General features: G+C 37.8%; 2 pseudogenes; one reads left to right on the top strand and one right to left on the bottom strand.

Annotated features, from left to right (window-relative positions):
• Window positions 1–40403: 40403 nt before the first annotated feature.
• LOC116278653 (actin-related protein 3B-like) lies at window positions 40404–61104 on the bottom strand (annotated as a pseudogene).
• A 689-nt stretch (window positions 61105–61793) lies between these two features.
• LOC140694089 (diphosphoinositol polyphosphate phosphohydrolase 2 pseudogene) lies at window positions 61794–62926 on the top strand (annotated as a pseudogene).
• The last annotated feature ends 9163 nt before the right edge of the window (window positions 62927–72089 follow it).

Genomic DNA, 72089 nt, shown 5'->3' with positions numbered 1-72089 from the left:
CAATGCCATGAAACTCGAAATCAACTACAGAGGAACAAAGGAGAAAAAAAGGAAAGCATGGAGATTAAACAACATGCTATTAAAAAAATCAATGAGTCAATGATGAAATCAAATCAGCAGTTAAAAAATATCTTGAGACAAATGAAAATGAAAATACAACCACATGAAATTTATGGGACACAGCAAAGGCAGTGCTAAGAGGGAATTTTATAGTGATACAGGCCTTCCTCAAAAAAGAACAATCTCAAATGAACAATCTAACCCACCAGCTAAAAGAACTAGAAAAAGAAGAGCAAAAAACCACAAAAGGCAGCAGAAGGAAGGAAATTATAAAGATCAGGGAGGAAATAAATAAAATAGAGATTAAAATAAACCATAGAAAAAACATCAGTCAAATCAAAAACTGATGTTTCTGAAAAGTAAATAAAATTGACAAACCTCTGGCCAAACTCACAAAGAAGAAAAGAGAGAGAAGCACTAATAAGCAAAATAAGAAATGAAAATGGAGAAATTACAACAAATAAAATAGAAATACAGAATATCATACAAGAATATTATGAAAAACTATATGGAACCAAAATGTATAATCTAGAGGAGATGGACAAATTTCTGGAAACATACAGTCCACCAAGACTGAACCAAGAAGAAACTGACCACTTGAACAAACCAATCACTGGAAATGAATTCAAATTAGCAATAAAAAATCTCCCTACAAATAAAAGTCCAAGACCAGACGGCTTCACCAGGGAATTCTACCAAACATACAAAGAAGAACACATACCAGTCCTTCTCAAACTCTTCCAGAAGACTGAAAAGGAGGGAATACTCCCAAACTCATTCTATGAAGCCACCGTCACCCTGATACCAAAACCAGGCAAAGACACCACCAGAAAAGAGAATTGTAGGCCAATATCACTGGTGAATATAGACAAAAAAATCCTTACCAAAATATTAGCAAATAGAATCCAACAGCACATAAAAAAGATTATACATCATGACCAAGTGGAGTTCATCCCAGGGACACAAGGTAGTTCAACATATGCAAATCAATCAATGTCATATGTCACGTCAACAAGAGAAAAGACAAAAACCACATGATCATCTCAATAGATGCAGTAAAAGCATTTGATAAAATTCAACACCCATTTGTGATAAAAACTCCCGTCAAAGTGGGTATAGAGGGAACATATCTCAACATCATAAAAGCTATATATGACAAACCTACAGCCAGCATAGTACTCAACGGTGAAAAACTCAAAAGCTTCCCACTAAAGTCTGGGACAAGACAAGGATGCCCACTATCACCACTCCTATTCAACATAGTCCTGGAAGTCCAAGCCACAGCAGTCAGGCAAGAGAGAGAAATAAAAGGGATACAAACTGGAAAAGAAGAGGTAAAAGTGTCACTATATGCCAATGACATGTTATTATATATAGAAAATCCTAAAAGACCCACACAAAAACTACTAGAGCTGATCAAAGTATTCAGCAAGGTAGCAGGTTACAATATTAATGTAAAAAAATCAGTTGCATTTCTTTACACTAATGATGAATCAACAGAGAAAGAAAGTAAAGAAACAATCCCTTTTAAAATAGCACCCAAAGTAATAAAATACCTAGGAACAAATCTTACCAAGGAGGTGAAAGACTTATACACAAAAAAGTATAAACTGTTGATGAAGGAAATTAAAGAAGAGTTAAAAAAATGGAAAGATATCCCATGCTCCTGGATTGGAAGAATCAATATTGTTAAAATGGTCACACTGCCCAAGGCAATCTACAGATTTAATGCAACCCCTATCAAATTACCCAGCACATATTTCACAGAACTAGAACAAATCATAATAAAATTTATATGGAACCACAAAAGACCTAGAATTGCCAAAGCATGACTGAAGAGAAAGTAAGAGGCTGGAGGAATAACTCTCCCAGACTTCAGACAATACTACAGAGCTATAGTCATCAAAACAGCATGGTATTGGTACAAAAAAAGACATATGGACCAATGGAACTGAATAGAGAGCCCAGAAATGAACCCACAAACTTCTGGTCAACTCAACTTTGACAAAGGAGGCAAGAATATACAATGGAATAAAGACAGTCTCTTTAGCAAATGGTGTTGGGAAAACTGGACAGCAGCATGTAAAGCAATGACGCTAGAACACTCCCTTACACCATACACAAAAATCAACTCAAGATGGATCAAAGACTTAAATATAAGACAAGATACAATAAACCTCCTAGAAGAAAATATAAGCAAAACATTATCTGACATACATCTCAATAATGTTCTCCTAGAAGAAATAAAAGCAAGAATAAACAAATGGGACCTAACAAAACTTACAAGCTCCTGCACAGCAAACGAAACTGTAAGTAAAACAAAACGACAACCTACAGAATGGGAGAAAATTTTTGCAAATGAAACTGACAAGGGCTTGATCTCCAGAATACATAAGCAGCTCACACAATTTAATAAGAATAAAACAAACACCCCAGTCCAAAACTGGGCAGAAGACCTAAACAAGCAATTCTCCAAGGAAGACATACAAATGATCAATAGGCACATGGGAAAATGCTCAATATCACTAATTATCAGAGAAATGCAAATCAAAACTACAATGAGTTATCACCTCACACCAGTCAGAATGGCCATCATTCAAAAATCCACAAATGACAAATGCTGGAGAGGCTGTGGAGAAAAGGGAACCCTCCTATACTGCTGGTGGGAATGCAGTTTGGTGCAGCCACTGTGGAAAACAGTATGGAGATTCCTCAAAAGACTAGTAATAGACTTACCATATGACCCAGGAGTCCCACTCCTGGGCATATATCCAGAAGGAACCCTACATCAGGATGACACCTGTACCCCATTGTTCATAGCAGCACTATTTACAATAGCCAAGACATGGAGACAGCCTAAATGTCCATCAACGGATGACTGGATAAAGAAGCAGTGGTATATTTATACAATGGAATATTATTCAGCCATAAAAAATGGACAAAGTAACGCCATTTGCAGCAACATGGATGTTCCTGGAAAATGTCATTCTAAGTGAAGTAAGCCAGAAAGAGAAAGAAAAATACCATATGAGCTCACTTATATGTGGAATCTAAGAAGCAAAACAAAACAAATGAAATATAAATACAATACAGAAACAGATTCTTAGACATAGAATACAAACTTGTCGTTTCCAAGGTGGGGGTGGGTGGGAAGGGACAGACTGGGATTTCAAAGTGTAGAATAGATAAACAAGATTATACTGTATAGCACAGGCAAATATCTACAAGATCTTATGGTAGCTCACAGAGAAAAAATGTGACAATGAATATATATATGTTCATGTATAACTGAACTGCTCTACACTGGAATTTGACACAACACTGTAAAATGATTATAAATCAAAAGAAATTGTTAAAAAATAAAAATGAAAATATTGAAACTGCCAAGTAATCATTGACTCCATGTCATATAATCTTAGCTTTTTATTATTTTTAGAAACTGTTCATTTACTTTTATTTTTTAAATCACTTTTTCTCTCAGTTAAAAATAACTGTATTCTGTTAGCATTCACTTTGTGGTGGGTAATATAAAATGTATGATCATAAATAATTAGATTTTAAGATTGAACAACTTAAACACAGTTAAATGTATTCTGTCAATGTGGTAGCATAATATTTGTAAGTTTATGCTAAAACTATAAAAAACAAACTGTCAAAACAGGAATAAAAAGATAATAAACTCTGTAGCTGAGAAGACATGATGGGAGAAAGTAAGAGAATGCATTTCAGTTATAATCGTTGACAAATGTCAAAATCTCAAACATTTGTGTCCCTGAGACAAACACGTGTACCAACTAAGGGGTATGAGTATTGTGAAATCTTTTATTTTTCAAATCAGTTGTTTCAGCATCCATCTTTTGAAGTATATCAAGACATCCATCTCTCTCTCATGAAACCCAGTTTGGGCTTGAATCATCCCAAGAACTCAGAACTCTTCCACTGAAAATGGTCTGTCAGCTGGAGATCATCATCCTTCTAAGTGAAGTCAGCCAGAAAGAGAAAGACAAGTACCATACAACGTCACTCATACTTGCAGTCTAAAAGAAGAACAAAGAAACTAATGAACTTATGTATAAAACAGAAACAGACTCACAGACATAGGAAACAAACTCCCAGTTACCAGGGAGGAAAGGGGGTGGGAAGGGATAAATTGGGAGTTCAATGTTTTCAAATATTAACTAGTATATATAAAATAAATAAATAACAAGTTTCTTCTGTACAGCACACGGAACGTTATTCAGTGTCTTGTAGTCACCTCTAGAGGAAAAGAATATGAAAAGGAATATACGTATGTATATGTATGACTGAACTATTATGCTGTACATCAGACATTGATGCAACATTGTAAACTGATTATACTTTAATAAAAAAAATCATAGACCATTAAAAAAAGAATCAATCATGTTTCTAAGTATCAGGTGAAGAGGAAATCGGAGGATTCATTTCACTGTTTTTGCCTCTGCCAATGCTTCATTGTGGTGTTCCTGAAAATTCTTCCTGCAAAGTCATTTCTTCACAGATTTCTGTGTGCATCACACATTCTAGTTCTTGAAGTTGCAGCTTTTTAATCAAAAGGGACCTGCACAGCCATTGTTCCTAAGTCACACACACTATTATCATGGTGCTTCAAAAAAAAAATAAAGGGGGGGCACAGTTTCCTACCCTTCCCTAATCCACCGCTATTTGACGTGTGGCATCACACCAAAGCAGCTCCTTCCAGCATGAAATGAGTTTATTCTTCTACCCCTTGAATCTGGGATGGTCTTATCTCTTGCTTTGACCAACAGAAAATGGAGGACGTCACGTATGGCAGCTCTAAATCTAGGATCCATGGGTCTTGCACCCTCCTTCTCATCCTCATTGAATCCTGCTGCTGCCAGTTGGACACACCCAGGCCAGCCAGCTGAGTGAAGAGAGGCATGTCACCCCTGTCACCAGACCCCATAGTGAGTGAGGTCTCCAGGATGAAGGTTGTCCCCAGCCAACCCATCAGAGAAACACGCAAAGCCAAGCTATGATCCATCATGCATGGCCAGGTCAGCAGAGCCACACGGCTAACCCTGGATTGACAGCAGTAACAGGCGATTGCTGTCTTGAGCCCTGAGCTTTGATGTGCTGTGTTACACAGAAATCTCATCCCCACAAACCTGGAGACGGCCACTCTGGGGCTCAGGACAGCAGTCCACATTAACACACTGTTCTTCATGTTGAGTTTCACTGATTCCCTTAACTACAAGTGGACATCATTCATCAAAGAAGTTCTGCTAACACTGAACCACAAAGGGAAGTGATGGTCTGGGGCTCACTGTCCCAGCAGGCTTTCTCCCTCCACAAATTTCCTGACCTTCTCAGTAGCCACTGTTGCCAACAAGCATCCTCCAGAAGAACCAGGGACGTTTCTGGAGGTGATGGACTTTTAGCCCCTTGACTGTGGCGAGGGTACCATAGGAGTATGTATGTCTGTCCAAACTCATGAAAATGTGCACATTAAACATGTGAACGTTTTTGGTACATCAATTATACCTCAATAAAAATTAAAACAGTGTCAAGTGTTGTCATAACCTTCCCTGAGGGAAACAAAAACCACAAAAGTTATGTTCAACTGGATCTGTTTCAAAGTAACTTTCTATATGTATCTGGACATAGAAGTGACAGATGGCTTCTTTTGTCAACTGGTAAACCTCAACTGTTCTACCCCAAGTGTGACAGAATGGGGGTATCCTGGCTGATTACAGGGATGATAGTGAGTTCAGTTCCCGGGTTTATCGTGCCATAGCCCGACTTGGCCAAATCACTCACCCTCACTGAGCCCTAGACATCTTTTCAAGAATTGGTGAAGGAAACATGCTGGCTTCCAGATGAAATCATGTGAGCACACCGTGGGCACGGAGCACCCCAAGTAGCAAGATTAAATAAACGCCTGCGACGATTATGACGAGGAAGACAGCACAGGCAGACATCTGTAGGAATTTGGGGAACACAGACAGTAAAATCCCAGATAGCAAAAGACCAAAGTCCATGAGCTTACACGAAACTTATGGTGCAAAACACCTTAGAACACAGAGGCAGCATCAATGTTCTCAGCAAATGAGGCTCTCCCCTGTGATGTGGTTTCCTAGAGAGCAGAGGCTCATCTCTGCTGGGGATGTGGTGCCCGGTGGGCATTTACAGTAAATGCACGGGGCGTGGTGAAGAGCTCCGGGACAGAGCAGCCAGCCAGCGTTCCCCGGATATCACCACTCTCCCCAGTGAGACAGACGAGGACCTGTTTGCCCCAGGGTTTGCACGAGGACTCTGGGCCTGATGCGCTGTCACTTACCAGGTGTGTGATTTCAAGCAAGCTGTATAATCTTCTGGGCCATATCTATAAAATGGAAATGCTAATAACACAATCTCACAGTGTTGTGGTTAGGACTGAATTTTTATATGTATTATATATACATAAATACGTGCTCAAAATTGTCCCTAGCGTATAAATTCTAAGGGTTGACTGTTAATAAACATGTAATATAATATAATAAAATATAAAATAATATAATATAAAATAATATAATGTAATATATCATCCCTATACAAACTACCTAATCTTTCTTCATCTATAAAACAAAAATTTAAATCATTTACATTTACACATAGGGTTGTTCTAGGATTTAACGAAATAAATGTACGTAAAAGAATCAGAACAGTGACTGGAAAAGTAAGAATGCAATAAACATTGGTCAGCACTAAAATTCATAATTAACATGTCAGTGATTCTTAGAGGTGTTTCAAGGGAGTTTCATGACTTATTTTATACATTTTATCCTTAACTCTCTTAAGAACCCATCCTCCTAAAAGTTCCTTTTGTTTCATACTGGCTGTCTTACTAAATTTTTTTTAAATTTCAAAGTTACCAACTATCTTACTGGCTTCAAGTTGCTTCTATATGGACACATGAACCTAAATCATATTGGATATAAAAGGATTAAAGAAAGTCATTTCTGGGTTTATTTTGATAGCATCCAAGCTAAACATCGGCTCCATTATTTTTAGGGAATAAATAATCACAGTGGTATTTTTTTTCATTTCAGGATAACTTGATAGCTTCTAAAATATTTTCACCTGCACCATCTCATTTTATTTTTTTAACATTTTTTATTGATTTATAATCATTTTACAATGTTGTGTCAAATTCCAGTTTTTAGCATATTTTTCAGTCATTCATGGACATATACACACTCATTGTCACATTTTTTTCTCTGTGAATTATCATAACATTTTGTGTGTATTTCCCTGTGCTATACAGTGTAATCTTGTTTATCGATTCTACAATTTTGAAATCCCAGTCTATCCCTTCCCACTCTCCACCCCCCTGGTAACCACAAGTCTGTATTCTCTGTCTGTGAGTCTATTTCTGTCCTGTATTTATGCGTTGCTTTTGTTTGTTTGTTTGTTTTTTTGTTTTTGTTTTTTAGATTCCACATATGAGTGAGCTCATATGGTATTTTTCTTTCTCTTTCTTGCTTACTTCACTTAGAATGACATTCTCCAGGAGAATACATGTTGCTGCAAATGGCATTATGTTGTCAGTTTTTATGGCTGAGTAGTATTCCATTGTATAAATATACCACCTCTTCTTTATCCAGTCACCTGTTGATGGACATTTAGGCTGTTTCCACGTTTTGGCTATTGTAAATAGTGCTGCTATGAACATTGGGGTGCAGGTGTCATCCTGAAGTAGATTTCCTTCTGGATACAAGCCCAGGAGTGGGATTCCTGGGTCATATAATAAGTCTATTCCTAGTCTTTTGAGGAATCTCCACACTGTTTCCCATAGTGGCTGCAGCAAACTGCATTCCCACCAGCAGTGTAGGAGGGTTCCCCTTTCTCCACAGCCTCTCCAGCATTTGTCATTTGTGGATTTTTGAATGACGGCCATTCTGACTGGTGTGAGGTGATACCTCATTGTAGTTTTGATTTGCATTTCTCTGATAATTAGTGATATTGAGCATTTTTCTTTTGCTTTTTGATCATTTGTATGTTTTCCTTGGAGAATTGCTTGTTTAGGTCTTCTGCATCATCTTATTTTAGAAATGCCATTTCCCACCATTTCAGTAAAGAGAAAGCTAAATCATGGAAATGAAATCACTTGCCTAATCCACTGAATAAATGTCAACTTCAGAATTTAATTCATGGTCTTTAGATGCCAGGCCCCCATGTTCTTTCCAAAGTATAATATTTCCCTTCATAATCAGCAAAGTTAACATTTTGAAAGAATGTTGATATTTCAAGTTTTACATTCGCTGACACTTTAATAACCTAAAAATGTCTTTAAAAGTAGTATGAGAAATTATACTTGTAACAAATAGAGTAAATGAATTAATCCAACTTAAATCTAGTGCAGTATGCTGGTCATTAATGAATAAGTTTTGACCAGTATCACATCAATTTAAGTCATATTTGTGCATGAAAGAGATGACACTTTTCTCCTTACTATTTTTTCTTTCCTATTTTCTCCTCCAATGGGTTGAAAATAGTTTGTATCAGAATATGTTTGTAGAGCCAGGATGGTAAGAAACACTTCTATAATTTTATTCATCCATCCATCATGTGTGTGATTTAATATGAAATTTCCAATGATCCATTGTATGAACGTAGTACAGACTTGAATCTAGAGATTATTACATCATACTATGGATTTGCCTAGTTTGAAATCACATCTTGAGTTCAAAATATTTGGGCTCCAAGAATAATTTGCATGATACAGTGGACAGTTTAGCATCAAATTTAAATGTGAATCCTAGATCTGTAACCAACAGGATGGTTTTGGACAAGTCACTTAAAATTCTGAGCCCCATTTTGTCCATGTTTAAAATGAGAGAATTAGTTCATGCACTCCAGATCTGCAGATAAGTGTAGCCAGGATGTGTATGTAGAATCTTTTATATAAATTAAATACTTTATACATGCTGCCATTGTGATTGGTCAACAGTCATGGTCATCATCTGTTAAGACTGATTCTCTCTCTTCCATTGTCATGGAAAGAAGAATTGAACTGCATTTTCATTGAAATTAAATTATCTTCTTTATTGAATTAAAAGAATGCTGCAAGTTTAGGCTTAGGAAATACTTTCTTGTAAGTAAATATATAAACCAGTATTTACTAACTATGTGTCAGAGCTCCATGCTTCCAATGCTGATTAGGGGTAATGTTGCTGCAAAATTATACAGCATCTAATGCAATCTTTATTATTTTTTCTAATGTAATAAAACCAGGTTGAAGGTTTTAAACCTAGTAAAAGATAGGTCCATCGCTCAGGTTCAAGGCTGATAAACTTTTTCACTATTTTCTGATCATACCTTTTATTTAAGCATCTATAAGATGGTATTGATATGAAATTAAAAAGCAGACAAAAGTTAAAATGTGGAATAAAGGCTTGAAATGATTTGTTGATAATGATAGAGAATATAAGAATCAAAAATGAAAAATATTCAAAATTCACTTTTACTAAGAATGAAATATGGATTTATGGGAATAATGGTTACCCACAGGAAAAGGAAGAATGCCATCCTAATAACTGCAAATTCAAAGGAAAGGGATATTGGGATGTAGTCCCACCAGGTCAAAGACTTTAGGAGAGCGTTTGAGTATCTCAAGGGAATGAAGCCATAACCTAACGGCAAACGTGAGGACTATGACCGAAGTGTCATACAAATTTCATCCAAAAAAAAAAACAAACTCCCCAAATCTGCCCATATAATTCTGAATAACCTCAATGAGAAAGAAAAATGTCCAAAGAAATGACATTTGGGGAAGAGGGTATAGCTCAGTAGTAGTGTGCGTGCTTAGTATGCACAAGGTCCTGTGTTCAATCCCCCACACCTCCACTAAAAAATTAAATTAAATTAAAAAAATTAATTTAAAAAACACAGAAAGAAACCTAATTACCCCTTCCCCATCCCCCCAAAAAATGAAGAAATGGCATTTTTGAAAAAATATCTCCACGGAGAACTTGGATTGTGAAAACGACTATAAGATGCATGTTTGAAGTGAGCATCAAATAGCAAGGACAGTGATAACAGACAAATGGTGTGACGATACATTGGAAATTTCAGTGATGTGAAAACCTTCAGTTATCTCAGGGTTATATGCTTAGGGACTAAAGGTAATTACTAAGGAGTCTTTAGTTTGTTCCTTGTTCCTTTGAGAGTGTTTCAGCTAGAAATTGAAGGAAACAGAATCCTTTCATATGCATACTTTCTGCAGTTCGGTGACTGCGAAAATATCTGCCCAACACTTTTAAAATGTAAGATAACATTATTAGCTCAAGGCTTGTAAAATGTTCTCCTGTGATATGAAGAGATGACAAACATAGAGCTTTTTTGCACTGTCGATTTGCAGCTTACCAATCGTGCTACCTCAGAGACGTTAAATGTTTTGTACGTTAGTTTTCTCACCTTTTAAATGAGGACAAAAATAACCCAAACTCAGAGTGTTATTGTGAGATGTAAACAAGTTAACACGTTTAAAGCGTGAGGACCAAATGATACGTAGTAGCACTGGATGCTTCCTACTTTTGTTCCCCTGCTCCTTGGTGTGCTGATAAACTATTTATAACCAGGTGGATGGGAGGGAGACTTGACCTGTGGTGTTGGGCAACGTGTATGGTGTGAATCTCGGCTGATTCCATCTGTCCTAAGTCACCACATGACAGTTGGGAAGAGACACATGGTAGCATCCCACTGGAGGGGGTTCCATGGTGCAGGCACCTACAGCCTCAAGGGCACAGGTGACGCTAGCTTTCAGTAAAGTAATGATAAATAAGGAGTTCTGAGTATTTGTTATTTTGTTTTTAGAAGAAAGAATGAAAGAATGAAGGAAGGAAGGAAGAAAGAAATTGAAAGAAATAAAGACATTGAAAGAAAGAAAGAGACAAAAAGAAAGACAGAAAGAAGAAAGAAAGAAAGAAAGAAAGAAAGAAAGAAAGAAAGAAAGAAAGAAAGAAAGAAAGAAAGAAAGAAAGAAAGAAAGAAAGAAAGAAAGAAAGAAAGAATTACTTGAGTAAAGAATGACAATAATATACAGATCTTACTTGACTTACAGTTAGGGTTATATCCTGATAAACCCATCAAATGTTGAAAATATTGTAAGCTGAAAATAAATTGAATACACCTAACCTAAGACAAGAGGTAACCCACATTGCAACACGGCCCAGCCCACGTGACGTGGATGCACAACAGTTAGCCCACATTGGGCAAAATCGCCTAACACAAAGCCTGTTTTATACTAGTGTTGACTATCTCATGCAGTTTATCTAACACTGTACTGGAAGTGGGGACCAGCACTGTTATAAGAGCATCCATTGCTCACCTTTGTGACCATGGGCTGACCAGGAGTATCATTCTATCATATCATGTATCTTACACTAATAGCATATATAACATTTATCAGGTAATACACTGGTATCATACATATCATATCACCAGTCTAGGGAAAGATCAGAATTTAAAATCCAAAGTATAGTTTCTAATACCAGCAAACGGCTCTCAAATCATCATAAAGTTGAAAAATCCTAAGTGAGTCTTTGCCATGTGCAAAGCTTGCTTGAAATTTCATTGGTTCTAGATGGGCAGAACTCTATCACTGACAGTGTCTGCCTCGTGGGATGCCCATCTGCCTTGCCACAGGGTAGAGTCGAAGAATAAGGTGCACTTGTTCACATGGGGCTTGTTGGGATTAGAAGCAATTGTTTTAAGAAATCCCTGTATCTATAAAATTGTATTTTATATATATATACCAATTTTGCTTTTCCATGCTTGGTGATTTTCCCACAATAAAAATACCTTACTTTCATTATTAATTATGAACCACAAAAAGTAAAGATATATAACATCCAACTCAAAGTAGTTCTTAGGAAAACAGAAATAATTAGCTATCACCACAGGGGTATTGAGGCATGATTGTGACTTAGTTATAACTGGAGCCAAAGGTTAACAAATGTTGCCCCAGCTCATTTTCTCTCTGCAACTGCCTGTGACCACGAGTTGGTTTTCTGCTAACTGGGTGCCCAGAGGTTTCCAGCTTTATGCTAAGTGGGCTGATCATGGTCTCCCAGTTACCATGGCCACCACACAAAGGAAGCGTGTTTTACATTTGATTCAGTGTAAAATTCTGGTGCTGGATTTTGACAGGTGGTCCTGTGCGGGTACCTTTCACCAAACAATCAATGGATCCTTGGAAAGAGAGTATTCAAGTGACCCACGTAGGTCTGTGGAGCAGAAGTGCTTTGCTTAAATGTCCAGTTCTACAGAAGAGAAGAAATGATTCTGTAAAGAAAAGTGCCCCAGACAGTAAATAACATCTGTCTGCCGTAATGGTGACGCCGAGGTGAGAGGTGGATTGGTAGCCACAGGGACGTACAGGGTGAAGGTGAGCACGTGAAACAAAACATGGTGATGGGATTTGTGAATTATCTACACCCAAGAAGAACTATAAATAGAGCAGAAGGAAAGATGGGATTCCGGCGGATCTCAACAGGCAGCAATGAGAAGCATAAGACAAGATGTAATTTCACAGGAGCAAATATAATTTCCTCAGTTTAGATTCCAACAGTTGGTTTTATGAAAATAAAAAGTGGAAAAACACAGGATTTATAGCAGTCTTACTTGAAAAAGCAAAATGTGAAGTTTTATTTAGCTTCAAGTTCAATAGGAACTGACAGCATGACACTTGGCTAAAAATAGTAATCCAATCTCAGGCTGCTGTCTGGTTCAGAACAAAGATTACAGCCTCCCTGTGCTCGATGCCAGTCATATTAAATCCGGATTAATGCTTCCAGTCTGGGGTTCCATACTTTGAGGGCAACACTAACAAACTCAAGAGAACCCTGAGCGAGATGAAGAGTGTAGAATAATGTCACCTCAAAAATGACAGTATAAACTGGGTATATTTTTATTTCAGAAGGGATGGCTTCAGGGATATGCAATGTCTCCTTCAACTATTTTCAGATATATCCATGGAAAAAGAAGATTATCAATCCTGGGGTCTGGAAGGACAGAAATGCAACAATTGACAGAAGTCAACATAAAATGAATTCTGGCTCATGGAGGATGACATTTCTACCTGTGAAAAGACCACATCTCAAAGGCATGTGTGGCTTTCATTGGAGATATTGAACTGTAAATTAGCACCAAGGAGTGAGAAAAAGAAAAAATTAGTAATAAGGGTAGAATTGCATGAATAAAGTAGGAAGCTCTAGACACTTGTCCCTCTAAAATATGACAAAATATCATTTAAAATATTCATATCAACTCTAGTCTAAAGTTTGCCTTCTGCAATTTTACTTCATGCTGCCTTTATATTTGTTTTTGCAATTTGATTTTTAAATGGCATTATAGAGGTGTAATTCACAGGGAATAAACTGCACATAAAGTGTCTAATTTGGTGTTTTGACACTACCTGTATCTGTGAAACCATCACAAAGTGAACATATTAATCACCTCTAAAAGTTTGCTTGTGTCCCTTGGGAATCCCTCCCTTCTAAAACATCCCTCTCTCTAGCCACCTGCATCCCTTGGCAAATACTGATCTAATTTCTGCCTCTATGAATTGATTTGCATTTTTTTTAGAATTTTATATGAATTTAATCACACAGTCTGTGTTCTCATTTTTCCAGGTTTCTTTCAATTGGCATAATTATCTCATGGTCTATCCATGTCAGTCATCGTGTATATCAGTAGTTCAATCATCATTCTAAGTGAAGTCAGCCAGAAAGAGAAAGAAAAATACCATATATATCACTCATATGTGGAATCTAAAAAAGAAAAAGAAAGCAAGAGAAAAAAAGGGCACTACTGAACTCATCTACGAAAGAAAAAGTTTCTTAGACATAGTAAACAATCTTATGGTTACCAGGGATAAATCTGGCAGTTTAAGATTTGCAGATGTTAACCACTATGTATAAAAATAGATTTAAAAAAACCTGGATTTCTTCTGTATAACACAGGGAACTATATTCAAAATCTTGTATCAACATTTAATGAAAAAGAAAAAGAAAACCAATATATGTATGCATATGCATGACTGGGACACTGTGCTGGATGCAAGAAATTGACACAATGTCACTGACTGTACTTCAATTAAAAAAAAAAACACTTTGTTTCACAAAGGCAAAAAAATAACTCAATTATTCCGCTGCATAGTCATTCCATAATTTGCAATCTGTTCACCTATTGTGGACATTTGGGGTTGCTTTCAGTTTGGGGACATTACAAATTTTTGTATAGACATATATTTTCATATCTTTCCTGTAAATACCTAGGAGTAAAATGACTGAATTCTATACAGATGTATGTTTAACATTTTCAGAAATCTCCAAACATTTTTTTTTCCCCAAAGGGTTTTACCATTTTACATTTCCACCAGAAGTGCATGAAGTTCCCAATAACTCCACATCCTGGTCAACCTATTCAACTTGAAATATTCACACTGTGGTTTTAGCTTACAGTATCTCAGTTACTAATGTTGGTAAGCATTTTTTTTCCATGGGTTTATTTGCCATGCATTTATCTTCTTTGAAGTGTCTTCTAAGTCTTTGCCCATTAAAAAAATTAGTTTGTTTGATTTCCTGTTATTTCACATTCTGGACACAAGTTCTGTATCTGGTATATGGTGTGCAAATACTTTCTTCCTATCAGTGGCTTATCTTTTCATTCTTTTAATGTTTTCCCAAAGATCAGAGTGTTTAGTTTTAATGAAGTCAATTTACCCATTTATTTTAGAGAATAAATATTTTATGTACTAGGAAGTCTTGAACTAAATATTCATAAAGATTTTCTCAGAAGTTTTCTTTTAGAAACTTTACAGTTTTAGATTTTACCTTTAGGTCTGTGAACCATTTGGAGTGATTTTTTTTTTTTTTGTATATGGTGCAAAGTATGGCTCCAAATCCACTTTTTTTTTTCACATATGGATAAACAACGGTTCCATCATTTAGTGAAAAGACTATCCATTCTCTACTGCAATGCCTTTTATTTTTATTTATTTTTTCTGCTTTATAGGAAATCGGTTTCCTTGCTCTTTGTTAGATTGATCTGTTTGTCTTTAGGTCAATGTCACACTGTCATTAAAACTATCAATAGAGTAAGTACTCAAACCATGCAGTATTAGAATTCCAAAGCACTGCTCTTTTTGTGTTCAAAGTAGTTTTGACTATTCTATGCCTTCCATATGAACTTTAGACTCAGTTTGTCAATTTTTACTAGAACTCCTACCGAATTTTGAGTGGAATTGTGACAACTCTGAAGACCAGTTTGGGGGAAATTAGCCTCTTAACAATTTTGTGCCTTTTGATTCATGAAGACATTATATCTCTCCGTGTTTTTGCATCTTTAATTTCCCTTACCAATATTTTGGAGTTTTCAATGTGCTCGTATGTTTTCCAGAATTTATCCATAAAGGTTTTCTATTTTTTTGTGATATTGTATGTTGCACTGTTGTTTATTTTTCTTTTATTTCAATCTCCAATTCTGTCACCACTATAAAGAAAGGCAATGCATGTTTATAGGTTAATTTTATATCCTGTACACTTTCTTGTAGCTTTCCCCAGATTTCCCATGTATATGAAAATGTTGTCTGAGAACAAAGACAAGAGACTAACCCACAAAAAGATTGTGGCTTTAGTAGATAACGACTCCCATCTCTACTCAGCAACTCGAGAAAATACACAGAAGCCAAATTTTGAGAAAGGTAACTGAAATAAAATTTTGTATGATAATTTCCCAGTAAGGTAGAATGTGTAAATATATAGCTAAGATATTATTTTATGAGTAAATTATGATCCTTTCTGTGTCCATAAATTCCAAGACCTAAGAAAAGTTCCCTTTGAATAAACAAGTAAGATTGGTTTCCGAGAAATGAGCAAAAGAAGATGAATGTTATTTTTCTCACCCTTTCTGAAACATTGTAGCCCAAATAATTATTTTCTAACAGGCTAAATAATATTGCCTCTACATTTTATATATTCCTACCTTTTCCCATTTTTTTTGACTTTTTGATCTTTATAAAACTGTCCCTTTTAGGCATTTATAACTCCTGACCATTTATTTTTATTTATCAGATCGCCCTTTCTTCTTTCATTCTACCCCTTAGCTTTCCCCAGTTGGGTGAACTGGGAGCACCAATGTGAACTGAATACGAAACAGTTAAAAGTGGAACAGATATGAACTCACGTCCATGTTGGTTTGATAGTTTAGAATCACCTCTTATATTGCTTACATGATGAACAGGAAATCATATTGGCCTTTTATCCCTAAGAAGGAAATGAATTTTATTTTTAGATGCTGTCGTTACAGAAATTCAAGCCACAATTCCAGTCCTTTCTCCTTAAGGAAGCGCAACACACTCTCACCAAGTCCTGGAAGAGCTGAAGTGGTAACGTTCTCTGGCACTGATTCTGAGGTTCCTGGGGCCAGAGGCCACACTGCACAGTTGATTGGATCCCATTCTGGGCCCCTCTCCACAAACTCTATACTCTTGTGGGACATTCTGTGTGTGTTTATTGAGAATCTTGTACTTAATCACGAGAACTGAGCAGAGTGTGGTTGAGTATGATATAACAGGGTCAGCAAGGTTCACTAAGTGTTGGTATGCAAAGTGATAGAAAAGTGGAGCAATCAAATGGTTTGATCTTTGGAGAATGAATGAAAATCAGCAACAGTCTACCTTCATAGGAGATGACCATATAGTGTATTGACCATTTTCTTGCCGGGTTTACCTGGAAAGTTAGCTTTTTCCCCACTCCATTGTGTCTATTAGCTGTGACAATTGTACTGACTATGCTTCTGTAACTTTTAAAATGTCTCCACTTACAATATCCACTGAGTTGTGAGCACAAATCTTAAACATGCCACACCGCCATGGAACAAAACCCAAATGGTTACGTTTGATATCACCAAGGTTAACGGTTACATAGTAACACACCAATAAGTCAACTCATTTATTAACCTGATTCTCAGAAAATTTTCTTGACTCTCTGGGCCATGCAACTCATGAGGGATAGAATTGGAAAGATAATAACAAACGTTGCATTTTACTGTTTAAAGCCAATATTCAACTTTTTTTTTCTTGGTGAAATGAATTCTGAAATTAAAAAGGTCTTAAAATGAGAGTTAAATACAATTAAAAAAATTGAAAATATATGTATTTAGCTTAATTATGTCCATAAATTTGTAGTCATTGTTTTGGTGCCAGTTTAATTATTTCAGGTTAAATTCTTCTTCAGACCAAAATAGTTTAATTACATTTTCTATAGGTAGAGAGGTAAGAGAAAAAGGTACAGGGAAAAAAAATAACCTGCCAACAAAGTAACAAATGAAGAGCTAATACCTAAAGGGCAGAGAGGCCTTGTTATAATGTAGGAAGACCCTGGGAAGGAAGCTAAGTGACCTGGGTTAAATCCTGTGCTCTGCTCAAGAAAACATACCATTTAGTAAGTAGATACTAAGTCAGTGCCCTTCACTTTTAATATACATATTACTCATTTGTTTACAAAGTCATCTGTAAGGTAGGTATCATTCTCCCCTCAGCAGCTGAAGAAACCGGATGAGGGAGGTTGAGTAATTTGTGAAAAGTCACACCGCTGGTAAGAGCCTGGCTGGGTTTGGGCTCGCTCGTTCTGATTCCAAAGCCAAGTTCTCTCTACTTGTCATTTAACTTAATTTGGACTCAATATCCTCAGATTTTAAAAGGAAGGAGGCTGGATTGATTAATCCTTTAACCTGTGTCAATTTGCAGCTGCTAAAAGGGAAAATAAAAATATCGGTTTAAAAGAATGCAACAATGAGTACACGTATGTTCATGTGTAACTGAAAAATGATGTTCTTCCCTGGAAATTGACACAACATTGTAAACTGACTAGAACTCAATAAAATAAAATTTGAAAAAAAAATAAAAGTATGTGTACATGACACTTGCCCAAAGAGTAAGACAATAAAACATTGTCCCCCTGTCTCCGTGTTCTAGGTTCCCCAACCCCCGAATACTTCATCTTCCCAGGATTTACTCATTGCAGTAACACAAAAATTTTGAAAACAGTTATTATAGCCTGAATAAAACTACAGCCTTTATTTCTAATTCTGAAAAATGATGTTGGAACTCTCTTTCAATAAAGGAAAATATAGTTTCCTCTCTCACTAGCTTGACTCATAATTCTTTTATTAATTCAATATGGGGTTCATAGAAGAATGCTTTTTATGACTATTAATTCACAACCTGTCTTCTCAGTTTTCAGTGGAACTCCCCTAACTGTGAAAAGAGTTTCATATTAAAATCTATAGGAGGACACAACCCATGGTTTTCACCTCGGAACTTCATCAGTGGAATTGTTCCTCTGCTATTCATGTTAACTGTTTGTGGCTTCCATACTTGAATAGCGTATAAAGTATGTTTACAAAGCATGGAGAAGCAAACATTTCTAAATTAATCATGATGTTGGTACTATAGGCTGATATGCTTAACGTGTTTTTTTTAACTCCAATTTAATGAATTAAAAGTGAAGCAAACTAGAAAATGAAAATGATGAGAAATGAAGGTGAAGTTTCCTTGGATACCTTCATAGGGAGGCTTAGAAGGAACAACGTAGGCATAATAATTCTGTTGCTCACATGACCTACGACATTCTCCTAAAATCCTACAACTATCTGATGAAGGGGTCTCACATTTCTCTTACCAGTAATTATTTTAACAAGTTTTATTTCTTAAGTTTAAGAACTTCATAATAGGTTAGAAAGATTTCTTTAATCAGTTGCTTAATTTCCAGTCTGAATGCATCCTGATATTTCCTAAGATTGCTTTGTTTAAAACACTTTTTGAATCAATAGACCAATATTTATTGAGGAATGACTAGAGACCAGATCAGATCCAAAGGAGCAATCTACACAGATAAGACCCTTCCTCCCTGGACTGGGTGAGCAAGGCTGGCTCACGCAGCTGGTTTAGCCAGAGCATCTCTGGCTGGTAAAATTGAATTGAGTGCTGCATTGAAGAGTATGAATAAGAGAATTGCAGGTGGAAGAAACAGGATGTGCAAAGGCACTGAGATAAGAAGGAACTAGCATGCTCAAGGAACAGAAAGGAAGTGACTGGGACTGGATGATGGAAAGAAAGCGGGAGAAGCTCGGAACACAACATTAAATATACATGCAAGAACTAGGGATGTAGATTGTGAGCCTTGGTGGGGGAGTCTGGATTTGATTCTAAGAGGAGGACTTTAATCATGAGAATGACTGATTCAACTGGTTTTAAAAGATTATTCTCTCGACGGACATTTAGGTGGTTTCCACGTCTTGACTATTGTAAATAGTGCTGCTATGAACATTGGGGTGCATGTATCTTTTTGAATTAAGGTCCCTTCTGGATGTATGCCCAGGAGTGGGACTGCTGGATCATAGAGTAAGTCTATTTTTAATCCTGGGAGGAAAAGCTAAAAAAAAAAGAGAAATGAACACATTTACAAAACAGAAACAGACTCACAGACATAGAAAACAAATTTATGGTTATGGGGTTGAGGAGAAGAGGGTGGGAAGGGATAAATAAGGAGTTTGAGATTTGCAGATACTAACCACTATGTACAAAATAGGTAAACAACAAATTTCTTCTGCATAGCACAGGGAACTATATTCAGTATCTTGTAGTAAACTATAATGAAAAAGAATATGAAAACAAATATATGTATGTACATGTATGACTGGAAAATGGTGTACACCAGAAATTGACACAACATTGTAAACTGACTACACTTCAATTTAAAAAAACTGATAAAAAAGATTATTCTATTTGCTCTTTGAAGAATGGATTGTAGGTTGCAAGTGTAGAGATGTGTATGGTGGTGACCACTGATATAATAAATGGAATTTTTGTAATAAATAAAATTATGTTAATGATGAAAATAAATCTGAAATAAAATCATTAGTAAAAAGTACACCATCAAAAATTATTGTCTAGAACTTAAAATGTGTGTGTCTAATTTAACTCAGTTCATAAATGTATTTTAAAAATACATCTCAAATAATTGCTGACAGGGTAATTCTTTTTAACAAAATTATAAGCTTTTAAATATACATATTATCCAAAAGGCTTTAGCCTGTTTTTATCAAAGGAATCATCAGATGATTTTGACTTCAATTAAATGCATTGATTAAATATGTATCTTCCATCTTGAATTAAAAGGATGAAGAACTCAATGTGATCTGTAAGTTACATTAATATAATATTCATGATTTATCCTGAGAAAATTACCTAGTACATTCTTCGCTTCTTGTCTGCTTTTATATATTCTGGGTAGATTTCCCAAGGCCACTTTCCCAGACTACTTTCAAGGACACTGATCATCATTTGTAGAAGTTTTACTTTGGGGTTGAAAATAAATTTTTTTGGATCTTTAGGCATCTATATTTGGAGAGCAATAGACTGCTGTTTTCCATGTTGAATGTCCAAAGCATTACCAACTGAGGAGACTTTCATGAATTCCCCAAATTGGAGCCCACCATCGTAATGACTCATTCTTCTCAGAAATCTTTTTCTGGGAAGCTAGATAGGGTTGTCCTAACTGAAGTGAGAAATACCAAACGTGTTCAGGAAGAATCTTGCTAGAAAATCATGGTCTTCTTTTATAGAAAACATTTTGCTCATTCTCTTTGAAGAACATCATAGCATATCAATGCACCTTACTTCATCAGACGAATTATTAACAGAATTCTTACTTTTAAATGTGACTTTCCTCTGGAAGACATTGCTATTTTCAAGTTTTAGGTGGCCAGCGAGTGACTCAGATTCAGTCGGAACCAAGGTTCACAGATGACTTACCCAGAGACCATCATGTTGCACCATATGGCCAGGAAAATAAATCCTACGAAATATATTTGCCTTTGAATGAGGAATATATGCAATTATAAAAGCTCCTTGCTTTCCAACCACCGTGGCCATGAGATTTATGAGCCTCATTGGGAAGAGGGTTGCACTTTAGAATATGGCAGTACTGTGTCGGCGCTAAAAAATTAATGGTACAAAAAACCATCTGCAAGACAAAAAGGAATGGAAACACTCCATCATTCAATAATCACTCTGGTATTTAGCGTTTCAAGATGGGTGAGGTTGTTTCCAATGTATCATTCTGCTGAAATGAAAAAAAAATGCTATAAAAAAACGAAGAAGAATGTGGGTTTTTTTCTTAACAAGAAATTGAAAAAAAGGGGCTTATTATTTTAAACTGATGTGCTGTGAGATGTATTAAAAACTAAAGCTTTCCATAATTATGGTATTCAAAAAGGCTAATGATTTAATATATGTGTAGCTTGTTTAAGAGGCTTGGAAAAAATAGAATTCAAGTTAATACCTAATTTCCTGAAATCATAAGCTTTCCCAGTAATGTCAAAAATAGTATGGCATAGACTTTGAAAAATGCTACCATGCTATTAAATGTCTCATTTATGTTCCATGCAGAGTTTTTTGGAAATAGAGGCTGATTTACTACTGAGTGTTTCTGAATTAAGGAACTAAGGATGGAGAAAACAAATGGACTCTCGAAATCTTAGGGAAATTACAAAATATTTTTTCCTCAGTGTCAGAGAGAAAGATACATTTCCAGTGGACAAGGGATTTAAAATAAAATAGAGAAATAAATATCTTGCCTGGATTCTCAGACAACTAATTACAAGTTATTCATTCACCATGAAAGATAAGATGTGGGTGATGTATTTTCCATAATGATCAATAAACAAGGCCATAAATGGCTCTCATAAAATAACTAAAAAATGGTTCATGTGTAATCAAGTTTTATATTTGTATAATTAATGAAAAAAATACTCATGACTTTCAAAGTTTTGGGAAAGATATGAGTTCATTAGAATTCTTAGCAGAAACATCATTTCATTCATTCTGTATATATTTTTTTCATTACTTACTATATTCCAGCTACTATTCTAGGCACTGAGGGATCAGATAAACAAGACGGATAGGATCCTTTTTGGAGTGCACATTTAGTGGGAGTGTGGCGAGACAGTGCCCACATACACAAAGATAATTTTAGGCAACTGTAAGTGTAATTCTATAAAGTCCAGTCAACTGGGAGCTGACTAGGGTGGGCAGTGACATAGCGTGGGAGTGGGGCTTTTCTGTTCAGGTGTGTCATTGAAGACCTCTCTAAAGGATCATATTGGAGCTGAGTTCTGGACACTAAGTAGGAATGAAATATGTAAGGCTACAGATAAACTGTGTTCCTGGCTGACGAGCAAATGCAAAGGTCCTGGGGTGGATAACAGTTAGGTTTCACAAATGCTATGTGATATTTTGGTAGCAAACTTTGGCTCTTATTGGTGCTCATACTGAAGAAATTGCACAAAGTTAATACTACAGGATTGTACATTCCCAGATTCCTTCATCTATTATACAGTTCAGTCATTATTCATCTATTCTTATTTCAGTGCCATTCATTTTAAAGAAACAACAAAAAGTATGATGCAAACATATTTAAGACTGCAAGTATTTTCACTTCAATGAGAAAATTAAGTGACGATGGCGACTTCAGACGACTATTCGTAACAAAACACAGGCTTTACTTGGATCATTTTTGTTTCAACTCGTCTCATATAACATAACCTTCCAACCCCTCAGAGAAACAACAAGGGTAAAGCTAACTTTAAACCTGACTTGTAAATTATTTTTTCCACTTTAGTGGAAGTTTCATAAACATGTGTTTTTAAAGAAACTTTTGTGCACTAAAGGATGTTGTTGGCAGACTGAAAAGGCAACCCATAGAATGTAAGACAATATTTGCAAATCAGACAAAGAAGGGTTAATATCCAGGATAACAGAACTCCTTCAATTAAACAACAAGTCTGATTTAAAAATGGGCAAAGGGCTTGACTAGACATTTCTCAAATTATATCTATCTATCTATCTATCTATCTATATGTACCACTGGCCAGTAAGCACATGAATAGATGCTAAACAACAGTGATCATTAGGGAAATGCAAATCAAAACCAGGACGAGGTAACACTTCATACCCAATAGAATAGCTGCTATTAAGGACACACACAAACACATACAGACACAGAAAATGACGAATGTTGCTGGGGATGGGGAGAAATGGGAATTCTATGCATTGTTGTTGAAAACATGAACTGGTGAAGCTGCTATAAAAATAGTATGGTGGTGCCTCAAAAAAATTAAATATAGAGTGGCAATATGACCCAGAAACTCCCCTTCTGGTGTACAGCCAAAGAAATTTAGTGCAGGGATTTGAACGGATATCTCTGCACCCACATTCATAGTGGCGTTGTCCACAATAGGCAAAAGGTGGAGGCAATTCAAGTGTCCATCAACAGAGGATGAGGCAAACAGCATGCGATTTATACAGGAATGGAAGATTATTCAGCCTTAAAAAGGAAGGAAATGCTCACAGGGGCAGGGACATGGGTGAAACTTGAGGACATCATGCTAAGTGAAAAAAGCCAGCCACAAAAGAATAAATACTGTATAATTCCACTTGTACAAGGGACCTGGAAGAGTCAGATTCATGGAGACAGAAAGCAGGAGGGTGACTGCCAGGAGCTTGGAGAGGAGGGAAAATGAAAGGTTACTGTGTAAGTGGTACCAAACTCCAGTTTTGGAAGACAAAAGAATTCCGGCAATGGGTGGTGGTGATGATCGCCTAACAATGCCACTGAACCACACACTTAACAAGTGATGAACATGGTGAATTTGTTATATCTATGTTTACCACAATTTTAAAAAGAAAAATAAAGAAATAGAAATGTTGCAGTGACAATTGGTGCGTGTTTTCTTTATGTGTTAGAAAGAGACTCCTTGGTTACATAGACTTCAAACAGGTCTATTTTGTTGGATGTCACATGTAACATATTTCATCACAATTTAAGAAGGATGCAAAATTCTGTCAGTTGCACTAGGTCCTTATCCCACTGGTTACTAAGAAAGTGATTTTTCTCTGGGGTCAAGTGATTTATAAGTAAGAATTCACATTGTGCACAACACCATTTAATACAAACGGACATTTGTTTCTACTAATGCCATGGTGAATTCCCCGAGCATTGCTTTAATGTAATGTTTTATTAATTAATATAAACCATATGGTGAGGACAAAATAAACTACTTTCTTTCATTTCACTGAGCTATGAAAGCTTCAAGACAAAAGACACTTTTAAAACATAAGTGCATAATGAGATGGAAAGCCACAGAGGAGTCCTTACACTATGAAGTTGTCTTCCAGGTAGGACCTGGCCTTGAAATTCACTTATCTCTGACCCAAACCTTCAAAAGATCATGAGACCCCCCTCAACACACACACTAAACATTCCTGGGCAAAGGAGACTCACAGACACTTGGAAGCCGTTACACCAGGGACCGGGAGCTCTCATCATCTCATACAGCACTATATGTAAATTATTACAGCAATAGTGAGACAGTGGAAATGCAGTTGCTGAACTCTGTAACTGAGTGCAAAAGCCTATATTTTAGTTCATTCTCCACTGTATTCGCATTAATCCTGCCTCTCTGCCTAGACCCATGCAGTTGACTATGACAGGAAAAGCAAACTCATGTTGATTCTAAAGAGTCCTGTTACATCATGATCAAAAGTCTTTATGTTGAGCACTTGCCATGCAATCTTGCCTTATGTCCCCAGTCAACTTACTCTCTCTTCCGAATTCCATGTTTCCTTGCTGCTCCTCAGAATTCCGGCTCCCTTCCCACTCCTCCTTGTGACTGATGACCTTACAGTCTATTTCACTGAGAAATTAGCAACCACCTGCTAAACCTACCCCCCAACATTTGGGCTTCCTCTTGCTCCCTGCCCTCCTGACCAGGCTCCCATCCAAGGGCAGCGCCTCCTCTCCTGCACTAGGTCCCATGCCTGTGGGTTGCTGAAGGAATTCACTCTGCAACATCCTCCTCCCTCTCATTATCACTGGTGTTCCACCTCTCCAAGATTCTTCTTCCAAGAATACAAATCAATTCTTATTTTAATAATCTAATAATTGCCTTCCTTTAATCCGTCTCCCTCCCCCACCCCTGTTTCTAACTGCGTTATGTTTCAACCATCCTTTACAGTGAAAGTACTAGAGAATGTAGGCTTCGCTCACTGTCTGCAATTTCTCACCCTCGTTTTGTCTTCAGATCATTCTAGCCGTGCCTTTGCCCCCATCTGAACCACTCCTGGAAGTGACAGCCTTGCAAAATTCCGTGACAGAAGCTTAGTTCTTACCTTCTTAGCAGCATGCCGCAATTATTTTGTTTCATTTTTTAAAATTCAAAATTACTACCTTATTTATTTATTTGTTTTGTCACCAAAGAAATGAATTCAAAGATGAATAAAGAAACAGTTAATGATGCTAGGTTTTAGCTCCTGAGATAACCAATATTAAAAACCTATGGAGAACGTCATTCTAAGTTAAGTCAGCCAGAATGAGAAAGGAAAATACTATAGGTTATAACTTATATGTGGAATCTAAAAAAAAAAAAGACAAATGAACTTATTTACAAAACAGAAACAGACTCACAGACATAGAAAACAAACTTATGGTTACCAGGGAGGGAAGGGGGTGGGAAGAGATAAATTGTGGGTCTGAGATTTGCAGATACTAAAATACATAAGATAGATATATAACAAGTTTACACTGTATAGCACAGGGAACTGTATTCAATCTCTTGTAGTAACCAATGGTGAAAAGGAATATGAAAATGAATATATCTATGCCTCTGTATGACTGCAGTATTGTGCTGTACACCAGAAACTGACACAACATTGTAAACTGACTATACTTGAATTAAAAAAGCCTATTGTCAAACTTCTTCATGTGTCTCCATTATCATACAATTTCACAGTCATATGTACACATGCATACAGTTGGGTTTGGTCTAAAAAGTGCAATTATGCTATGTAAGTTTCTCATGATTTGTGTATGTCTTGTGATTTACATAGCTCTAACTCAGACTTATTAGTGGTTGAGTAACCTTCCCTAATAAGGGCCAAATTATGTTTGATCATTCCTTTTCTACTAGTTGTTTTAATTTCCAGTACCAGTAAGAATGTTGATGCAATTAATAGCATTGTTCATATAAGTCTTTACCTGGGTTCCCCAGAAATCAGAGCTTAAAAGAAATGGTCAAGTGTGAGGTTTTCACAGGGGCTTATCATTTAAGGAGCAGGGGTGAGACGGCAGAACAAAGCAGGAAGGACTGAGAGCCAATGTAAAGATGAGCTATTGAGTTCGCCACCACTAATTGCCTACTTGGTCAATCCCTTGAGACCATTTGAAGAATTGTGTTATTCTCCATCCAAGGAGGAAGGAAGAAAGCATTTATTCACCAGTTCTGCCAGCTTATTGATCAAAGATTTTCTACACAGAGCACTGAGCTCCCAAAGCGGCAGGTTGCACATGCGTGAGTTTTGAATTTGTTCCCAAGGTTTACACCATCACTTTGTCAACTGTAAATCTCTGGAGTTGGGAGTCAGGCAAGGGCAAAAACAAGACCAGAGGTGAGACATGGTCGGATCAGACTTTAACTTTATGATCCTATTTAGAGTCCACATGAAACCCATCTTCTCGGAAGTGGAAAAAAATGGTAAGTTAAACCAACAGAATCTAAAATGTTCTTAAGGGATGTTCAATAATGTTCATCTTTTGCACCACTTGTGTAATTCCAGACTCTCTTTTTGGGAGGTAGCTAGCCGCAGTCTTTGCAAAGACTTAAGGTATTATCGTTATTAAAATAAGCTACAAGACTCAGTGCTTCAACATGTCCCAGGGGCACAAGTGATGCTCAAATTCTCACTTTTCCACTCTGACTCTGTTTCTGTCACTCTCAGCCAGGACTTCAACCTGTTGGACCATTAGTTGCTTTTGCTGGGCTGTGGGTTCCTCCTGCCTTGTCACCACTATTACTGGGCACAGATACACCCAATAAATCTTATAGGCTCCCTGCCTGCTCCTTCCTGACCCCAGAGTGTCAAGTCAGTGCCCCTTCTTTGTGGTGATCTAAGTGGATAACCCCTCCCCCTCATGTAGTAATTCCTTTCCTTTGGTCCACAGGAATGAGCAAACCCAAAATGATCAAGTGGTAATCCCAGCTTCAAGTTCAGTGGAAGATTTTCCTCACAGGAACTAGGCACTGGGCATTAGGACTTCAAATTTGGAAGGCCCTAATTTGAGGAAGATGGGAGCACTACTGCAGGTGAATCTGTGGGGTGAGCAGCCTTCTGTTTGCAGACCTGTGTATTCTAACTATTAGGAACACAGCACCCAGTGGGTGTTAATTTAGTGCATCTGCTGCATCATAACTGTCCATTCTGTCAGTCTGTTAGGGTTCAACCAGCCTGTTCTGGGTAACAGGATACACGTTAAAACAACGAACATTGTAGTCTGTGTCCCTCATTCACTTTTGTCCCCCCAAAATGGGCCAGTTGTTCTGAGGGTATCTTACAAGGGGTGTCTCGGCTGACATTCACAGGACAGTCACACTGCCCACTTCACTGGAGAGCTTCCTCAGTGGTGGGTGCCCTCTGGAGGGATGCAGTTATCAGCTGGCCTTGTGGACAGCCCCACAGATCCATCCGCATATCTCTTCTCCAGACTTGCTTATCCCAGATACTTGAAGTCTACCAGGAGCTCTTTTTCAAACAGACAGTGTAGAATATTTACATAACCCTAAAGTTTTGCACTGCGATTGTCCTACTGAGGCCTTCCAGAAACCGACAGGATTTACCATCAGTCCCAGACAGCTCTGACGCCACTGGCCTGTCTACATGACAGAGCCAGAGGGTCAGACAGCTTGCCCTACACACTTGATGTGCCTTCTTGTTCAGGGCTCACTGAAAATTGTACATCTTCCCAGTCCCCTGATGAATGAGAATGGGACCAGTGTTCCCAGCTGTGATATATGCTGCCTCTAAATCCAAAGACTCCCATCAACTTCTGTGCTTCTTTCTGAATGGCACGGGATGAGAGGGTAAACTGCATCAAACGAAGACAAACAGGAAGCATCAGCATTGCTGAAGAACTCTGAATATATGCTTAAAAGGTGAAGTACTTTGGGTGTATTCAACATGGGGAATATTATTTACTTTTGGAAATAAAAATAAACAAAGGAAGGGATAAAGATGAAATGCTGCTATGTATCTAGCATGTACTTTAAAAAAGAAATGATGCTCTTTCATTTTAGCAGGAAGAAAATAGAGAAAATGATAGAAAATAAAATAATCCAAGCTATTGCCTCCTAGGTAATATGTGGAAGGTAAAATATATCATATAAACCGATAAGTCAAATAGAATAGTAAACATATAAAAGAGAAACATTAAGTAACTTTGCTGAACAAAATCGGTGGCACAAGAGAAAGAGGCAACAAACTTGTCTTGCTTTGCCCACAGAGGAGAGTCAGTAGTATCTAAAAGGAGAAATACTATGAACTCATCTACAAAACCGAAACAGACTCACAGACATAGTCAACAACCTTATGGTTACCAGGGGAAAGTGGATGGGAAGGCATAAATTTGGGAGTTTAAGATTTATAAATGTTAACCACTATATATAAAAATAGATTTTTAAAAAGTATAGCACAGGGAATTATGTTCAATATCTTGTAATAACCTTTAATGAAAAAATATGACAATGAATACATGTATGTCTATTCATGACTGGGACACTCTGCTGTACACTAGAAATTGACACATTGTAATTGACCGTACTTCAACAAAAAATAAAAAAGAAAAGAAAAGAGACAAAATAAATTACATGCTAGCATAAATATAAGCTCTAGAAAAGAAGCCTAAATTTTCTTAAATATCAGAACAACATCATCATGAAAAGCAAACAACATATGTTGTTTTAAAATGTAGGTAAAGTGAAAGTAATATTTACATATACACTGATTATAGTAATAATGTAAATAAGAATGGCTCACCTCTTAAAATTATTTCCAGATTGCCTTTCAAAGCAAAAACCAATTCTCTGCCATAGACATACACATAAGCAAGTTGACTAAGAAAGGTTAAAAATAAATAGGTAAGCAAAAAATCACACAGACAACTGCAAACAAATGGGGAGTCTGCACCCACCACTTTTTCACCAGACAAGCTAGATTTCAGTGTAAAAACACTGAATAAAAAATAAGCTATTATCCATTACCATTCACAAAGTTTATAGCAGCCTTTGTATTATATATATATGTATATGTATGTGCACCAAATAACATGAACCCTTTAAAAAGTAAATGAATCTCAATGTTGATTAAAATGTTCAAAAACATTAAAAGAAAACTTAAAGTGATTTCTATGAAATGAGTATAATAATTGATATTGGAACTTTTAAAATATTGTAAACAATTATTATTTTGGTGATTACATTGCAGAGATGGCAAATAGATTTCTCTTATAGCAGCACCTTCAATATATTGGTATTGGTGACTGAAATTTTATGTTGAGAAGGATTCTGAGGGTGCATCTGAGCACAGTGAAAGTCTTTGTCAAATAATAGGGAAAAAGTGAACTGTTGTTAGTCAGATAATTTGTGACTCCTAATTTATAATTATTAAAAAAAACTGTGGGAGTATTGTGCAATTAACTTTTGTTTTATGTGTGCATATGTATGTATATGTATCTAACTCTAAATTTATTATTGTGATCTATTTTCCACAAACTGTATCTCAATGATAAATTGAGAGTTACTCAAGGTAAGTTTCCCTAGAGTAATTTTGCTGAATTCTAGTCCTCAGTTAGGAAGGGATACAATTTATGAATAAACAAATCATCATGTAGGATGTTCAGCAAAACTACCAAATTTGGAATTCAGCCTGGGTTCATAGACTAATTGGGTTAACTCCTTTGAAAAGCTATCTTGTTACATGTACTCAAATGTATTGTCAGAGTTTAATAGAGAGGAAACTTTTTATGTGGTTATGAATACAATATCTATAGTACAAACTTTGCCATTTAAATGTTCATGAACTGGCTGTGGAAACTTAAGCATATTACCTCTTGGTCTCCGTTTCTGCACCTTCTATATAGACAAATGCCTTTTAGCACGATTGAATAAATTTGGTTTAAAAATAATACAATTTTTCCAGATATTTGAGAGTCATATATATTGTCTATGTAGTAACATTTTCCAAAGTATTTTACAAGGCTATTTGGAATTTAATGTCACTATTTTTTATTCCTGTTCAATGCCAAAGTCTGCGAAGCATTAGTATATTCTCTATTGTAGTGATTAAAACATAATGGGGAGGAGGGTACAGCTCAGGGGTAGAGCGCATGCCTAGCAGGCACAAGGTCTCGTTCAATTCCCAGCACGTCCTCTAAAAATAAGAAAAATAAGTAAACCTATTTACCCCCAAAATTAGAATATAATGAAATGATTTAGAAAAATTTTCCCTATTGCTTTTTGAGCTAAAGGAAACTGATTAGGAAAAAAACACACACATACAGGAACAGACTAAAGATGTAGAACCTAAGTAGTCATTTAAAAAGAGGGTCTCATAATTTTTTATGTTTTATTTTAGGCCATGAAAAATATTTGTATTGAACAATATGAACACCTCACATACCTTGTCCCCTTCAGATGACTATAACTAAGAAGGTTTATTCAGAATTCTTGCCATGTGACCATCCCTCACTCCCCAGTTAACTTACTAAACTTAGGTCCCTTGGTTCTCTTTTACCTCTACTGCTGTTGCTTAATTTTCTTTTATTATTATTATCCAGTTGACAACCAGACTGTCACCTTCCCTATCGCGTTTCTCCTATTTAATTAAGAGATTTAATCGTCCACACTGAAAAGCTTTTGCTTCTCTGTGTTTTCATTAAAGAAATATTTCCTGACTGTCAGTTGTACTAAGGAATATGGAGAAGGCATTTTACAAATCCCCACAGTGATATTGGGAAAAGAAATATACATCCTCAAAACGCTAGAGACCAATTAAAAGGCAACAGATCAGCGAGCCCGTGATTATGCGCTATATCAATATGCATGAGTACAGGCAGAATGAAAAATCAGGGAGAATAAGTCTTGGAGGTAATTAGGTCTAATTACACTCCCTGATAATAACCTGATCATCTGGTGGTGATTTTACGTTTATTGTCTGAGGTGGTTGAGGATATGATTTGCCCATTATTCATTCCATGCAGCATGGGCAGCTCTGCAAATGTTTGCCTAATTTGACTTAAAAGTGTTCTTGGTATTATTTCTCTCCTTATGGCTAATCACTCGTACAATTTTGAGTTCGGAGTAAATGCTTTTGTATGTCCATGTTATACATTTGTTTAAAGCGTCAAAATAGACATCATGTAAAATAAGATCATATGGGCATTACAGATGAAAAGTCAGCCCATTCTTGTCTTTCCAGTCTAACCTTGGACTTGAGCCACACAAATTAAAATGCATTTTCCTCATTAAGAACAAATAATATTAAAGCCAATAAAGGTCATCATGGAAGAAGATGACAATTAAAAAAAATCTTGTTACTTTAGTACCTTTTTATTTTTGTCAAATGAAGAATAGATTTAGATTGTAATAAAGAAACAAAAAGTTTAAAGTAAAGCTAAAATTTCCAGCCTTGGTTTCCTCTTCAAAAAATAGAAATTCATTTGAATCCAACTCTAGAGAGTGAGCCACTGTTACCATGTAGTGACATTGCACACAGGGAAACATATGCAAATCATAAATGTGCTTTCAAATTACATGCATGACGTGTGCATATTTGTCACTTTTAAAAATTGCATTTAAGCATATTCACAAAATAATTTGATTTTAAAAGCTCCATCCTATTTTATTTGATGAAACAAACTATGGTAGTTTACTGAACAAATTTGCTAGTGATGAACAATGATTATTCCTAGGTCTTCTTGGTTAGCAAACAGTGACTAGGTAACATTATTATTCTATAATTTTGCACATTTGTTTAGGCATATTTATTCACAGAATACATGTAAATATATCTGCATCTCTATCTGCTCCAAAGTAAACTTGCTTTGTTAATAAGAGCAAATTTAGGTGTTCTTTCATTTATATTTTCCCAAATATTTCTTAAAAAGAAGCCTCAGATTTTATACTTCTACCAACAATATCTGGACATCTGTTTGTTTTCATTCTCACCAAATATATATTTCAAGATTTTGCATAGGTGAATAATAATAGTATCTCATTGTCATTTTATTTTGTGTTATTTAATTATAATAAGATTCAACATCTCCTCAAGTTCATGTCCATTTACATTTTGCTCTTTCTTTGCCCATTTATGTATTAAGTTTTCAGTCGTTATCTTATTAATTTATATTCTTTGCATGTCAACAGATTTAGCCAGTTTTCATATTTCTCTCAGATTTTTGTTTGACTTTCTTGCTAATTATTTTATTCAGAAAAATTTAATTTTATACCAGCAAATATAAAGACAATATGCAGTTTTAGAAATAGCTTGATTTCCCTTACAAGCTATCCTATGGCAAAAAAAAAAAAATTGACAAACAGATCATTGTTCATATTTACATATTAAATATAAAAAACAGCCACAAAATTACAGGCTTGTTAACATATTAAAATTACAGAAGTCCAGGCCAAATTTATACACATGACAGAAACCTGAGTTTTCATGCCAGTTACTGAGTTTTAGGGAGCAGTGAACAAGCCAGCAAACACGACTTAAAGTGATGAAGACCACATCACAAAAGGGACTTTGTTCATTTATCTTGACAAAGGTGGTTCAGTTTCAATTCTTTGACAATGCTTCAGGGTAGACTAGTTAATTTATGCCAGCACATTTTGCAAAACTAGTTTAGTGTGAGTGATAATGAGGTCTCACTCTGGTTCTCAGCTAATGATTTGCTGCTGAGAAATGAAAGAGGACTTCCAGGTATGTAATGAGATTTGTGGAGTTTGCAAGCTCTGAAAATGACACTTAACAAGTTCACTTAATGGGGGAATCATTTTATCTTTTTGGAGTAAGATGCAATTTCATGCCTGTGTGTAATTTGAAGAGCCTGTGGGGAAACTTGAGTGTCACTGCAACCAAAAATGAAAAATTAATGAATGAAACACATTGACTTGTGATAACGAAATATGTCTATGACTGCAGAGAAAAAGTAACTTAATAGACAAAGATTCAAAGGCAATCTCACAAGGCTTTATAGTCAACATCTATTGTTCATTTTCCTACAAACCTTTGTCTTTTTATTTCCATCCATGTGATGTAAGAGTACTTGCATGAATCTTGATACAATATGCCATCAGTTCATAAAGAAAATAATTAAATTTCATTCTGATTTATATTAGACTTTGAGGCAAAGCAGATTACAAGATACTGCAGGATGGGCTTTACCACAGGATTATGCATGTAATTTTGCAAAATCATAGTTTGGTCATAAATAATTTTTGATGAGGGCAGACTCCGATGGAGGCTACAGACAAATTGACCGATGGTGCACTGTTCCAGCAAATCACATGTTCTGGGATTTGTGCTTTTTATCTGTTCCCTGTCTTCCTTCACACCCATATTTAAAATACATTAGTCTGTTTCTTAATGGAAACAGGGTTATTTAGGAATAAAAATTTCTTTACATTTCCTCTCCTCTTCCTTCAAACACAGATACCTCAGATCTCATCTTTTGAGTCAGTGGAAAATGAATTCTCCTTTTATCTCTCTTTCCCTTTCCCTTCCACACACCTCTCCTCTCTTTTCCTTTGTTTCTTTTTACTCTGCCCTGTTTTACTCGTATTTTCTTTATATTTCACTTTTTAAAAAATGCAGCAACTACTGGGAAGGGTCTAGGAGTCAAGAATTCAAAGCAGGATAAATCAGAGCTGGATGAACTTGACCTCTGCCCATAACCCACAAGAGCTCAGCATGGAGTGGGGAGGGGCGGAGGGCAGTCCTCACACCCAGGTTTGCCAGGACATGCTAGTAATTCTTGTTGCCCCAATGTAATGATTATGCATTTGCTTTGACTCTCAAAAGTCTCCTAATGAGAAAGATCAATTCTATGCTCACCCTGGGGATTGGAAATACAGTGGCCAGGGACTTGCTTTAACTTCTTTCCTCTCCATCATTTCAACCTCAAGTTTATTCCCAATTTAGTCCAAGCAAGGGAATTCATAGATATTAAAATTTGAGCAATAAATGGGAAATTCCCAACTCAATTAGGATTCATGTAAGAAACTGTCGTTGAAATGATCCCTGCATATGAAAACATTTTCTCCATTAGGAATGTTGAGACTCAGTCAGACTTAATTCAGAAAAAAAAATCAGTAAGTGATATAATTGAAAACATTTATTTCATTATTAGAGTTTAGTGTTTGCTTCCTATTCCCTTTAGTGTATTAATTGCTTGTGGAAGCAAAACAGTTTTTGTTTTATGTTTTGCTTTAATTTCTTTTCACAATTTGATGGAAACCAGATGGCAGAAAACCAGAAGGGTCCATTGACCACATTTTCACTACTTTTGTTGTCTAACAAGTTCATATTGATAAATATAAAGTCAAGAGAGAGGAGGAGGGTGTAGCTCAAGCGGTAGAGCACATGCTTAGCATGCATGAGGTCCTGGGTTCAATCCCCAGTATCTCCTCCAAGAATCAGTTAATAAGTGAACCTAATTACCTCCTCCCACCAAAGGAAAAAAAAGGAAAACCAGAAATTGATACAACATTGTAAACTGACTATACCTCAATTTAAAAAAAAGAGAAAAAGTCAACAGAGATTAACACAGATTTTAAAGAAGTTTCTATCTGCTAGACTAAACAAGGATAAGTTCATTTTATTTGAACAATATTGAATATTTGATTTGAAAAATATTTTGACATGTTTCTGATTAGTTATTTAGACATCTGTTTCAAAAGTATATACACTTCAAAGAAATTACAAAGAATAAGTTAACAACTGATGTTAACGTAGCACCAAAGGAGTGATTCTCACTTTCAAAAGTATGACTGCTTGCTAATTATCCATAAATATTGAAGATGGAGTTGATCTCACTGATGCAGAATTAATCAGACTGCTTCTAATTGAACATGAAATGTTATCTCCACACACCTGTCAATTATACACAAAATCAAGCATAATTCACATTCTCCTTAGGAGAAAAATTCCATCCACTGTAGTGTTGTGGTTTCCTGGATTTATGTTTCATTACTGTTCATTTGTCTGATTTTTTGGTTAGATATCATCATTTATAATATTCGGAGAGCGATGCATAAAGACAACAAAATCTCATTATAGTTTTTTTTTTTTAGAGGAGCAAGAAATGCATATTAGTCACCAAACCAAAAATGTGGCAGTGTTAGAACTGACACCTCCAGACCGCTATTGATTTATATGATTCATTAGCCAGGAGAATCATAAAAGCTTAACAGAGCTTACAGGAAGCACAAATGATAAAAATGGATTTTCTCAGACCCAGGGGGCATTTATTTCTTAGAAAAACCTCTCACAAGGGAAGAATATAGAAGACTTGTTCTGCTCACGTTCAAGGAATACAAAAGATACATGAACATGTGTTTTTTTTTCTTGGAAACATTCAAAGGATAAAGAATTTCATTTCACTATGTCTAGGCTGAGTCTACCAAATCTTGTAAGTTTCATAACATATATGTAATTCTAGATTGTATGAGTCCATAGTTTGATATGAAGATGGAAGATATTTCCTAATTTTACTAAATCCAACAGATTTTTACTGCGTACATGACACATGTTGGAAGAAAGTGTTCCCTCTCCATTGAGCTATTCATTTGTCTGTTCATTCATAATGAAAATCTCCTGCACATTCAGTGATGTTCTGATGAGAACTGCTGAACAACTTATGGCTCCTGACCTCCAGGGACTCCTTGTTTGTTCTCTGCTTAGAAAACTTTGTCATTCCAGGTCCTTCAGGTTGGAGGAGAAAGTCAAACCATGCTTATTTCAACAATCCTGTCAGGAAAATTAGTTTCAACACTTAGTGAAGTTATTTGATTTTAAAGATATCAATTTCATTTTGAAACAATATGATGGGTCCTCACTTTGGAAGGTTCAATATTCACATTGATATATGCACCCCAACAACAAATTCCAGTGACCACAGTATATTAACTATGAGTACTTACATGAAGTATAGACCTTCTTCTAGCCCTGCAGTCTACACGTCATTACATCAATGACAAATGTGCATTATGATCAGTGCCCAATCACATGACTTCTTCCTAAAGGCTATCAGTGATAGGTCACTGCCCATCTGCTATTTAACTCAGACGCAGACAGCAAGGCATACAAATTTGTTGCCTCATCTCCAAGGGGTGGAAAGATATGGTAAGCAAAATAATTTAAATTTTTAAGCATTGCTTCTGCTGGATAATGCTCCCAGTCACCCTGAGTCTCTTTGGGACCTGAATAAAAATGTGAACATTTTAATTTTACCATAAAATGAACTTTATCAATCCAGCTCATGGACCAACGCATTATTTCAACTTTAAAGCCTATTATTGGAGACAGGAGGGATCTACAACAGAAGATCGTGTGATTTCTTTAGATGAATTTTGGAAGAAGTATGACTTAAAACATGCAGTAGAAAACATTCATGCATGGTGGCTGGAAAACCAATAGGCACGCACTATGGCAAAAGCTTTGACTGCACTGTGCAAATAACTTTGCAGAATTCAAATCAAACCCACACGGAGTCATAGAAGGAACAGCTGATTGCAGGAACTTGACTCTGCAGCTGTTTGAGAGACACTAGACATGCACCCAGAGGAAAGTGGTGAAACTGCACTTACTGATGTAAATGATGACAGGAAATGGTTCTGATGAAGAAGAGGAAGATATCTCAGATGTGACGTGGGCAAAAGCGTAACATCAGAGCAATTTGCAGAGTTATTGCATGACATTGAAAGAACAGAGGATGATAGCTTGGAAGTGGATCCAGACTTAACTTCACAAGGCTCAGAACAGATGCTCCCCAGTATTGTAAGTCATGGGCACCTAGCTGTCTAGGGCCAGTGTCCTGTCCTTTCTTATTCTGAGTCCCCTCAGGGCGCACCTTGTGAGTGGCTGCAGGCTTGTCTTGGCAGCAGGCACTGATGACTTGATGGCTTCAGCATTCTTTGTTTACTGTATGGCCTGAAGTATTTTTCGTTCACACTATCAAGAATATACAATGGAATAAAGACAGTCTCTTCAGCAAGTGGTGCTGGGAAAACTGGACAGCAGCATGTAAAACAATGTAGCTAGAACACTTCCTAACACCATATACAAAAATTAACTCAAAATGGATTAAAGACTTAAACATAAGACAACTTACAATAAACCTCCTAGAGGAAAACATAGGCAAAACATTATCTGACATACATTTCAAAAATGTTCTCCTAGAAGAAATAAAAGCAAGAATAAACAAATGGGACCTAATGAAACTTACAAGCTTCTGCACAGCAATGGAAACCAGAAGTAAAACAAGAAGAAAATCTACGGAATGGGAGAAAATTTTTGCAAGTGAAACCGACAAAGGCTTGATCTCCAAAATATATAAGCAGCTCATATGACTCAAGAAGAAAAAAATAAACAACCCAATCCAAAAATGGGTGGAAGACCTAAACAAGCAATTCTCCAAGGAAGACATACAAATGATCAAAAAGCACAAGAAAAAATGCTCAATATCACTAATTATCAGAGAAATGCAAATCAAAACTACAATGAGGTATCACCTCACACCAGTCAGAATGGCCGTCATTCAAAAATCCAAAAATGATAAATGCTGGGGAGGCTGTGGAGAAAGGGGAACCCTCCTACACTGCTGGTGGGAATGCAGTTTAGTGCAGCCACTATGGAAAACAGTGTGGAGATTCCTCAAAAGACTAGGAATAGACTTATTATATGACCCAGGAATCCCACTCCTGGGCTTGTATCCAGAAGGAAATCTACTTCAGGATGACACCTGCACCCCAATGTTCATAGCAGCACTATTTACAATAGCCAAAACGTGGAAACAGCCTAAATGTCCATCAACAGGTGACTGGATAAAGAAGAGGTGCTATATTTATACAATGGAATACTACTCAGCCATAAAAACCGACAACATAATGCCATTTGCAGCAACTTGTATTCTCCTGGAGAATGTCTTTCTAAGTGAAGTAAGCCAGAAAGAGAAAGAAAAATACCATATGAGATCACTCATATGTGGAATCTAAAAAACAAAAACAAAAACAAACAAACAAAAGCAACGTGTAAATACAGGACAGAAATAGACTCACAGACAGAGAATACAGACTTGTGGTTACCAGGGGGGTGGAGGGTGGGAAGGGATAGACTGGGATTACAAAATTGTAGAATAGATAAACAAGATTACACTGTATAGCACAGGGAAATATACACAAAATGTTATGATAAATCACAGAGAAAAAAATGTGACAATGAGAATGTATATGTCCGTGAATGACTGAAAAATTGTGCTGAACACGAATTTGACACAACATTGTAAAATGATTATAAATCAATAAAAAATGTTAAAAAAAGAAAAAGAAAAAACAAATACTGCAGAATATCACTTATATATGAACTCTGAAGAAGAAAACTAGTGAACATAACAACAACAACAACAACAAAAAGCACACTCACAGATATAGAGAACAAACAAATGGGTGTCCATGAGACAGGGAAGAGGGGAGGGCAAGACTGGGGTAGGGGATTAAGAGGTACAAAGTACTATGTATAAAACAAATAAGCTACAAGCATATGTTGTACAGCAGAGGGAATATAGCTGAAATTTATAATAACTATAAATGGAGTATAACCTTTATAAACTGCAACCTGAAACCTATATAATTTTGTACATCAACCCTAGCTCAATTAGAAAAACATTGAAGACCAGTTTGCCCCATGTGACCCAGGTCCCTCCAGTTTTACCTCCTTTTCCTATCTTTAGGGTTCAGTGTCATCATCTGTTAAATAAGGTACTCAGGCTAGAAGGCCAGCTGTACTTCAAGAATCCCATAAATCTACCGAAAGCAAACTAAATGATCAAATGAGAAACCTCAACCCCAGCATGAACAATCCTTAGTGCTGGCAGAAGTTTCATCTTTACCATGATGAAATGAGGACTAAATGGTGCACTCTTGTTCCTTGCTTTCATGGACAGGAAGACACAGCTAAAGTTATGTGAGATTTAAGAAGTAGGGAGAACAAGACACATACTGCACTAAACTTAATACTCTCATATGCCTTTGCTTTCCCTTCCTTGCATATTTACTGGAGGTTAGATGTGTTTAATTAAGGTTATATACCAATAAAAACCAAATTATAATTTGCTTTTACCCATTAAATTTGTCTATATAGAAAATGTTTTCCAATAATAAAAATAACATTTATTAACCATAAAATTTCAAATAACCTTAAAACACAAAGAGTAGAAAGTAAGAGTTATCCATCTCTTGCCCAGATATATTTTATTTCCTTTAAGGAGTTTAACACATATCATTCAAAACCTATTCTTATATATATGCATAAAGTATATTTTAAATGAAATAATACTATGTGTAAATTTTACAACTTGCTTTTTCATTTGACAATATACACTGTAGACATCTTTTCATTTGAATTTACATTGCTTTACCTCATTCTTTTTAAAAGCTGAGTAGTATTCTACTGTCCAGATGAAATAAACTGTATTAAGCCCTTCCTACTGAGCCTGGCCCTCTCCTCCCTAATGTTCAGTTTCCTGCATCTATGAAGGGAAGACATGGTCTGGGGGAAGAGCAGGTTGTGCAGACAGAGGTGAGCAGGCAGGGAAGCAGGGCCAGCTGACTGCCACTTTCTGCCCCTCCCCTCTGGCTTTCAGCAACACTTCCTTCATCCTACAGTTACATGAACTGCCTTTTTCTCCTTCCCTGCAATCAAAGAATTTTGGAGAGACATTACATGAGTATTTTATGATTGTTCATTTCAGATTCCTCCTTCTCTCTGACAACAACACATCTGGCACTAATCTAAATACTCATGAAGCAAGACCAGTGAACTCACAGAAAGCAAGAGGGGAAGGATCCCCTTGATCTTTCAGTCAACATAGAGGGTTAAAATTGTCCAATTTAAAAATACAGCTGGGCAGATAAGAATAAGAGATACTAAAATATTTAAATCAAATACTTCTGGTTAACTGAGTCATATTGCCAAGCATTTAAGTCATCCTCACTCCAAGAAAAATACTTTATCAGAAATCTGGCCCTTAACAAGTCCTATAAAACAGAAGTCAAATAGGACTGGCTGAAGACTGATGGTAAGAGTCTATTATTCTCAGAATGCTGGGTTTTAATTCCAGAATGAAATCCAAGCATGTTACCCAAGCAGCTTATACCTTACACAGGAGAAGGTGGACATCGATGGGACAGTTCTTTATTACTTTGTCAACAACATCTGAGATGGATTCCATAAAATCTGGGTTGGCAAACTGAATTTTATACAGATATAAAAGAAACATTACACATTTCTCTCAACAACTTTTTAAAAAAGTAACTTCAACAAATACAGAATTCACTATGCCTTTAAAACTGTCACATTGGAATGATTGTGTCAAATTAATCCAAGTGACTCTGTGCATGGAGTGATGATGACATGTCCCCTCAAGAGATGAAATGTGTGGGTTTAGAGAGGGAGAAAATCAAACAGTAACAAAGACAGACCAGCCCTGTGTTAGAATACACAGTGACTCACAATTTTTATGAGATTTTAAAAAGCAACTGCTCAGTGTATGTGACATATATTGAAAAATATTGTGAGTAGGTAATGAGCATGTGATGTATAGACAGTAATGTCACGAAATAGTGAGCCAGGATATAAGAAAAAATCTAGTCAGTGACTCACACTGTAAATCTGAGCTAGAAGACTGTGAAGGGGGAAGGGTGGTGGCTTCTAAGTGAAACAATCAATACGGTAACAATCATGTTATTGAGTAAAAAATCTTACATTCAATTCCACAAGTGAAATAAGCTAAAGTATAAGTAATTCAGTTACAAAATTCAGAAATATGCTTTAAAAATCATGGAAAGTGTTGCTCGAGGGAAAAAGAAGTCACCATGAAGCTGTTCACTGGACGTTGTGGGTTTATGTCTATTTTAACTGAAGACTACCACAAGCGAATGAGTGCCGTGCTATCAGGTACAGTCAGACATACACTGTGTGCCATTTCCCTGAACAAAATTCATACACATCGAAGAACAGGCAGTGGTTTGTATTTACCTATTAAATGTAAACTGAATGAAGCAGAAAATTATACCAAAATACAAATAAAATCCAATTTATTTAAACCTTAGGATATTGCCTCTTAGTTACTGCTTTTGCAAAAGCAGTAATCATTTTTTGTGACTACTCATTAAACTGATAATATCTCTAATTCTTCTTTCCGAGGCTGTCCTCAGACAGAAGCTTTAACTTGCAGCAGGGAACACAGCAGGATCAGCTGTCCTGGATTAAAAGTTGGAATGAGGACAGATCATCTTGAGTGATGGGAAGGTTATATGAACGCTATCGTACTCTTATACAGACGCAAAGTACATTCAGTCCTCGAGATTAACTAGTTTTCATATTAGTATGAGATGAATTTCAAATCCATTCTCTTCTATTGTTCTTAAAGCTTCTTCCAAACTGCTCTTGGTTTAACCAACCATTAACTGTTTAACAGATAGCCAGAGCCAAAGAGGAGCACGCTGAAACACCCAGTCAAATGGGTGGACCACGCAGGAGCCAGAGCAGCCACTGAGGCTGCAGCCTACACTCCCAAGATCCTCCCTGGAAGGTGGCCACCTCATTTGGGAGCCCCATGGGGAGCCACTCTTGCACACACGAGATGTGCAAGAGGTGGCAGCATTGCTCCACACACGTCATTCTCTGCACACTCAGAAAGCTAATGTCTTACCTCTGGGTGAGAGAAAAATTCAGGGCCTGGGAAACTTTCCTAGCCAACATCGATAATGAACTTCTTCTGGCTAATGGCATTGTTCCCTGTGTGCTGTTTGATCCACTTCCACAGATCCACGTCATACTTGGCAAACTCCTTGACTATATTGGGGCAAATGTGTCAGTAATTCTCCTGCAGACACACACACAGAAATGTCACCAGCCATTAGCCACCACCCAGTCTGCCCTCTGGCAAACACCCAGTATCTCCAGCACCACAAGCCCCCAACATCAGTCCTGCCCACGGCCACAGCTCCAAGGGACACTTACTGGGCTCAGTGATGTCTAACAGCTATGCTTTGGCCACGTACTCTGCTTTCGTTCCAGCTCTGCTGTTAGTCCCAGCCTCACATGTTGCTGCCCACTATCTGAGATGATGTCTGATGGTGCCTACCAAGTCCCTCATCTCCATCTCCTCTCTTCTTACTCCTTGTATGCCCCCACGTGGCACCTGCCCAGGCACTCGCTGCCACCCACTGGGACCAGCAGACCCGCATCACAGCCCAACCCAGATCTGAAGGCAGCAGATCTGGCCCTGTGCTCACCAAGGCCGATTGGCAGGTGGTTAACCTGCTGTGTGCTCTGACACAGCACACTCAGTGGCTGCACAACAGAGAGTTAGTGGGTGCCTAGGCACGTGGGATGCACAAGTGAATAAAACACACACAGACCCCTTCCCATTGGCCCATAAACTGGCTGAGAGTCAGAGTAACCAGTGATGGTGATAAATAAGTAAGTGGAACAGCACTTTTTAAGGTGCTGGGACCATGAACCAAAGAAAAGCCCGACTTTGGCAGGATGGAGCTGCCACACATTGGGGTATGAGAACCCGCTCAGTGCCAGCCCCAGCCTGTGCTGTGCAAAGTGTTTCCTCAGCTGGTGTTGCCTGACTTGGGGTCTCTGGGTTGATCATCTGTCCTTAGAGCTAACCTCACAAGCACAGCAGTTGGCCCCTGGGTACTGGATTCTGAAAGTCAGCTTCCTGTGGGCCAGATGGGCTTTGTTCAATGCCTACACTGTGCCAGGCCCAAGCTGGTGCTCAGGAGGACCTCTGAAGGCATTTTCATGATACTAAGTTCAAAATTTCTTAGAATCCCTGAAACGAAACCTAATAACGTCCTCGGTATACTCTGCACAACTGTAAGACTGATGGGCCAGACATGCTACACACCCCTGTGCTCACTGATAACTGAGTGAGTGGGTCAGTCCATACAACTTCAAATCTACCAGGCTGAGGGCAGAAACTGTAAGTTGTCCTAAGACACCAGGTCAATGTCTCGTAGTATCTCAGAGGCATAACTGAAGGCAGGCAGTGCCTCCACAGAGTTGATGGTGTGTAGTGTGTCGGCCCCAAGACCTGGACCACCACTGCTCTCACCAACAGGACCCACGCATCCACAGGCCCCCTCCTGCCCACAGGGGCAACAAGACACGGGGCAACTCTGACTCACTCCCACAGACAGAAGTGGGGCAAGAAATAACTGACAACAGGGTTGGTACAGGTGACCTGCAGGGAACACAAGGAGTTCTTCCACTTCCAAACTTCATGGCTGAGTGATACATTGTCACTGTCCAAATGGGCCAGCCCTGGTTCAGGGACAGATATGGACCCCAGAGAGCCAGTGAGGAAGGTAAAGCCCACCACGAGGACTAAGAGAGCAGCCTCTGTCACAGTCAGCACACTTAGGGCCCCACTCACCTGCATGACCACCCTGATGATCAGGGGCCAGAGGCTCTGAGACACATTGGTAACAGGAGTGGGGTGGTGAGGGAACTTGGGTCAAATATCCAAATTTACTTCCTTGAAGAAAGGCAAGGAAAGGACTAGGGGAAGTTCTAGGAAACATTTTAATCTAAAAAAAGAAAGTCTTATGCTACTTCTCTAAACCTTCCCCCAGAGGGAAAGGATTGACTCCCATGGGCTGCCCAGGAACACACACCCAAGCTCTGAGGTGCCCCAGCCCTGGAAACTCTAGTCCTCAGCACACCCAGCCACCCAGCCACCCTACTCACAGGAGCCCTGACCCACACCAGTGCACCCTGTCCTAAAAATACCTCTACATCCACCAAGAGTGTCGTGAAAAATGTAGGACTCCCCCCAGACACTAGCTTTCCTTCAATGAGCCTGTTACTGGGTGCAAAGGTGGGAGGAAAGAGGGGAGGCTAACCTCCCTTACACCCTCCTGTATCTCACAAACTCTGTGTTCAAGGCCACATGTCACCTCCATGCTTAAATTCTTCTCCAAAAACAAAATCTTTGCTATTTATATAACAATTATCCTTGTATTACTAAAATCTCTTCATTTTGACTAAAATTAAAACAAAAACAAAACAGTAATTTGTCCTGATTTTGCAACTTGAAAAGAAAGATGCTTTGAAAGGGGTCTGTCAACTGCTACCTACAGAGTGACACAAAGATCAAACTGATGGATCAGTCAAATGGACATTTTAAATAAGGACCAATGAGCTATTTTCCTCCGAATCTTACTGATTTAATTTTAGAGCTTCCTGTAACTCCTCCAGCATGGTAACGGAGTCTAGAAAACACAGGAGGACTCTGTTCAATGATTCACCCTAGAACAGCATCACTCTGAATGGTAATTCTCAGGGTACAGAACCACACACAGCAAGAGATGGAAATGAGTTTAAATTCTGTCTGAGTGCACAGGACTCCTTACAGTCACTGCTGCTGCTGTCTGCTCCTTACTCGGGAAATGAAGCCTGGAGGGAGAGGTTCAAGACACATTGGCTAATTGAAGGTTCTGTCTAATCAGGCTCCAATTAAATGACATCATACTACACAGGATGCTCAAGCTGCTCTCATTTACAGCTGGAACCTCCACAAGCATCCATGTTCAGAGAAGAGGCTAAGCTTTCAGCCCTTTAATTCAAGTGGTAAACAGATGGAGACCCACCTTCATGGGGAGGGGAGGGAAGGCACGGTGGAGCAGGGGTGGCAGCCACGAGGGGTAGTGTGCAAACAACCGTTTCTCTCTCACACCCAAACTGGCCAATTTCCCAACTGTTTTTACCTTAATGGCCTTTGCAGACTCCAGTGGTTGCTCAGGAGGGATTCCCACCTCCCTCTCCCTTGGCAGCTGTTGAATGAAATACATAATATCTCTACCTGCAACAGGGATGTGTCTGATGCAGCTTCCTAGTACCTAACCTTCCACCTGGGGAGACAGAGAGGCAAAACACCATGTGAGTAACTCCAGGAGGGAAGCCCTCCCTGGACTCTAAGTTAGACTTCTGCCCCCACCTGCCCTGGCAATGCAAGCATTTATTGAATCCCCACTCTATGCAAAGCTCAGGACTAGGGGAGGGAGGATAAAATGACCACGCATGCAATTCCGTTAGGAGAACCTGTGATGCTCTTTAAGCAACCAAAGTGGCCTTTCCATTAGGAATGTGAAGAGAAAACCACAGAAGGTAGTTAATTTCTAAAATGCTGCTGTCTGTCCAAACATTGGGTCATATTATTTTGTTCCTCTAACTAAAAGGAAAAAGTTTTAACTATTAATTTTTAAACACTTTTATTGTGTTATAGGCATTTTACAATGTTGTGTCAAATTCCAGTGTAGAGCACAACTTTTCTATTATACATGAACATATATATATTCATTGTCACTTTTTTTTGCTGTTTAACTATTAATTTTTAAACCAACTACAAATTGGCTTGCATTTAAAAGTCAACAACCTGGTTAGCATGTGGGATTTAGAGTGTGACAACCTGGACTCAGATCCTGGTTCCACATCTGTGGGAAGAGTAACCATGGCCATACCTGTTAACACATATATTTCAGCCTTGGCACCTTCACCCATCATATGGGGTGAGTGGCTGCACAGAAGAGACCCAGTAACAGGCAGCAGGTCAAGCACACAGCTTGGTGTAGGCATGCATTAAATACTAAGTAATTGACCTGCTCACTCTAGTAAGGGCTGCACTTGGTAGGAATGAACAGTCTGGCAAGTTCCCCTCAACCCTATGCTATGTGAGATCCATGCTGAGGGGAGTTTGGATCTGCTCACCCAGCTGCCCTCCCGGGCCAGTGACCAGGCTGCCAGCCATCACCAGCAGGGCAGGGCCAGGAGCTGCTGTGTGGCCCCAGGGCCTCACCAGCCCCCTGGGGTGCCACTCAATATGCAGGCCACAGGCTGGGAAGGTCCAGCTCATGCTGGTGGTAGCAGCCGTGCAGAGTGGACAATCCCCACCTGCACCAGGTACAGGAGGCACTCTGAGCTCCCTGATGGCACTGGCTGCTTGTCACACACTCATGGAGACAGGAGGCTGGAGCAAATCCTCATCCATCTGAAAGATGTATCAGTTCCACCAAGTACAAGCACAGACAGTTACCAGTGAAGTTGCAAGAAAAGGTGACTGAATTCCTCTTGTGTCTTCTGAGGTGCCCAACTTCTAGAAGTGAGAGAGTGTGTAGCATTTCTCAGGAGCCCAAGACAATTGTAGAATATTTAAGATCAATATAAAAGATATGTACACATAATTAAAATCAAAAACTTAAATTCATAAGAACAGTAGCTCTCACAAACAGAAACTATTCACAATTTCTATACTCAATATATTATTTATAACATTTTCTAAAATTAATTCAACCCATGTTGAGTAAGTATCAGCTTCATCACAGATTAAATAAAACAACCCCCCACAGCCAATGGTAGGAAAATAAGTAAATGAATTGTGCTATACCCACATGTTGGGCTGTTAGGTAGTTACTAAATATTTTTCCACAGAGCATTTAACCATAAAGATACATCAGGGATAAATCAGTATGCAAAATACAACTTCAGGAGCACATTGTACAATTAGAACACGAAATCAGATGGAGGGTATCCCAACAATGTTTAAAACGTGTATCGTGTGTCTAAGAAAAAGAGCTCAGTAGACTATACCAAAAAAGTGTGGCACAGTCCTATGGGCAGCTTTGTGGGTCACTCTATCTTCTTTTCTACATTTCTCCATTTTATCTAAATTTTGTACAGTAAATGCAATTTTTATAATTAGGGGGAAAAAAACTGCACTAAGAAACAGAGAAAAATTTGAACAACAACTTTCTCTGTGGGCCTGCACATAGTGTGAAACTTGTTTCAGACACACAGGGGAGGCCAGGAAGCAGGCCCACAGGCACAGGCCCTGACCTCGGTCTGCACTGACCTCTGAGGATGTGACCTCAGAGAAGAGCCAGGCAGGGCCACACAGAAAGTGGCACCAAAACAGCTCACACCCTGAGACTGGCTGAAGGGGCTGCGAGCACAGAGCATGCTCTAGAGGACTCCTGCCTCTCCTCATCCCAGGACAAAGAGGACACTGGCAGGGTGCGAGGACACAGGGGAAGGATTTGGTTTTTTCCTCCAGACTATAGATACGTCAGCCTCCCCCTGCAGTGATTTCTGAACTTTGAAGTATTAAAGCACCAGCATATTAGTACATCATCTCTGCAACGTCCTGAAATAAAACAGTGACAAATTTTTAACTGAAATAAGTGAATTGATTTTAAAAAATCCCAAGTTTGCATTTTTTAAATTTAAGTCTTAGTTGATTCGCAAAGTTATCTTAGTTTCCAGTGTATACCATAGTGATTCATTTATTGCATTTTTAAAAGGAGCTTAGCACATATACACACAAACCTATATTTGCACAAAAGATACTTGTAATACACAAAATAACAAACATCAGTATCAGAGGTTGCCTCCAAGAAGGGACCTGGAGAAGGAAAGGCACGTCTGACTTCCCGATGTAACCCCCTCCAGATAGCTTCAATTAATTTAAAAAAAAGGTTTAAATTATTCATTTAACTAGTCCATTGTACCAAATATATATATACACATATATATGTGTGTATATATATATAGTCTCTTGAAGCCTGAATTAGAAATCACTTCTGTAATATTTTGAAAATTAAAATGATAAAGTGACATTGCAGAGCATCCTGCAAGTCAAGGTTAATAATCTCTCCTTCTTGGCTCTTAAATAATTTTTAAAAACCAAGAATCAAATCCTCTCCAGCCTGATCTTGTCACAGAACACAGAATCACCCTCCAAATGGTCATGCACCTCACCCACTGATATCCAGATGACAGTTCAGAATGAAAGCCAGGAAGACCCTCCTGAGAAAGTGACACCAGGGTCAAGCAGAGCCCAGGGACATCAGACGACTGCTGACACCCGACTGCACAAATCTGCTACTGCAAATTTCCAACTGCCAGTGCCACAGACACTAGGCATCTCCCATTTTCTCACACACCTGGGTTAGAAAGCTCTTGTTACCTTTGCTAAGTACAGGTATGTCTTCAAAAGTGGTGCTTTAACAGAAGGGTTTTTTCTTTCACTGCTTCCTTCACCTCTAATCAGGTTAGGCCCACAGACAGAGCAGAATTCGGTGCCCTGCTGACCACTGGGATAGCGTGAGTGACCCCATCCCTGCTGTCAATGGTAATTCCTGTTAATGTGTGTTCACCAAATTGTCATCATGTCCAGTACACAGCTAAGGCCAGCAGTGCCTTCACAAATACCACGGAGACCATCAGCATGGGGACTTTCTCAAGTGTTCCACCAGCCTATCTTCAGGTTTGAGCAATAAGCCCTTTCTTTCTTACAGAGTCTGAATGACCTTTCCCTTCCCTACCTTCGATCTTCCTCCCAAATCCAAATTCCAAAGTGGACAACTAACATGTAAGTTTTGTGCACTTAATCTGGAGGAGTCAACTCAGTAAGAGAAATCAACACTTTGCTAAGAAAAGCCAGAGAGAAAGGAATTTTATTGCGGAATCAGGAGGTTTTAATTTCTAATCCACTGGTTCCCAGTGTGGGTCCACAGGTGGATTGCAATGAGACAACTTGTGGAGACTTTAGAAAGACAAAATACTGGGCCTGGCACCCAGAAATTCTCATCTGGCAGAACCAGGATGGTGGTTCTCAACCAGGGACAATTTTGCCCCCAAGGAGCACCTGACAACATCTGGTGCCATTTCTCTCTGTCACACTTGGGGGAGGGGAGGCTGGTCGTGGTGCTTCCCCTGGTGGGTCAAGACCTGAGATGCTGCTAGACATCCCACAACACACAGCTCAGTACCTGCCCCTCCCACGAGGACTGCCTGATCCAAAATTCTGAGGCTGGAAACCCATGGTCTGATGTAAATTCTGAGAATGTTTATTTTGAAAAAAAACATTTGAGGAGACCTTGCTGCATAGACCACTTTGAGAACCACTGGGCCACTGTTTCCTAAAGTGTCTCCTAGTCCATGGAACAGAAACAGCTTAGGTGTGGGGGAATATTTCTGGTTAAATTTGGGAGTGGTGGAATAAACAGAGTTTTCTAATGCAGGCATTTTCAGAGCCTTTAACACATCACTGTGTACTGAGAATCACCACACAGAGGACACGGCATGTGGAATCTTCCAAGGTAATCATCTATGCAACTCCTCCTCTTTTTTCCCACAAGCGAATAGAATATGCAGGAAACATTTTGGAAAACAATTTTATCATTTAGTCCCTCAAATTTCAGTCAATTCCCTTATATAGAGTGGCAGATACATTACACCTAAAACCAACAAAACCCCCCATGAAGAACAAGCAGCTTCAGGGGAAGTTCTGCAAACTGACGGAACAACAGGAGATCAGATCCACAAGGGGCAAACCTTGAAAGGAATTTATTTTGTTTTGTTTTGTTTTGTTTTAACATATTCTATAGTATATTTTCTTTTTTATGATCAGAAGTAAAAGAAGCCAAAGAACCACACCTACATCTTGATCTTGTCTCCCAGAGGATACCTGAGATTTTAATGAATGTAAACAGACAAAAGCTGGACAAACTCTACACCAGCAGTAAAAACATAAATCACAGAATTTGCTCTGTACAGTGTTTGAGCTTGGACCAGAATGGGATGACTTCATGTGCACTTGAGTGCGTGGGAAAGGAAACCACACCACACAATCTTTCAGAGGCCTCTAGAATCACCATTTCTTCCTCATTAGACAACTAGGGTCACTTGGGAATCATGAAAGTCACTTGTCCTTTCCTGAACTGCAATGTACAGTCCTGGTACATTAAATAATTTGAACATAATTTCTGCAAGATATTCTCTATTTTCTGGTGTATTCAGGGGAGGTTCTGTCTGTAAGGAAACATTCACTATATTTAGTGTTCACCAAAATTTCATGTAATTACATCAGAACCACAAAAAGTTAATCTAAAAGCATGTTCATTAAGATGCTGTACAACTCCTTAATTTGATAGACAGTACACCCAGAGTGATTCATTAAACTTATTTTGGCTGTAGGGTTTAAAAATCTTTGAGAAAGCAAACCCTCTCTAAACACTTCTGCTGTTACTAATCCACCCCAAAACAAGAACAAGCTACAGAAAAGGAAACTCCACCTCGGATAACAGAATGCCCAAACACCGTGAAACTGAAGAGACGTGCAGTGAGCTGTCAAGGGCAATAACAACCCCACCGAGACCAGATGAGTGAGGACACGGAAAAAGAACACCAGTGACTTCAGATACCAGCTAATATCCAGTTCTCCAGAGAAGAGAAAAAGCAGAGAGCCCTTGCTTGGAACCAGAGCAGTCTGAGCAGCACAGCTGCAGAAGCCTCATTCCACAGGCCCTCCCCTCAGAGCACAGGTGGCAAGGTGAGAAGTTACACCTCCACCATCTACTGTGAGAAAGACAAGCTTGGGACAGAAGCTGCTTCACCCAGACGCTGCCCGCCACCCAGCCTAAACTCGCACATACAGCCAGTTCAGGAAGAGCTCCCCTCACTAAAAGATGAGGTAAGAACACAAAGAGACTAGCCAAACACCATATAAAAACACTCATAGAAAAAGAGAGGGGAGAGAGAAAATAGGAAAAAACAAATGGCAGATAAAAACATGTACCCAGAAAAATATAAAAATAAAGCAGATGAAAATCATGACATAGATATCTGAATTTTTTGAAATGTCTATTTAAAATAATAACTATTATCTAGTAGGAGGAAATTAACAGGATTACAGAAAGATAAAAATAATTAAACCTGCTTTTTGTCATTCAGCAATATGTTGAACATTTTTCCATATTAATAAATATTTATTAATATCACATATTTAAGCTGGAGGAAAAAGAGAGAAAACAAAGAGAAAAAAACAAAGAAAGGAAAAAAAATCTAGGCCTTTTGACAAAATAAGTAAATAAATTAAAATCCACATTACCCTTTGTTATATACTGAGCTTTGTGTCCCAAAACTCTTATGCTGAAGCTGCAACCCTCAGGTGACTGTGTTTGGAGATGAAGCCCCTAGAGGGGTAATCCATGATCAGTGAGGTCACAGGACAGCATTAACATCTCTGCAGGAAAAGGCAGAGGGATCTGGGAGCTCTCTCTCACTCACACACAGAGGAAGAGCCACACGAGGAACTGGTGAGAAGGAGGCCATCTGCAAGCCAGGAAGAGAGATCTCACCATAAACCAACCATGATGGCACCTTGATCTCAGACCTAAAGCCTCCAGGGCTGTGAGAAAACAAATGTCTGTTGTTGAAGCCACTCAACCAATAGTGTTTTTTTAGGCTTATTGATCAGAGCAACATACTCTTATAGCAGGAAAAGGGCAGCCTGTCTCGGCCATTTGCACAGCTGCATGCAGGACACTGGGACACACAGGGTCACATTTACAGACTATTCTGGCAGGAAAATATGACCCCAGAATTCTACATCTGGCCACATTGCCAATCAAGTCTGTTGCAAAAACAAAATACCTTTAAACATACAACATGAGAGAATTTGGTTTCTATGAACCCTTCATGAATTAACCATCAGACAATAAGCTTTAGCCAAACAATAAGAATGCATAAAGTACAGCCAAAGACTTACAGTGAGCTAGTAGTGCATTTAAGATGTAGGAATAAATACTTTTCTTTTCTGGGACAATCTATAGCTATAGAACAGAATGTAAATATTATAAATTAAAACAACAGGAATAGTATCAAGTTGACAGGCACAGATGTAAAGGAGGAAAATATAAAGACACTGATACCCTTGTGTCATGGAATCAAAAGATATTGTTTTCTTGGTAGAGCAGCAGAGACACCAGTAAACATAAAGTCACAAACATTAATATCAGAGTAAGTTCACTAACATAAGCAATCAAAAGCAGGTGATAGAAGAAAGGAGGAGGAGGTAAGAAATGTGGACATGTACCAACTTGGTCACTAAGCACAGTAGGAAGTAATCATCTCTAAACAAATACAGGTAAATATCTTATGCAAAAGTACAGTTATGTTAAAATATGTTTTACCAATTATCAGAACTAATATACACCCAATATAAACCAAAGAGAAAGCCAAGCCTGAGTTTTAAAATATCCATACATAAATAAAACACACCAAAGCCAGAAAGCACAGCATCAGAAAAGCAGCTGGGACCACACATGCCTGCCACACAGCCCAGGCCATGCCAGCACAGGCAACGGGAGTGCTCCAACACCAATCAGCCCAGCTACACCCCACCTTCGATTTTACCAAGTTTGGAAAGTGATTTCCTCTCTCCATGCATAATTAGCACTGAGTTCACAGGAGTCTAAAAAAGTGCTCATCGCAGCACCTGGCATGGGGAACGTACTCAGTGAAAGTGCATTATTATCACTAAAATCATCAGCATGTACCAGTGAGAAACTCACCTACTGAAGAGAAAGTCTCTGAACTAAGACTATGAGACAAAATCAAATTCCATTGTCAAGCAAAGGGACATCTAAAACAAGGTGCCTCAGAGAGGTGCACGGTTGTCACAGCTTCCAAGATCAGAAACAACATAACTGCAAGTAACTAGGAACTGATTACACAGATTAGGTCACATCCATAAAATGTAACACTTTGCAGCAATTAAAAAGGATGGGCAGGGGGGTAGAGGGTGGGAAGGGATAGACTGGGATTTCAAAATTGTAGAATAGATAAACAAGATTACACTGTATAGCACAGGGAAATATACACAAAATGTTATGATAAATCACAGAGAAAAAAATGTGACAATGAGTGTGTATATGTCCATGAATGACTGAAAAATTCTGCTGAACACTGGAATTTGACACAACACTGTAAAATGATTATGAATCAATAAAAAATGTAAAAAAAAAAAGGATGGGCAGTGCGTCTGCAGATATGAAACCATATATATTATAAATTTGCTACATGAAAATAGGCCTCTCCATACATACACATTTTAAATGTACTTCTGTATCTACAATATTTTTTTAAAAAGCATGGTGTATGAGGGAGAGAAGTGAGGAGCTGTTTATGGGCACAAAGTTTCAATCTTTCAAGATGGAGAAGTTCTAGAGGTCTGTTACACCATAATGTCAATGTCGGTAACATTACCAAATGATACATTTAAAACTGTGTTAAGTGGGTAAATTTCATATATTTCAAATTATAATTTCTAAAATTTTTAAAGTAAAAATTAAAATGTACCATAGTATGTCTATTTTGTTACCATTTTATGAAACAAGTTTATGTATAATCCATGTGTCTGCACATAATCATTGTTGGTTAAGCACCAGTAAAGTTGGTTTCCTCCAGGAAGGGGATCTGGAAAGCAACACAGAAGTGAGAAGGAGACACTCTTGCACTGGGAATCCTTCTGCACCTTTTGAATTCTGTGCTGTGTGTATGCTAACTCTTCAAGCAAATAATCTAATCTGGTTATCAACTAGGTGGGGGCTTTAGTTTATACTCCTGTCTGATACAAAGGTCAAACATCATGCCCCAAGTAAGTTTTAATTACTCTAGTTAGAATCAATACACCCCCTGAAAGGGAGAGAGAAAGCAATCTTAAGATATAGACAAGAAATAATAAAGTCATCAAAAGCAGATTGTAAGTGATCTAAAAGTTGTTCAACAACACATTACTTATTTTATTATGCCTACCTCAAGGGGCTGAGATCAAAATAGTTAATACCTTAATGTTCCCAGTACACATTTAGCACTGTGTTAATGATTACTATTTCAGATTTTTGATTTTCAGTTTTCTTTCATTTAAAGCACATGAAGAATAGCTGTGGATTCCAATATTTAGGTTACAATATATCTCCTTATGGCACCACCTATCAACCTGAAAAACAGGCCTAATAACTACCTACCTCACAATTGTCTGTGGGATTAAATAAGTGAGTGAATTAATGCAAATACTTGGTGGGGAGAGGGCTGGGCCCTTAACAAGGGCTGAATATATCAACAATCAACTGTAATATCAACAATATATCTCAGACCAGAAGAAATTGAATGTATTAACTCCAGATACCTAGAGTCTTCTCTTACCTTGAAGAGGAATCCAAGCACGTTAATAAGTTAATTTTATAAACATAACATTTAAGCTGATTAGAGGGGGAAATAGTATGAAGAGAGGAAGGCTAGAAAGGTATGCAAAGTGGGAGCATAGTCATGCAATGTTTCCTTCCTGCCTGGCTTAAAAAAAAAAAGTGAGCCTATAAAAGACATTCCAACAAGAAGTAGATTAACCCTGGCTCTGGATTCTTCCTGGGTTTAATTTCAGTGTCAAGTGATGTTCCAAATAAATCCCAGATGAATGAAAAATATATATAAACATCAAAGGAAAGTAGGTCTACTTACATAAAAATTTACAATTATAGGTGTTCAAAAACATAACCTACAAAAAATCAAGTGAGAAAAAAAGTATCTGCTTATGACAAAAACTTCTTAACTGTTATATGAAAGAGTTCACACCATAAACAGATTATGGCCATACATATAACAGAATATTATTCAGCCCTAAAAAAGGAAGGAAATTCTGACACATGCTACAATGTGGCTGAACCCTGAAGACCTTATACCAAATGAAATAAACCAGTCATGAAAGGACTAATACTGGATGATTCCACTTATATGAGGACCCAGAATTGTTACAGTCATAGAGACAGAGGGGGGATGGTAGGGGCTAGGGCTGGGGGAGGGGGAAAGAGAGTTATTCTTTAATGGGGACCGAGTTTCAATTTGGAAGATGAAGAAGTTCCTGAGATGGATGGTGGTGATGGTTGCACAACAATTTAAATGTACTCAACTCACCAAACTGTACATTCAGAAATGGTTAAAATGGTAAATTTTATGGTATGTGCATTTTAGCACAAAAGAAAAATTTAAGTAAAAAAAGTTCAAAGAAATCATAGCAACAATAAAAGCAATAAAACACTGATATGTACAAAACCCATTACATGAATAGGCAATTCACAAAGGAGAAAATACAATTAATAAATACATGAAAAAATGTTTAAGATCAAAGTTATTCAAACTGCAAATTAAAAAGTCAAGTAACCAAAATGATATTAATCAATCCTAAGAGTTCAAATAATGTGGCTTCTTTACATTGAAGATTTCAGTGTGAAAAGGTATACCAGATATTCAAAATTATTACCACATCTGAACCTCCAAATTGTATATATATATAATTTTTATATTCTTAATATAAAAATGCTCTAAATATAGAAAAAAATGTGCAAAGATTACTTTATGTTATGTCTAAACAAAACCAAGAAACTGGAAACAAAGTAAACATCTAAAAATAGTGGGGCTGCTAAACAGATAGGAAACAACCACTGGATACATGATTGTATGACCATTAAAATGAGTATTATGAAAACCGTGCAAGAAAATGGGGGAGAGGGATGGAGGACACAATATTGAATGCAAAATCATATAAAAACATGAGTGAAAAGATTAAGTATAGCTATACTAAATGTTAATATTTAACATAATGGGATAGGAGTGTGAAAAGTCCCACAAGCATCTTCCAAATTTTCTAAATCGCACTTATAGTTCTATAATAAGAAAAAAAAATTCTTTACAAGAGTTGTGAAACCCTGAGTTACAGCCTATGTGCGAAGGTCACAGAAACTCCCAATACAACATCCTGGTTTATTTCTCCACAGGTGGAGAAGCTAACAGAAGAAAGACTTCAGCCCAGGGCAGAAGCCACAGCGCATGCTGGTATGGCTTTTCCCTAGCCTGTTGGCTCTGTAACTTGGAAAACACTTTCCATATCCAACCACAGTTGTGAAGACAGCTGAATTCTCGTTCTGCCACTGTCTTCATACCTATAGTCACATCATTATGGCAGGCACTGCAGTTTCCCTACACAGTATCTATTCTGCCTTCTGCCTTAATGGCAGAGCACTGATCAATCACAGGCCCAGAAAACAGCATTTCCCAGACTTCCTGGTGGACAGGGATGGTTAAGTAAGTTCTGGCCAATAAGAAGCAAAAGTTGTTGGAAGTGTCTTCTGGGAAATCTCCTTACAAGGTTGAAGGTAGATTCATGTAGTAGGCCCACTTCTGCTCTTAACCCCTTCTTTCCTGGAATATGGAGGTGATGACTGGAGCTGCAACAGCTAACTTGTGATCTAAGGCAATCTTAGAATGGAAGCTGTATGCTAAATATACTACAGCACACAGATCCCTAGTGACATCAGGAAGCTGACATACCAGCACTGCCCTCCCTACTACAAATATCTTTAAGAAAAATAAAACCTTTAACTTGCTTAAATCACTGATTTTTACACTTTAGTACTTGCTGCCAAAGAATTCACCATCTGTGAAGTATTTACATTAAAATCTATACACTTCGGTGAAGTGAATATTTACAATAAAATTAGGTTCTCCTGGTTCCTGAATCAAATTCAGCATTATTAAAGACACATTCTTCTGGGTTCTCAGAACCATAATCATAAATCTATGTTTTCCTCAATCTTCATTTTCTCCTATGTTTACCACCAGTAATTGCTTCTTTAGAGGACTAATTTAAATAAAACCTTCCAAAAACCATTATTTATATAATAAAAAAATCTATATTGGAGATATCAAGTTTTTCTTATTTTTTAATACTGAAGCACATGATTAAAACTTCACATGAATACAAGTTACATAAGCATTTTTATTCATAATAATGGTAAAATATCATCAAGTATTAATTCAAAAATGAATAATTAGTCAGTACTAGAAAAATCAATCCATATTTCTGGATAAAGAAAGCAAGCTGAACACATGCAACTAATATTGCTCAAGTCCCAAACCTCTCCATAACTGCAGTAAAGAAATATTTTTAAAAACATAAATCCTCAAGGAAGAGCAAGTAGGAGCGGAGATGACAATATACTGAAAATGGGACGAACACGGGCCAGCAGTAACAGACTCAGCAGCGCCAAGGAAGTCCAGCTCCTCACCGGCCAGTGCTAGTGTACTGGACAGAACAGGTCTGAGCCACCCTCATGAACCAGGAAGGGAGTTACTGTGGTAAGCCAGGACAAACCACATGTCATGGTAAATTTTATGTGTCAGCCTGACTGGGCTAAGGGATACCCCAAGAGCTGGTAAACCATTCTTTCTGGGGTGTGTCTGAGAGGGTGTCTCTGGAAGAGCTTAGCATGCAGTAGGCTGAGTAAGGAGACCTGCCCTTGCCAATGTGGGTGGACAGCACACAGGCTACAGAGGACTTGAGTGGAACAAAAGGATAAAGGAAGGGTGATCTTCCATCCCTGAGCTGGGACACCCATCCTTCCTGCTTTCGGGTGGATGGCAGAGCTCCTTGTTCCCAGCATCCTTGGGCAGCACTGCTGCTTGCCCTTCCTCCCCTGATTCATATTCAAAAAGTTTGCAAATCTCCTCTAAAGTTACAATTCAATTTCCCCTCCAGAACACTGCAGTTCTTTAAAATATATGATTCTGTTTTGAACACTGGGCAATTCAGTATTAGAGAAAAGAGCGTGGTTCCCATTCGCTATCGGTTTACTCCATGTGACCAACATGAGATGAGTCTCTGAAACTTCTTGAAAAACATGAGCCGTACTGAGCTCATTCCCACCATGGATGTGCAGACATCTGTCTTGGCAGTCAGAAGGGACAATTTCATATGCTACTGAGGGAACTTTAATTTAAAACTTTTAGACTCTTTTACACCAAGAAGCCATTAGCAGATGTAGTGGCTCAGTAAATGTCTTCAATGAATTTCTGGATATGGCCACAAATCCCTGTACCTGCTTCACTCCCCTTTAATTATCCCATTAACTGATGACAAAGGACATAAGCCTGAGAAACACCCACCCTTCTAATAACTTCCTCTGTCACATCATGCAGCAAACCCTCCTGCTAACTTCAAAGTACAATACATGTAGCACAATATTTTGTTATGTTTAATGTAATAAACTTGATTATTTTTGAACATTCACTTCAGATACTCATTTTTGGCAAAGGACTTAAGCTTTTCCATATTCATACCAAACACCTCCAATTCCTTCCCAGCAATTGGTTTTATTGTACTGCAGTGTATATGCCAGCTAGAGCAGAAAAATTCCTGGTAGGAAAAATTTCCTGTGGCTGTGTCCTGGTGGTTGCATTTGCTCCATGGGCCTAAGACTCAGACTCCTTCTGAGCAGAGCGGGATGGGGCAGGCAGAGAGAGGCAGCTGGGCCACAGGCCCATGCCTGGAGTCCTACCAACAGGTAGTTATGTGACGTACGAGAGAAGGGAACATGCCAAGCATGGCAGGTGGGAGTCTGTAATTTTTTTGGCTGTAAAGACAAAGCCACTTAGACATACTGTCAGTTTCCTGGCTCCATGTATTTTACATAAACCATCGTAGACACACAGGAAGGAAAATACACAGTGGCCTGTAAAACACAGTACTTGGACATGGCAATTCCTAGTTGTGAAGATACAGCCAAGAAAAAGCTTAGAGCACTTTCAAGGATTTGATTTAATAGACACAAAATATATAGATTCCACTAACTACCATAACAGCATTGTACTTAACATATTTTAAGCCAGATAATTCTAAAGCATATTCGATCTTTAACACTAGAAAGAATTATATAATTGGATCAGGGACATTTGACATTGCACTAGCATGGAAAAAATCCAAAGCTAAATTATGTAGGTTTTAGTGTGCAGCTTATGTTACATGCAATAGCTATCCTTAAAGTAAGTGTTTTATAAATGTAATTAATTTTAACTTGAAAAGAACATAGAACAATGAAAACAGACTCCACAACCAAGAGAAACTTCTCTTCATTTCTCTGTATTGTTTCATTTCATCTGAACAAGTTCAATTACATCCACAATATCAGGGCCCATAACTCAGCTCAGTGTTAGAGTGAGATTTAACCTTGACAAAATAGCACCTTGACTCAGCTCCCTCTGCTGTAAGAAGCAAAGTTCAGAGCCATCCAGTTATTTCAGGAGGACACCTAATGACACAGGTGGTTTCCTACCCAAACCCATTCCTCCCTCCTCATTCCTTGCTGCTGGAGGCCGGTTTAGGTACTTACCTCTTGGGACCAGGTGATGAGATGTGGTCCACTCACCAGCAACAGGAGAGAATCTTGACTCATCAAAATGTACTGAAGTAATTTTGTTCCCCTCTAGGGCCCACACTGGGCACGGAGAGACAGGGCAAATCTGCCAGGAAGGTTTCTGAGGAAGGGAGCCTTAATTCTAAAACTCCGAAAGTAAATACACCGAGAGTCAGTACAGGAACTCGGGCAGCCACTCTGGGGCCTGAGGGGAACCAGCATAAGAGGCCAAACAGGTGAATTAGGCTGGGTTCTCACCTCCACCTCTGAGTTGCTCAAGTAACCAGCCCTGAGTGGCCTGACTCTGGCATCCTGTTTTGTGGGATAATAAGCCCTCTTTGGTTTTGGACATTTTGGTTGAGCCTTCTGTTATTTGCCCAAAAAGCACTCCAACTCATACAAAGAGCTTTAGTGGGAACTAAAAGCTCCCCAGAGAAGAATATCCTGGGTTTACAATCTAAGCAACCCAGAATCCAAAGGGCTCTTCTCTCAGTCCCAGTTACTCACCATCAAAAAGTGATGGTCCTCAGATTCAGCTCAGGGAAAATCAAAAATAACTTGTTCCATGAAATTCTCTGTTAGATCCCAGTCTCCAATTATTCCATGTCTTATTGGATACCAAAGCAAGAGAAATCAAACTATGTCAAGCTTCAGTCCATGTCAGTAAGAGCAACAGTTTTAAAAACACTGGACCAGAAGAGACTGAGTTATCAGAGAAAACAGGTCCTTTGCACTGGGTGAATGTTAATTTATGTAAAGAAATAACAGGCACTTTACCAGAAATATTAAGTTTTATTATCGCTTATATTCTACTTCACATCTCTAAGTACAAATTATCATCTTAACAGTGGAGTAACAGATGGAAAATTACAGCTAATCTGCCATACCATTCCATTTGGAGTTTGGAGGTTTTTAGAACAAATACCTAGTTAAACAATTTTAGTGCTTCTTTTTAATTAATCAATCTACAGCTCTTCTACATCTGACAGGTTAGTGAGTCAACCTGCAATTTTCCACAGAAGCAGGTCTTGCTCTCACATGAAGCCCAGCATTCCCAGAGTCAATCCTGCATTCCGGGGTTTTGTAAATTCACTTGATTCCCCACATGAAAAATACCTTGTTCAACTAACACAACACTGTAAATCAACTATACTTCAATTTTGAAAAATACCCCATAAAAACCAACAACAACAAAACCTCTTTTCCAATACAAGAATACACAGCTCACAAGTACAATTGCTACGAAATCTACCATTTTGCATGATTCATCCTACTGCTCTGTTCTTGGTGATACACTTACAGAAGCAAATCCCGGTGGGGAGTTTACCTTTGTGGCATATGTGGGTTTATCTGTGGCTTCATCCCCTATGAAAAAGTCCAGGTCATCAGTTCCCCTCAGCACCCTCCTTTGGGCTTGGTCAACCACCTTTGCTGTCTCTCTGATGGCAATACCTTAGGGAGAACAGCACAAAGATTTCTGTCTGCATCCATACTCATTTCAAGGATCAAGGAAGCATAATATAACCCCTGTGTATGTACAAGTAAATTTTCAATGTCAGGGTCTTATTTGGAGTTGAGTGTGTTCACAGAAAAGACGCTATCACAGAGCACATAAAGTAATACAGAAACCTTTCTTATGTTCTGGTATTATGTTAGTGTGGCACAAAGGAACTTAGCTGGTCTGCTTTTAATACTGACAAAAGATGAATTACTAAATTTTTCAATTTCATCTGAAAAAACATCCCTCATGATAGTGAAGTGAAAAGCACTTATCAATTGGTTCCAAATTTTAGAATACAATGTAGAAGGACACAAAATTAAAAATATAATGTGAAAGAAGAAAGTAAACTGAAAAATGCTCATACACTCTCAAGTCATTTTAATAAAACTGTCACACAGATTTAAAATATATTTTTATTCTTGTTACAAAATCACTACAAGAAAAAACTAAGAGGTTGCCTACTAATATCTGACAAGAAATTCAATAATCAAACAACTGTATTATGTAAAAACATTAATGGCTTTATGATATATTATTTTAATAACAGTTTAACCACGATATTTAGTAATATACTTATAGTTAATAATCATATGAAACTTCACTGTAGAATATAACATCCAATGAAATGTGGAAAGCTTCATGAAGATTCAATTTTCAATTTAAATTCCTAACCCCTGGTCACACTTTGCTTTCCCATAAACTCATCTTCACCAAATTTATTCCAAAACAAATGAGTAAACATATACAACAATTTTTAAAAGTAGATTATTTGTAGTTCCCAATTGATTAGAAATGAAGAATAGCAACAAAGCTAAGGGAGTGAATTTTAATCCTTGTCCTCAGAAAGGCATCTTGAAATAATAGCTTGAAAAGGTAGAAAAAAAATAAGTACAGGACAGAAATCACTTTGCTCACCTCCTCTTCTGACTCCAACTCAATGCCGCAATTAGTCCAGAAGCTTTCAACTTACAGAAGGTGGCACAAATCCAAAGGGCAGGATTTCTGCAGGACTAAGGCAGCAGGCGTGACGTGGACGTGCTGGGGGCGGAGCACAGAGAAAGCATCCAAGGCAGAAGCAGCGGGCATGTCAGGACCACGAGGCCGATAGTGGGGCTGGGGAGGTCTGGAGGGCCGGAACGAACTTCGGCAACTGCAGACACAAACACACCCGTCCCCGAACACAGGCCCCGCCAGGGACGGCGCACTTACGGGCACCGCGCAGCCATCTGTGCACACGCAGCACGTCAGAGGGCCCTGGCGGGACGGCCCGCAGCCGACCCCAGACCCCGCGCGGCCGTGGCACTGCTGCCTGGCCGGCGGGAGCCCCTGCAGCCGTCTCCTCGCGCCTCGCGCCCCGTTCTGCCCTGAGCGGCGGCGGCAGCGGCGGGAGGGAGCCGGGGCGAGCGGCCGCCGACTCCGGGACTGACCGGCCGCGCCCCCCTGCGCCTCGACTTGCCCTCACCCCCACCCCCGGGCGGGGTGGCGGCCTCCGCAGGAGCCGCGGCAGCGAGAGCCCGCCTCTGCGATGAGGTCCAAGCCCCCCCCCGGCCGCGGACCTTGGACCGCGAGGGATTCAAGTAGCGGGCGGTGTCTCTGTGCTCCCGGAGCGAGCAGGAGGACGACGTGCTGCTGGTGGGCAGCCGTCGGTCCCAGACCAGTGGACTGGCCCAGGAGGCAGACTGGAGCCCTGGGAGGAGCCTGCCGGTGCTGCCGTGAGGGAGGCTTACCAAGAGCCTGGAGTCAAAGGAAAGTCAGGCAGACTCCTGGGCATATTTGAGAACCAAGACAGAAAGCACAGGACATATGTCTTATGTCCTTACTGTCACTGAAATATTAGGATACTGGGAAGATTCTGTTAATACAGGAAGGAAGACAGAGTGATTCAAAGTAAAGGATGCCATCAAAGTTCTCCAGTGTCATAAGCCTGTACATGCAGAGTATCTGGAATAACTAAAGCTGGGTTGCTCGCCAACCAGTGGAAATTCCACAGTCCCTTCCCTTCCAGACAGTAACACCTTGTTTGTAGCTGCTGCACAGCGAAATTCTGGGCTGCCATCTAGCATAAGATAGACAGGGTTGGAAGGACCACTTTCACCATGTGCAATCTCATGGGCAGAGGTTTCTTTATTTTCCTTGGCAAATATCTTAATGACGCTTACAAACTGAATTTGCCATGCGGGATTTTTTTTTTAACAATATGCATGTCTTTTAGGCGTTTTCAAATCTTCTTAATAAAATAGTGTAAAATATTTTAATAAGCCAAAGCCATGTGGAATTTTTTTTTAGATGCCTTAAATGTACTCTCCCACCCAGCCCACCCACCTTGTTATTTTGGTTGACATTTTCACTTTTTCCCCAGTATTTTTTATCCATTTGATGTCAGTCTGTGGTTTTTGTCAGATCAGCTTACTTGTGGGTATATTATCCCCGTGAATTGTTTTCTCTTTCACAATATTAACATATTCAATGAATCCATTTGTCAACTCGTTTTTCTCAATTTTCACAACTGGTACTATGTCACTAGCTACCTGATATGGCCAATTCCCCTGTAACTCAATAGTCCTTTAATACAGAGTTTAACTCTATAGAGCTGGTGATTTTTAGACCGTTACTGTAAGCAAAATGCATGTAGTAGATATCTTATCATGGAACCTGTATTCATGGAATTGAAATAGAGTGCTCAGTTGCCAATTCCCTTTATTCATAATCTCTCTTTACATAGAACACACAAGAACCATATTTCCCTCAATGTAAATTGCTGCTTTTAAATATATATTTTCAGTTTGAATTTAGTGACATCTCTTCAGTTAAACTTGCTGGTTACCAGTAAACACCTTAAATACCAGTCAGTGGTGACTGCATCACAATTGAGTAAAATGACTTTCTTGTTCAGCTGTTACAGACCTAGATTGTTAGGGTGCCTCAGAATGTCTCATCTTTTGTAGGTGGTCAGCAGGTAGGTACTATTTATCATGTAACTAACTACTGGGACACTGGAATGTACCTGACTAAGAATTATTTTGTCTTATTTTTATATTCACATAAATCCAAGTATCCCATCTAAAACACATAAATACCTAGTCTGAAATGCCTGTACTTCCTCAACCAAGTCAGAGATGAGATGGGGCAAGTAAAAGATGGTTCTCTATGTAGATATTAGCTTTTTGTAAAGATCATAACTGTTGAGTATAAAGTAGGAATAAGTGTAGTTAGACATTTGTTCTACAAATTGTTAACCTTTAAAAATATAATTGCTGCTGAAAATAGTGCTGTTATAAGGAAAATCAGTGCCAGCATTTTGAAACTGAGCTCTTGTGCCATAAAAGCAGCTGAGCTAAGTACGATTATTACTTCACAAATTAATGCTGTCAAAGGAATGAGTAAGACAGAAACACTTTAAACCAGTGACATTTCATTCTAAATTATGTAGTGTGATCAGACATGATCTTCCAGAATTTTTATATTTTTCTTTGTACAGAGGTTATGTGTTCTGGGTGTTTTTTTTAAAAAAGGAAATATTCAAAAATCCCACAGATTGACATGTGTTGTCAATCTTCAGTGGACCAAATATTTTCCTCAGTAATCTCTGAAGTTTCTTTAAATTATATACTGAACACAGCAGAGAAATTGAATTGTTTTTGTACATAACACTGTCCACCTGAAATGTCACAAGTACTGGGAGGGGCTGGGTAGCTTGTGCATTGATGTTCTTAGAGGTAATAATGCATGAATTTCTTTTATAAACTGTTGGACTATGTATTTGATGTGTAAAATATGTTCAGTATTAATGTCAACCATTTCTTAAAGGTGAGCCTATAAATATTGTTGTATCATTTTCTTTGGTCAGTAACATTTGGACCAATAGTGCCACTTGGGTCAGGATTTTCTTCAGTGCCATTTAGCAAACCACCTGTCTTTGGTCTATGAAACTAGCAAAATTTTGTATAATGCATCAGAATACTTCAGAGTTGTCACACATTAAATTTCACATGAGAATTTCTTCACTATTCTTGAACTCAGCCCACTGAAGCTAGAGGAAAGGCCCTGAGAAGATTTATTTCTGTTAAGAGAAAAAAGCCTACATTTGCAGGCTTAACAATTGAATCTATTACAGATAACAATTGGTGCCTACTCTCTCAGTCTTTCAAAGTTTACAGAGTGTTGGGACTGTCATTTTTGCTGCTTTCTGTCAGGTAGTTGGATAAAACTGGGCAGCTAAAAGTTTCAGTCCCATGTGCCTACTAAATTAAAAAAAAAAGTTTGTAAATTGACTTGCAGACAAAAAGTAGCAAGTATCCTACATGTTTGATTTTGAGTTTTCTTAATTTCTTCCTTTATTTTTTGTAAACAAGATGAAATTTTCCAATTAGGCACATGCCATTCAATTTTCTGTCAATCACATAGTTGTATAAAGTAGCAAAACTGAAGGGGGGAATGATTGTTGTATACACTTTAAAATTGCTTTGCATGGTCTCATTTGAGATAACTGGTGTAAGAATCTTGATGTTTTACATATTTGGAAATATCAAATTAAAAAATTGAAATTAAAAAAAAATCCTCACACAGTCTATCAGTGAAAATTCCAGTCTAACAATGCAAGTTCCAGACTCCATCCTCTGTGCAAGATCAAACTTAATTATGCATGGATTTAGAATTAAACTGCCAAGTGAACATGAAAGACTGTAAAGAGACAAAGGCAAAATGGTTCTTCAATTCATGACTTTACTCAAGTTCACCAAGAATTTGATGGCAATATTTCTACTCAAAAGAAAATATCATCACCCTAAAGAAAAAGTGCCAATTTAGTGAGAATGAAACTACCACGCTCAAAAATTTAAATGATAACAAAGTAAATCTTATATTTCCCAAAAGGTAGATATAAGTACTCTGACCCCAAATCATAGTAGACCTGTGTTTTCATGCCCTTTATAAATAAAAACAAAGCACATAAATTCTGTTAACTATTATGTGGAAGCACCTAAACCCATGAAAGTGAATAAGGCTACATAGAGCTTATACACAAAATCTTTTGTTGGCACCTATGAAAAGCAAGCTGTGGACCAAAGAGCCCTTGTGAACATGATGGAGAACCAAGTCTAGGAGAACAGCTGTAATGAGTATCTCCAAATACTTTTGGAGTATACAGATGACTCATCATAGAATGAAGACTTCAGTCACCAGCAGCTGTCTCCAACACACTTCAGCTTACACAGGACCCTGACTCAGGTGTACACAGAAAACACAAGAAATGTGCAGAAGACACTAAGATGGAAGGGAAAATAAATATATCAGGTAACAAGACCAACACCTAAACAGTGCAAGTGGTTGCATACACATGGCATCTCCATGCACTGGAACAGCATAAGGCCATGAAAAATGGAGAAGTTCTTCTTGTATGAATCCAGAAGGTTCACTAAAATGGAGTGCAATGAGAAAAAAACAGGATGTGATACGGTGTATGCAGTATGCCACCACCTGGGTAACAATGCATCTGTGTACATCTGCTGGTATCTGTAAAGTTACCTCAGAAGGAAGCACAAGTAACCAGAAGCACTATTGCCATCTAAGAGGGGAATTGGGTGGGAGAATGTTAATTTCACTGTAACTTCTTTTTATACCACTCAACTTGTATGTCACATGAATGTATTATCCATTCAAAGTTAATTAAATTTGGACTTCTGCTTCTGGAAAGATGGATAAACATACTTTTCCCTGCTCTTCCCACTAAGCATGGCTAGACTCCCTAGGCTTTATATTTGAAATAAACATAAGAATTGCTGAGAGGTGAAGAGAATGTGGCAGACTGGCCAGGGATCTGGACCTGAGGAACTACACAGTGGTGACTTCCTGAGTTTTCTTTTTGTCTCATGCATCCCACACTAGGTGCCAGGGAAGCCAACAACCCAGAAACACCAATGGGAGCAAATGAAAAAGGTCCCCAGAAAGCCTGCTCTCTCTAGCCAAAGGAGATGAAGGGACAGTGGAAACACAGAAAACTTACCAGTAACTGCCTGACTCCAGCCAAGCATTACAGGAAAACAAGCCCCCACCTGCAGTGTAGACACCACATGCGGAACCAGAACCTCCATCCCCCTCACTGCCTCCATGTTGGGGTTATGATAGGAGGCCCAGTGGAACATCAGGAATTCCACCAATGACAGCAGGGCACCCCTTGCCATCCCAGCCAGATGGTACCTGCAGAGGCCTTGGGGGGAAGCCCGAACTCTTGTCCACAATCAGCAGTAACATGGAGCCCCTCCCCAAATGAATGTCAGCAAAGGCCAAGATTAAAATCTGAGCTTCAATTCCTAACTGGCATTATCCCCTTCTCCCTGCTGGAGCAATAACAGAAATGACTTACTAAAACATAATATTTAAATAAGATCTGGAACCTCATAATATAATACCCAAAATGTCCAGCACTGAATAACAAAAATTCCCTCAACATAGTAAGAATCAGGAACATCTCAACTGAAATGAGAAATGATGATGGACAGATAAGAACACTGGCATGACACAGGCAACAATTACCAAACAAGGCTTTAAAAGAAATCACAGAATGCTTCAGTGAGCAACTACAAACACACCTGAAACAAATGAAAAACAAACAAACAAAAAAGTCAGCAAAGAAACACAAAATCACAGCAAAGGTAAAAGGCCACATGGAAATTTTAGAACCAAATAACATAATACCTGAAATAAAAATCTCAATACATGGACTCAACAGCAGAAAAGAACAGAGGAATCACTGACCTTGAAGACAGCACAATAGAAATTACCCAATCTGAAAAACAAAGAGAAAATAGACTGAAAAATGAACAGGGCCTCAGGGACAGATGGGCACAATATCAATGAATATGACATTCATGCATTCTGAGTCCCAGAGAGGACAAGGAAATAGGGCTGGAAAAGTATTCAAAGAAATAATGGCTAAAATTTTGCCAAATTTGTCATAAATAAATAAATATAAATAAGTAAATAAACAAAACTAAATATTTAAGACTGAACAAACTCCAAACAGGATCTTAACCCAAAGAAGTCCACTCTGACATATTATAGTCAAACAACTAAAAACTAAAAACCAAAGGAAAAATTCTGAATGCCTCCAGGAAATTTCTTATCAGAAATCAGGGAGTCCAAAAGGAAGTTACATATTTTTTAAGTTTTGAGAGTACTGCCCACTCAGATTTCTGTATTCAGCAAAAATATCCTTCAAAACTGAAGAGCAAATCAGCTATTATCTGTAAAATAGATAAATAACAAGGTCCTCCTGAACATCAAGGGAATTCAGTATCTCATAATGGCCTATATATATAAAGTTGAATCACTCTGTGGTACACCAGAAAGTAACAATATTGTAGTTGGACTGTACTTCAATAAAAGAAAATATTTTTACTTTATGTATATAATTTTAACTGAAGTATAGTCAGCTTACAATGTTGTATCAATAAAAACAGTTTTAAATAGCAAAATAAGACATTCTCAGATGAACAAAACTAACAGAATATGTCAACCAACATATATACTCTAAAAGAATGGATAAAACAAAAGGAAAATGATAAAAGAAGGAATCCTGGAACACCAAGAAGGAAGGAAGAACAATAAAAATAGTACAAATATGGACAATTACAGTTTCTTTCTCCTCCTGTGTTTGTTAAATTTTGTTTGATAGTTGAAGCAAAAATTATAATGCTGATGCGCTTCTCAGTGTGTGAAGAGGAAACATACAAGACTATCATAACAAACTGGTAAGTGTTGACACCAGCAGACTAAGAAAAGTTATGTGTATATAATGTAATAGTAACAGTAACCACTTAAAAAGATACACAAAGAACTGTAGCACAGGGAACTATATTCAATATCTTGTAGTAACCTATAATGAAAAGAATATGAAAATGAGTATATCTGTATGACTGAACTACTATGCTGTACACCAGAAACTGACACAACATTGTAAACTGACTCAACTTTAATTTAAAAAAAATGATACACAAAGAGAAGCACTCAAAAACACCACAGATAAGTCAAAATTAAGCTCTAAAACATTTTCAGGTAATCCACAAGAAGTCAGGTAAAGCAAAACAGAGAAGTGAAAAGCAGAACAAACAGAAAAAGGACTAATCAATAACCACAATAAATCTAAGTGGTCTAAACACACCAGTTAAAAAAGTCAATTAAAAAAGTGACTGAGCTCTATGTTGTCTATAAAAACTCTTCAATTTAACAGTATACAGACATACTTATTTTACTACACTTCAGTTTATTGAGTTTCACAAATTGAAGGTTTGTGGCCATTCAGAATCAAGCAAGTCTATCAGCACCACTTTTCCAACAGCATTTGCTCAATTTCTGTCTCTGCATCACCATTTGGTAATTCTCACACCACTTCAAACTGTTTCATTATTATTTTTTTATGGAGATCTGTGATCAGAGAACTTTGATGCAACTACATGACTCACTGAAGGCTCAGGTGATGGTTAGCATTTATTAGTAATAAAATATTTTTAAATTAAGGTACATACATTGTTGTTTTAGACATAATGCTATTGCACACTTAGCAGACTACAACACAGTATAAACATAACTTTTAAATGGACTGGGAAACTAAAATTTCATATGACTGGCTTTCTTGTGATATTTGCTTAATTGCAGTGGTCTGGAACCAAAACCACCACATCTCGAATGTTTGCCTATATGTAGGTTAAAACTAGAAAGATGAAAAATGATATTCCACATAAACATTAATCAAAGAAAGTATGAGTGGACGCATTGCTATAAGATAAAGTAAAATTTATGGCAAAGAAAATTACCACTAACAGAGAGGGATATCAAATATTGATCAAAAGTCAATCCATCAAGAAGACATAGCAATTCTAAATGTGTATGTACCAAAGAAGAGTGCTGCATTGTACATGAAGCAAAAACCAAAAGAAGAAGTAGAAGAGTGCACAGTTACAGCTGCAGACTTCAATCCCTTCTCTCAGCAACTGATGGCACAAGTAGAGGGGAACTCAGCAAGGATACAGGACTCAACAATACTATCAATCTGCAGGTTCTAACGAACACGAAGGGAGCACTTTGCCAAACAAGATCAGAAAGTAGCGGGAAGCTCAGCAAGGATACAGAACTCAACGATAATATCAACCTGCAGGGTCTAACCAACACAAAGAGAGCACTCTGCCCAGCAGGAGCAGAACGCACATCGTTTTCAAGTGCACAGGGGACCAAAATAAACCTAATACTGACCATAATACAAACCTCAACAACTTTAAAAGAACCGAAACCATACAGACAATGCTTTCTGACTACAATGGAATTAACCCAGAAATCAGCAACAGATGGGTAACGAGAAAATTCCCCCAAACACTTGGAAACTAAAAACATGGTTCTAAATAATCTATGGATCAAAGAGGAAGGCTCAGGGAAACTAAAAACTATATGAATAGGATGAAAATGGAAAATACAAGTATTAAAGTGTGTGGAATATAACTAAAGCAGTGCCAAAAGGAAAATTTTAGAAAAGAGAAAAAGTCTCAAATCAATAATCTAAGTTCTCACCTTAATAACCTAGAAGAAGATAAAAATAAACCCAAAGCAAGCAAATGAAAGGAAATAAAGAGAGGAAATTAATGAAATGTAAAACAAAAAATAGAGAAAAATCATTGAATCAAGAAGACAATTCATCAAAAGTTAAAACTTTTGCTCAGCAATTGACCCTGGGAAGAAGATGAAAAGGCAAGCTATGTGATGGGAGAAATTACACACATCTGACAAAGGACTCACATCTAGTATATACCAAGAATCCTCAAAATAAAATTATAGAGATGGAAACAGATGAGTGGCTATCAGAGGTCAGGAATAGTGGAGGGGAAGGGAGTGTGTAATTATAAAGAAATAGCATAAAAATGATCTTTGCGATTATGAGACAGTTCTGTGTCTTGACTGTAGTGGTGATTACAGAAATCCACACATGGGATGAAATTATGGAGAACTGCACTTACATTTTACCAATGTCAAACCTCTGGTTATGATGTTGTACTATAATTGTGTAAGATATAACCTTTGGAGGAAACAGAAAGAAGAGTTAATAGAACCTTCTAAACTCTCTTTACAACTCCCTGTGGCTCTAAAGTTGTTTCAAAATAAAATATTTTAAAGACAAAAAAATTTTACATAATTTAAACAAAATAAAAATTAAAACACCTCAGTTAGGTGTAATGATGAATCAAAACTATTGAGATTAAACTCAATAAAGAACAATGTAAAATTTTTGAAGATTTTTTTTAAAAAAAATAGAATGTGTGTAACCAGAAGAGACATGCTATTCTCCAAGTGCTAAAAAGTCATCTGAGGGCAACCTAAGGAAGATTATTAGGGACCATATATCTAAGGAAGATTTCATCTAAAGATTTAGATATAAATACTGGATCTTAAGAACACCTGATACAGCAGTTGACAATAGTAATTTTTAAAATAAAAATATCCAATATGTTTCCCAAAAGAATGTCATATATTTTACTAAACCTTTAGAGAATAAATAATTCCTAACATATAAACAGTTTCAAAGAATAGAAAAAGAAAGCTAACAAATTCATTTTACAAAGGCAGTAAAATTCTGTTATACAAACTGCATTAAACTAGTACAAGAAAGGAAAATTATCTCACTTTTGAATATTGATACAAAAATCCCAAATATATGCAAATACAATTTAGAACGTACTTGATATTTCATAACCAAGTAGGGTTTACCTCAAGAATGAAATAAAAGACTGTTCAATATTTGAAAAAGTATCAGTGTAATTCACCATGTTAGGAGCTTAATTATAAAAGCTATATAATCATCTTAGCAGATATACAAAAAGCCTTAAATGTAAACATCTTTTCACAATAAACTTTTTTATAAAAATCCTCTTGGTAAACTAGGAATACAAAGGCACTGTATTAACCTGAAAAAGCATTTCTACAAAAACCTGTGCTAATCACCAGTGAACCACTAAAATTAATTTTTAAGTCAGAAAGACAAAGGTGCCTGCTACTCCCAAGTTTTAGCCAGTGCCGCCAGGCAAAAAAAAAAACAAAAAACAAGTATTGGCATGAAAAGAGACATGATAACCATTATCTGCAGTACATCTTGAAGGATTTTAATAGATATTGTTCAAAAAAAATTTACACACTGCACATAAAAAATAAGTACATTAAAAAATGTCCAGCCTCATTAGTCATTAGGGAAATG

This window comes from Vicugna pacos, unplaced genomic scaffold (genome assembly GCF_048564905.1).
Source record: "Vicugna pacos unplaced genomic scaffold, VicPac4 scaffold_20, whole genome shotgun sequence".
Classification (NCBI taxonomy): domain Eukaryota; kingdom Metazoa; phylum Chordata; class Mammalia; order Artiodactyla; family Camelidae; genus Vicugna; species Vicugna pacos.
This window is presented reverse-complemented; position numbering and strand designations above follow the sequence as displayed.